Genomic DNA, 71,329 nt, shown 5'->3' with positions numbered 1-71,329 from the left:
TCCCTTTTGCACCCCTTAGTTAGACCACCCTAACATGCACCTGAGGCTGTCTGAAGCTTACAGGGGTGCATTGCCTTCCCAAGAGCCTTGCGCTTTCCCTGCATCTGCTTGTCCTTGCATGAAGTGTCGGAGGCTAACCTGGACCATTTCTGGCCTGGGAATGTCAATGACCATGTGATTTTCTCCAGTTGTGCCTTTGTAGCGCTCCTCTTCCTCTGGGCCATGGGATAACTGTGCGCAGAGAGAATTGCCAAAACAATGGCTTTGTCTTTTGAAGATAGTACTTCTGAGTGCTTTGGGGTTTTTTTGTTTGTTTTTTTTCACCCTTAGTTAGGTAAAGGACCCATAAAACAGGAATACATCTGTTTTTTGCTTCATACGCTACCATTCAAAAAGTAGGAGAGACTTGTACTATCAGCATAGCATAGTAATCACCAACTTAATATTTCATTTTTCATTTCTTTTTCACTGAAAAGTGTGTACTCACTATTATACAGCCTTTACAAATACTTTGCAGGGGAAAAACAAACAAACAAAAAGCTTGTTCTTGTTGACTGTTTCCTTTGTGAATTATATTTGAAAAAAAAAGACACAGTGAATTGATATTTTGCTTCTTTGCAGCTTTTGGAATAGATCTGAAGCACAGAGTCATTGTGCTAGATTAATACAAGCATCATGAAGAATGGAAAGTCATTAAACAAAATATCATTTGTTCAGCACACTTCTAGTCAACTGCAACTTACATTTCATTTCTGACTAAGAACAGAGGAGGCTGTTCAAGGGCTTCTTGTCCAGGGTAGGTCTATTGCAAACAGTGTAAGACTACTGACAGACATGTAAAGCCTAATCCTAACCTTAAACCAAGTGAGCACAGAAAGCAAACAAAACCAGGGGTAATGGGGAAAGGGTAAATTGGAGTGGATGTTTGTATAGCAGTGGACCAAGATGATAGAAAGATGTGGAAGTGAAAAAAGAGGGAAAAATGCAATGAACGGTAAAGCAAAATGAAGATCAGGGCTATCTGGGGCTACCTGCCAAACAGCCCTGACTCTGAACCAGTTTGACCAGAGCAGGACAAGAAACATGCAGCTCATCTGAGCATACTTTTGTCTGACTTACTTCCATGGTCATGGGGATGCTGAAGGAGTTCCTGGCAGAACTCAAACAGAAGAAGGAAGTACACAGAATATGGAAAAGATGGCAGGCTCCTTGGGAAGAACATAGGAATGTTGTCAGGGTATGCAGGAATGCGACGAGGAAGGCTAAGAAGCATTTGGAATTAAATGTGGCAAGGAATGTCAAGGACAACAAGAAGGGCTTCTTCAGATACACCAGTAGCAAAGGGAAGGTTAGGGAAAATGTGAGTCTGCTGCTGAATAGGATGGATGCCCTTGTTATAAAAGACACAGAAAAGGCAGAGTTACTGAATGCCTTCTTTGTTTCAGTTTTTACTGAGGCCAACCTTCTGGAATCTTGGACCCTGGAGACAAGAGAGAAAGTCTAGGGAAATGAAGACTTGCCCTTGGCTGAGGAAGATCAGGTTAAACATCACTTAGGCAAACTTGACTTCCACACATTTATGTGCCCTGGGATGCATCCAAGAGTGCTACAGGAGCTGGCAGATATTATTTCTAAGACACTCTCCATCACCTTTGAAAGGTCATGGAGATCAGGAGGGGTGCCTGAGGACTGGAAGAAAGCCAATACCACACCAGTCTTCAGAAAGGGCAAGAAGGAGAACCAAGGCAACTACAGGCCAAGGGGTCTTAGCTCCATCCCTGGAACAGCTCATCCTGGATGTCATCTCTAAGCATGCAGAGGACAAGAAGCTGGTCATGAGGAGTCACCCTTGATTCACCAGTGGGAAATCATGCTTCACGAGCCTGATATCCTCTATGATGGAATGACTGACTGGGTAGATGAGGGGAGAGCAGTGGATGTTGTCTACCTTGACTTTGACACTGTCTCCCTCATAGGGAAGCTCAGGAAGTATGGGCTTGACAAGTGGACAGTGAGGTGGATTGAGAACTGGCTAAACTGCAGAGCTCAAAGGAATGTGATCAGCAGTGCAGAGTGTAGCTGTAGGTCTGTGGCTAGCAGTGTCCCCCAGGATTCAGTACTGGATCTAATCCTGTTCATCAGTGACCTTGATGAAGGGACAGAGTGCACCCTCAGACAGTTTGTTGGTGATACAAAACTAGGAGGAACAACTGATACATCAGAGGGCTGTGCTGCCATTCACAGGGACCTGCACAGGGGCCTGTAATATGTAGCACAGTCTCCAGCAGGTATCACTTGAACGCTCCCTCTCTCCGTGAGCACTGGATCCTCAAAAGTAATCACTTAATCTAGCCCCCATTCCCTATCAGAGCACTCTGCAAGTGTATCCCCCCTAGCCCATGGAGCACCCAAGCAACAGGACCTGAGTGTTAATCCATGGAGCAATCTGGCCTCCAGTTTGAAAAGAAAAGACCAACCTTCTGGCACCTGTATTAGAAAGATGGTAGTTGGAAGGCTGCTCTGACATAGTGATAGGCACATTTAGAGAAGGCCTCTGGGTCAGGTCAATGGGCTTTGTGCCTCTGGAGAAATGACATGAAACCAAACCTTTCTGTACAAACAAGATTGTCACAGATGGAACAAGAAAAGCACAAGAATGTCCTTAGAAAAACAGGAAAATACTTGTGAGCAGATGTGGGCAGCTTATTGCTGCAGAAATAGTACGGACAGAATCAGTTTCTCCAGTGCATTCTTGAGCTCCTTATTCCTCACACTGTAGATGAAGGGGTTCACCGCTGGAGGCATCACCACATACAGAACAGCCACCACCAGATTCAGGGATGGGGAGGAGATGGAGGGGGGCTTCAAGTAGGCAAAAGTGCCAGTGCTGATGAACAGGGAGACCACAGCCAGGTGAGGGAGGCATGTGGAAAAGGCTTTGTGTCGACCCTGCTCAGAGGGGATCCTCAGCACAGCTCTGAAGATCTGCACATAGGACACCACAATGCAAATGAAACACACCAAGCCCAAGCAGATATTAACCATAATAACCCCAACTTCCCTCAGGTAGGCGAAGTCTGAACAGCAAAGCTTGAGGATCTGGGGGATTTCACAGAAAAACTGCTCCACGACATTGCCCTGGCAGAGTGGTATCGAAAATGTGTTGGCAGTGTGCAGGAGACCACTGAGAAGACCACTGCCCCAGGCAGCTGCTGCCATTTTGGAACAAGCTCTGCTGCTCATTAGGGTCCCATAGTGCAGGGGTCTGCAGATAGCAACAAAACGGTCATAGGTCATGACGGTGAGAAGATAATACTCTGCTGTTATCAGGAAGACAAACATAAAGACCTGGGCAGCACATCCTGAGTAAGAAATGACCCTGGTGTCCCGGAGGAAATTGGCCATGGATTTGGGAACAGTGGTGGAAATGGTGCCAAGGTCCAGGACAGAGAGGTTAAGGAGGAAGAAGTACATTGGGGTGTGGAGGTGGTGGTCGCAGGCTACAGTTGTGATGATGAGGGTGTTGCCCAAGAGGGCAGCCAGGTAGATGGCCAGCAAGAGCAGGAAGTGCAAAAGCTGCAGCTCCCATGTGTCTGAAAATGGCAGGAGAAGGAAGTCATTGAGAGAGCTGCTGTTGGACATTTGCCTCATCTGGACTTGGAAGACTGTTCAAGGAGGAAAAGACATTGACAAGTTAGAACAGGCTTCTCTGAGCCACATCCATTCCATTTCTCACAGAAACACCCACATTCCCTCTGTCCTTTACCTTATTCAGATCCCTTTCTGGAGCTCTGGTTTGCAGTGAGCAAGTGTGCCATGCTTAGCAAGAACCAGTTCTGCTCTGCTCTGGAAGCATAAATGGAAGTGTCAGACAGTCCCAGGTATTCAGAAGCACACCTAGGGGTGGCACTGTGGGCTAAGGGATGGGGACTTGCTCCAATGACCCAGTGGTAGACAAATAAAGCACTCATGCTAGCTGTGCCCTGAAAGAGAAGATCCTTATGAGGGATTCATCTCCCTCAGCATCACCCTGTGGAGTAGAGGTGTCTGCATCTGAATCAGTCTATTCTGAGCAAGACAGAAAAATACGAAGTGAAGACAATAGGTGACTAACCCTTTTCTAGATGTCTTCATTCCAATGAGATAGATCTTTTCCTCACACCAATTTACTATCTGTGCTCTTTCTCCAAGCACTGTAGTGGAAATGGAAGTGGCCTTGGCCAATATCCACCTCTTGTGGAACAGTGATTCAGAATTTTGACACTTACATTCTACAGAAAATGATCTTTGGGGGAAATCTGCTCATGCATTTATTTAATTTTACATGCTTCCGCCCTCCCATGGGAGCATTCTCTTATAGGGTAGAAATATCTGGCATTTCACTTGCTCTCAGCATGAGCATTTGCATATCACTAGAGATGAAAGTCACAGGCTCACTGTGACTTTGCATAGAGTCACAGAACCTGCTCTGTCAATGAGTTTTCCCCTCACTGCTTGGTGCTTGCAGTTCACTAAGCTAAAGGACAGTTACACTCACAAGTTCCTCCTAAGGTAAGCTGAGAGCAGAAGAGTTCAGCTTCACAAGGAAGCTGACCATGACCTGCCCAAATTCATTTGCCCACAATTCGTTTAGCAGTTTCCTCTCATTCCCTGCCCATGTCTGCTGCTTAGAGCTGTCGCAGTAAGATTTGTTTCTCTGTACCCACATCTTTTCACAGTCATTGCTCACAGACCCCTATCCCATCCTGTATGTGATGGTTTCTGCCCTGCAGATGGCAGGACTCCCTCTCCCTGTGATGGTGTGGCAAGGGATTCCTACTCTGAGCGTCTGCCTTTCTTCTGCACTGCAGAAGCTGGGAGAGTCCTCCTTCAAAACCCTGTCACTCATGGGATGGGTTTAGAAGACCCTTCCAGGAATCCCAGTACTATTGCTCTACATCCAGAGACTTACCGTGTCAAGGTCTGGGTAGGTTTCTCGCACACTGAAAATTGTCTCCCACTCCAGACTGCTTTTCACTGCTGTACGTCTTGTCTTATCCTCTTCCAGCAAGAGCAGGCAGTACCTTAAGCCCTTCTGCCCTTTGCAAAGGAGCAGTTATTAGACAAAACAGTCTCTCAGCAATGTCACCAAATTGCCATGAGCTCCCCTGTCGCAGGAGGCTGACCCCACTCAGGAGCTGAGGCCCAGCTGAAGGTGTGGACCATCCCTTGTGATACTTTCTCTTGGGAAATGTTTACTGAAGTAGACTAAAATAATCATCCATAATCCCCCTCTAAATCTCTTCAGAAGGCAGTTATCTAACTGAGGTGGAAATGTCCCACTGTGGAAACCCATAATTCCAGCCCTTAGCTGGACAGAAGAACTAGATGGGCAGAAGAGGAGAGACAGAGGTGGTCCAAGACCAGTGTCTGCTTGCTCTGATGGAGCAATTGTGAGACCTACACCCTTTAGAATATCAGGTGAGGAGGGCAAGGTGGGGAAATTCCTTGGGCATCTGAAATGATGCCTCCTGGATGCTACTATTACTAATTACTACTAGATGCCTACGACCGTTGACTGTGAAGGTGAGACACATGCCAATCTCTACATTGCAAGCTGCTAATGTAATTCTATGTGGACATTTGATTTAATGACATAAAATCATGCTTGCAGGGCCATGTCACATATTTGGGGTGTCCTGCACAGCCAGATGTTTCTAGCAGATGCATCTTGGCACCTGCAGGAAAACCATGCTCTTTGGGAGAGGTTGCTGGACAAAGGCCCCTGGGCATTCAGAGTTTTCTATCTGTGCCCAGTCTGAAGCCCACCTCTGCCTTTGGACAAAGTCTGTAGCATCTACATCCAACCTTGCTGTATGAATGGGAGAGACACATGATACCAAGGTCTTCATTCCACCTGCGCAATTACCTCTCCCTACTCCTAGATCATATGAACAGGGATTGTGGTAATGATGTCAACAGGGTGGCTGAATTGGAGGCTGCCCAGGACCAAGTGACAGTCTCTGTGGCACCTAGTCCTTCCTGGTGATTGTTTCACCTCTATCATAGACCCCAAAGTGCTGCAGAGGCCTCTCCTGCCCTTCCTGCACAGTCCAACTACTTCCCAGGTTCCTTGGTCTTGTGTCCTGCAGGGCAATCTTAGTGGGAACTTTGTTTCATTGCATTGTTACCTGCCATCTGTGCCAGCAGGTCTCTACTCTGTAGTGGGGTCATTGCACAGAAGATGTCATTGGCCCTTGGGAATGGGTCAATAATCATGATGCTTTTTTTGCATCATTTGGAAATTGCAAATAATGAGGAAGAGATCAGGGATGGGATAGTTAGGGTCAGGCTTGCCTATGGTGACCATAAAAAAGTGGATTTCCAGAATGTGGTGGGAATGAGGAAGGACACAGACCCCGGCTCTCAGTAGAACAGACTTCACCTTGATCAGTAGACTGGTGGAGGATGCCATGGGAGTCAGTTCTGAAGGGCGCAGGATCTCAGGAAAGACAGCAGATCTTTCAGGACAGCATCTGACAAGCACAAGGATAGCCCATGCTGATAATCAGAAAAACTAGTAGACATTTCAGAAGATCAGCTTGGCTAAACAGCCTCCAGACTAAACTCCAGTGCAATAAGGCATCATATGAGAAGGTCAAGGATGGAGGGGCTGGAAAGGAGGAATGTAGAAATATTGCCCAGTGAGGAAGGGATAGTATTAGGGAAGCCAAAGCTCCTCTGTGATAGACAATTCCATGTTTCTACACACATGTTCCAGCACATCATGGGAATAATGAAGAGTTGCTACTGCTTCAGTTACCATAAAAATAAGGAATAAGGAAACTGTGATGTCACTGCTGAGTGGGGCTGGGAATCTAGTACTAGCAGGTGCAGGGAGGTGTGAAGAAATAAATGGCTATTTTCTTTAGTCCTCAACAGCCCTCCTGGGCTGCTGTGCCTAAAATCGGGGTGGACAACCAGATGGCTGAAGAGCTGGTTGGAGAATCATGTTCAGAGAGCAGGGGTCAATGGGTAGCACTCTTCCAGGAGGCCAAGGTGAAGTAGAGCACACAGGGTCTCTCCAGGAACCTGTCCTATCTAATATCTTTACTGGCAACATGGAAGTAGATACTCCAGCTGGGATGAACCAACACTCTGTAACAGGCCGGAGGACTGGCAAGTGGCTCTGAGGGAAAAGACCTCAGGGTCCTGGCAGGCGGGAGGCAAAATATGAGCCAGCAGTGTGCCGTGGCTGCAAAGCAGGCCAAAATCAGCCAGGGCTTTATGAACAGGAGTACAGCGAGGAGATCAAGGAAAGTGATTATCCTCCTCTTCTTGGTATTCATTAGACCGTGTTTACATTTCCCGGATGTATGGTGTCAAGATTGTGTTGTGGTGACACATGACCCAAAGGAAGTCTGTGGTGAGCCCATGACTTTGTGTATAAAGGACCTGCAAGAATAGAGAGACACTGGTAAAGGCGGGGAGACGCCAAGGTGAGAGTGAAGTAGGGAAGCAGATTGGGTGTCTACAGGCTATGGGGAAACAGGCCCAGGTGGGGCCTTGCTGCTTCCTCATCTCTAGAGAGACCAGGAGATGCTGTACTGTTGTCCAGCACTCAGGGTTGCATACCTCGACCTCTACGTTGCCCTCAAGGAAGAGCCCTGAACTAAATGTGAGGGAAAGGATCACCCTAACCAGGGCCTGCTTGGCACATCTGCTTGACTAACCCATCAACTTTTCCTTGCCATCAGAGACACCTGCACATTGCCTTTAGCTACCAGCAATCAGTGCCTCCAGCTTCTCACTCTAATCAGTCCCTGGAGAAGCTCTGTTGGTAATGGCCCTCAGTGCGACCCATTAATGCTCCAAGAAACTTTGACATTCGATTCTGATTTTAACTTCTTGAGAAGTTTGTTCAGCCTCGTCTCCGTAGCTGAGGTTCATGGACTCAGCAACAAATACATCAGAGGCATCATTAGAATGACAAAAGCCTTAACAACCCATGTTACTCCCACAATTTTCTTCAGTTCTTCTGTGGCTAATTTGACAAGTCTCCAGAGTGTATTTAAAAGAAAGATTTCATTGAGCATGTAAAAAAAATAGTATTTCTGCTTCTTAAGTTTGATTTATTTTTCAGCTTACAGAAGAAGTTATATCAATATTCTCCAGTTCATATTGTTTTAGAGTGTCTCCAAAGAAATCCTGATGTGCCGGAAAAGCACAATATCAAAGTATTTTTGATATGAGTTATGTATGGACAACCTTGCTCCTCACCTCCCCAACCCCACAATTTCTCTCATCAGCCACTGGGGACTTACTTACATCATTCTTGTTAAAACTTAAACTTTTCTTTCCACTTGAGTCTATAGCTGAATGTTACAGCTCATACGAGCCAACTCCCACCTGCTTTCCTTAAGGAAGTAGCTGCCAATTGATACAGAAGGATTTTGATCAATTCAGGATTTTTGATCAAACCCAAATAAAGCAAGACGGAGTAATTAAAATAAATTACAGTTGTATTATATGTACAGTTATTTTTCACATATTTCCTACTGTCATTCAGAATGGAGAAATTTTCTTCTGAGGAGCTACTATATTTAAATTCAGACATTTCTTCTCTGTTCATGCTCTATATGAATGGAGACCTGTGGACATCATCTCGTCCAACCCCATTCTCAAAGCAGAAGAAGCTGGATGAAACTGCTTGGGGAATCACCCAATTATAAGTTGTCCAGAAACATGTTCAGAGTGTGCTCCATCCTGCCATCCAGGCCAGCAAAACAGTGTTGCCCCACTCTTTAAGAACCATTATCTGGGACCATGAGACTTCCTCCAGCTGCCTAGAGAAGTTTTCAGGTACCGCCTCTTTGGCCTCAGGCAGCCTGTAAAAAATGCACACCACAGCATGATGGTACTGGTATTCCTTCTTACCCTTACTAAAAGCTGTTGACTGGCATGTGACCTGCTCCAAGGCAAAGAACTGTGCACTCCAGCCACATAATTCCACAAAGCCCTCTCTACTTCCTTGCTGTCCTAGCCTGCCTTCCTCAGGAGTCTAGTTCCATCCTGCTGCCTGACTTGACCCTCTCCATTTGTGCAATCCCACTGGTGGAAAAGAGAGAGATGATCTCGAAGGGCAGGGCTCTGGAGCGGACGCTCGTCCCGGAGCTCCTTGTCTAGAGGCGAACAACAGAGTGAGAAGCAGCCCCAGCGCTGACCCCCGTGTGGGCAGTGCTGAGCTCCCAGCCTGAGGCGGCTCTGACTCAGTGGGGGCGGAGCCGGCAGGGCAGGCGGGAATTCAAAAGCTGCCCCCAGGGAGCGCAAGCGACCAGGAGCGCCTGGAGCGCCAGTTAGCGCGGCAGTTTGTGCAGGCAGGGGTCAGGGAGTCTCCCCCCAGGTGTGGATAAGAATCTTTTCCCTGGACTCTTCCAGCAGTGGGAGATTAGATAAAGACATGGTCTCCACTCGGCAGAGAGCTTCCACTAGGAAGGCTGTGGCGACACAGACTGAACCACCACAGAAACATGCCGCGGTCCAGGTTTCTGGCTGTGGGGAATGCCTGAGCCTCTCCATGTTACCGCGGAGTGGCAAAAACACAGCCTGCCTTAGGTGTGAGCAGGTGGACGACCTGCTCAGCCGGGTGGCGGAGCTAAAGGAGGAGGTAGAATGGCTGAGGGCCATCAGGGAATGTGAAAAAAGAAATAGACTTGTGGAGCTGCGTTCTGCAGTCTTCCCAGGAAAGCCATTCAGAGAACCCCCCGATTCAGTCAGAAAATCCAGTACCCTCTTGCCATAGGACAGAGGGGGCAGAATTAGCAGTATCCAGGGACGATCAACAATGGAAACAGGTCCCCACTCGAGCTGGCAGAAGATCCCTTCCACGGCCCACCTCACCTACACCTGTGACCACATCCAACAGGTACGAGGCCCTGGAACTTGGGATCAGATAGAGGAGGCCTTGAACCAAGGCCCATCTAGGGGGTTGTCTACAGAGAGGCAGTCTGGTCCATGCTGCAAGGCTGCTCCCCCTAAGGAGAAAAGGAGCACCCGGAAGAAGCGTCGGGTGATCGTCGTGGATGACTCCACGCTATAGGGCACGGAGGCACCGATATGTAGACCGGACCCCTCATCCAGAGAGGTCTGCTGCTTGCCAGGGGCCCGAATAAAGGATGTCACAGAAAGGCTCCCAAGGCTTGTTCAGGAGTCTGACTATTACCCTCTGGTACTGTTCCATGTGGGCGCTAATGATGCCATGGGGAAAATGAGGGATATCAAGCAAGACTTCAGAGCCCTAGGGATGACCATCAAAGGTACGGGAGCCCAGGTAGTGTTCTCCTCTATCCTGTCAATGAGGGGAATGGATTCAAGGAGGAAAAGGTGGTTATGGCAGATTAACAACTGGCTGCGCCGCTGGACTTGGCAACAGAGTTTTGGCTTCTATGACCATGAGACTCTGTTTTATAACCACCAGCTAGTGGGAAATGATGGGATCCATCTCAGCAAGAGGGGCACATGTCTCTGCCAAAAGGCTGGCCAACCTGGTTAGGAGGGCTTTAAACTAGACAAGAAGGGGGAAGGGGAGTGTCACACAGACACGGTGAACAGTAGCACGCAGCCTAGGTCAGATGGCGTCCAGCGGGACTATGGTAGTGGAAAATTGTGGATAGGAAATAATCACAGAGGATCCTCTTTCACCCCTCCTGGGAAACCTGCGGGCTTGGTTACTTCCCTGAAATGCCTGTACACCAATGTGCGAAGCATGGGGAATAAGCAGGACGAACTGGAGATCTGTGTGCAGTCCCAGCGTCATGATCTCATTGGAATCACAGAGATATGGTGGGATAGCTCACACGACTGGAGCGCTGCCATGGAAGGCTATGTGCTCTTTAGGAAGGACAGGCTGGGAAGGCGAGGTGGTGGAGTTGCTCTTTATGTGAGAGAGCAACTGGAATGCATGGAGCTCAACCTGGGAGTGGAGGATGAGCGAGTTGAGAGCTTGTGGGTAAGAATTAGAGGGCAGGCTAATGTGGGAGACACTGTGGTGGGTGTCTGCTACAGGCCACCTGACCAAGATGAGGAGGTTGATGAGGCCTTCTGTAGTCAGCTGGTTATTGCCTCACAGTCACAGGCCCTAGTTCTCATGGGGAACTTCAGCTACCCCGACATCAACTGGAAGGACAACACAGCCAGGCACAAACAGTCCTGGAGGTTCCTGCAGAGCGTCAACGATAACTTTTTGACGCAGGTTGTGGAGGAGCCAACGAGGAGAGGTAGGCTACTGGACCTCATGCTATCAAATAGGGAGGGACTTGTAGGAGATGTTAAGGTGGGGGGTAGCCTCGGCTGCAGTGACCATGAGTTGGTGGAGTTCAGGATCCAACGAGGAGGTAGCAGGGCTGTAAGTAGACTTTCAACAATGGACTTCAGGAGGGCCAACTTTAGCCTCTTCAGGGACCTCCTCGGAAGAATCCCATGGGCTATAGCTCTAGAAGGTAGGGGGGCCCAAGAGAGCTGGTTAGTTTTCAAGTGGCACTTCCTCCACGCCCAGCAACAGTGCATCCCTGTGTATAAGAAGTCAGGCAGAGGGGGCAGGAGACCTGCATGGATGAGCAAGGAGCTTGTGGCAATGCTCAAGCAGAAGGCGATGATATACAGAATGTGGAAAAAAGGACGGGCCCCCTGGGAGAAGTACAGGAATGTAGTCAGGGAATGCAGAGATGTGACAAAGAAAGCTAAGGCGCGGCTGGAACGCAATCTGGCAAGGGACGTTAAAAATAACAAGAAAAACTTCTTCAAATACATGAACAGCAAAAGGAAGATCAGGGAAAACGTGGGTGCGCTGGCAAATGAGATGGGCACCCTGGTTACAAATAACACAGAAAAAGCAGAGCTGCTGAATGCCTTCTTTGCTTTGGTGTTTACCAAGGGCAGCCCTTTAGAGCCGCAGGCCCTAGGGACAAGAGAAGAAGCCTGGAGAGAGGAAGACTTGCCCTGGGTAGTTGAAGATTGGGTCAGAGAGCACCTAAGGAAACTCAATACCCACAAATCCATGGGCCCTGTTGGGATGCACCCCAGAGTGCTGCGGGAGCTGGTGGATGTCATAGCTAAGCCGCTCTCCATCATCTTTGAAAGATCCTGGAGAACGAGGGACGTGCTGAAAGACTGGAAGAAGGCCAATGTCATGCCAGTCTTCAAAAAAGGCAAGAAGGAGGACCCAGGCAACTACAGGCCAGTCAGCCTCACCTCCGTCCCCGGAAAAGTGATGGAACGGCTCATACTGGCTGTTGTCTCCAGGCACATGGAGGACAAGAAGGTGCTCAAGAGTAGTCAGCATGGATTCACCAAGGGAAAATCTTGCCTGACTAACCTGATAGCCTTCTATGATGAAATGACCGGCTGGATGGACGGGGGGAGAGCGGTGGATGTCGTCTATCTCGACTTCACCAAGGCTTTTGACACCATCCCTCACAACATCCTCCTGGGCAAGCTCCGGAAGTGTGGGATAGATGAGTGGACAGTGAGATGGATTAGGAACTGGCTGGATGGCAGGGCCCAGAGAGTGGTGATCAGTGGTGCAGAGTCTAGTTGGAGGCCTGTGGCTAGTGGGGTCCCCCAGGGGTCAGTCCTTGGTCCAGTCCTGTTCAATTTATTCATCAATGACCTGGATGATGGCACAGAGTGCTCCCTCAGCAAGTTTGCTGATGATACCAAACTGGGAGGAGTAGCCGATACCCCAGAGGGCTGTGCTGCCATCCAGAGGGACCTGGACAGACTGGACAACTGGGCGGTGAAAAACCTCATGCAATTCAACAAGGCCAAGTGCAAGGTTCGGTACCTGGGAAGGAATAACCCCAGACACCAGTACAGGCTGGGGACCGACCTTGTAGAGAGCAGCTCTGCGGAGAAAGACCTGGGTGTCATGGTGGACGACAAGTTGACCATGAGGCAGCAGTGTGCCCTCGTGGCCAAGAAGGCCAATGGGATCCTGGGCTGCATTAAGAAGAGCGTCTCCAGCAGGTCGAGGGAGGTGATCCTGCCCCTCTACTCAGCCCTGGTGAGGCCGCATCTGGAGTACTGTGTCCAGTTCTGGGCTCCACAGTACAAGAGGGATGTGGAGCTGCTGGAGAGAGTCCAGCGCAGGGCTACAAGGATGATCAGGGGCCTGGAACATCTGCCCTATGAGGAGAGGCTGAGGGAGCTGGGCCTGTTCAGCCTGGAGAAGAGAAGGCTGAGAGGGGATCTAATCAGTGTATATAAATACCTCAAGGGAGGGAGTGCAGAGGACGGTGACGGTCTCTTTTCAGTGGTGGCCACTGATAGGACTAGAGGAAATGGCCGGAAACTGAAACATCAAAAATTCCATAGGAACTTAAGGAAAAACTTCTTAACAGTGAGGGTGACAGAGCACTGGAACAGGCTGCCCAGAGAGGTTGTGGAGTCTCCTTCTCTGGAGATCTTCCAAACCCGCTTGGATGCAGTCCTGTGCCACGTGCTTTAGGTGTCCCTGCGTATGCAGGGGGGTTGGACTAGATGATCTCTAGAGGTCCCTTCCAACCCTAAGCATTCTATGATTCTATGATTCTATGATTCTTCTTTCACCAATCGGCCCCAAATCTACCTTTTGCAGGGGGCCTTTGGGTTTCTTCCACCCCAGGTGAAGGACTCTGAAGCCCTTTCCTTGGGTGAATTCCAAAAGGCTCCTGGTTGGCATGAGTAAAACACGTAGTAACCCTGAATAAAATGAATAACAGCAACCCAATCCTTCAACATTTGGGTAACAGAGACCAGAGCTCTTGGATCACTGATTGATGGGCATTGAGTTTATTAAACTTTCTACTGCCTCTCTGCACAGGGACAAGTACTACTGTGCAACCAGTCACAAGGAGATCAAATTATCTGAGGTTTCCTGGAAAAGAGCAAATTCGTTGTGGGATATTGAAGCAGCTATGTGGGACTGTGTAGAATTTCTTGAGGACATTTTATAGGTATTGTGGGACTGAACAAAGCTTATGCTGGGATGTTCCAGTGATGGGTCAAAGGCAGGAAGGAGATCCAAGTGTTCCTGCTCAAAGACAGGGAGAAATTGCTCAAGAGTTTCATCAAGTCCTGTCTATGAAGGATGAAAACCACACAGCCTCTCTGGACTTCCTCTTGAGAGCTTTCTTGTTTCAGTTTATGTCCATTGCCATTCCTCCTCCCACCATACACCACTGTGAAGAGCTTTACTTTGTCTTCTCAAAAATGTCCCTATTGGTATTGAAAGGCTGCTCTGAGATGCACCAGAATCTTCCTTTCTCCACACTGAATGAGTCCCATTTCCTCCACCTCTCTTCCCAGGCTCAAAATTCCTGAACACTTTGGTGAATATTCAATGAACTCCCTCCTGTTAATCCACATCTTCCCTGGACTGAGGGTGCCAAAACTGGAGGTAGAATTGCATATGTAGTCTAATGAGTGCAGACAGAGTGGGGTGATCACTTGGCCATCCTTGTTGCCAGGGCACATGGCACTGTTGCCAGGGCACATGTTCACTTCAGGTCCATCTGGATCTTCCACTGAGCCTTCCCCACAGAGCTGCTCCCAGCCAGGTATCCATAGCCTGGATCACAGCAGGGGGCTGTTCCTTCCAAGGGCAGGAGTTTGCATTTGTCCCTGTTTGAACTCATATGGATTCTGTTGGCCCATTCCTCCAGCCTGTCAAGGTCCCTTTGGATAGCATCTATGCCCTCGAACTTACCTACAATCCCCTCTCCTCCAGGACATTTGCCAACATGATGGCAGCACTCTGTCACCTCTGATATGATAAAATTAAGAGGACCATCCAGACCAAAACTAAGAGAACCATTCAGACCATGACATCCTAACATGAATACAAAATGATTGTTGGACGTCATGTCAAATCCCTTCTTCAAGTAAACAGAAAATGACTTACAGTGCTTGATCTCCTCCACAAATCTAGTCTTTGCATCATGTAAGACATATAGGTCCAGCAGGCAGGGAGGCCAGATGGGTAGGATGTAACCTTGGTCACTCCACGCTGCCTGTTCTTCCTTTATTTGCCCAGAAATATCTTCCAGGAGGACTCCAAGAATTTCCTAAGCACCACATTGAGCTTAATTGAGCTTTAGTTCGCACATCATCCTTATGGTCATTCTTGATGGTGGGTGCAAAGTTTGCTTTCCTCCCATCATCTCAGTTCTCCCCTCACCTCCAAGCATTATAAAGACAATAGACATAGATGAGAGATGCCTTGAAAGGATGTTGGACACGTCTCCTAGCACCTTCTGATGCAGTGTTTTTAGCCTCCTCTTTGCCGCACTAGAAAAGATCTGATGCCCCAATATTGCCTCAATGGAGTTTTGCAGTTGGCACCTTACCATTTCCTGCTGGATTCTCCAAAGTTTCCCTCATGCCTCCTGGTCTGGAGGCCCATAACTGGGATCAGTATTCAAAATGTGGCCTTGCCATCTGTGAGTCTGAGGCAGTAGCAACTCCCCTTGACATGCTGGCCACCATCTTTCTCCAGGCCTCTGTCTGGAATAGGACCCCCTCAGAGGGAGAAGATGAGCACATTGCCAAGTAAGTGTCCCAGGATGCACTCCAGTTGTATTGGCTGTTGTCACATAGGAGAGTTCTGTGAGACCTCCCCAACAAATTCACACTCTCAAATGTCCCTAGAGGCTGTCATACAGCAAGCTCGGACATACAGCCTCAGCCTTAACAGCATCAAGCCAGAGCCTTTTTCCTATTGATGAGGGTAGCACAACAAAGATACATACAAAAAAAAAAATATGTTGTTTGTGTCCAAGAGCACAGGAGGACTGCCCAGGAGACCACCATATGCCATTAAGGATATCTGCTTCTAGTGTTCATCAGAGTGAATGTGAAAAGCATTAACATACGAGTCCTCAGCTAGCTGCATTCTAGCCTCAAATAGATAGACCATATCTTGGAAAAGCCCATGGTGGGATCCTTCCATATTAGCTCCATTAGGTGAGATGATTCTCCTCATTACTATGGTCTCTCTGAAAGACAAGACCCTTGAAGTGATCGTTTTTTCATCAGAAATACTGGACAATGCTGTTGTTCTCTACAAAGAAGAAAAGTTTTCTACTTTTGCAAACTTCAGGTGAGACTTGTCTGCCTGAATCCCCTGAGTCAGAAATTGCCAGCTTTCAAGGTTCAAATGTTTCTAAGGGAGCCAATTATCATCTCTATGTCATTTCTAAGACTGTCTATCAGGTATAATTGGCTCACTCTGAAATGTGCTGTCTTCATTAAAAATAAATAATTAATTAAAAAAGAAAATAAAAACACACGTAAGAAGAAGACTTCCGCCTTCCTCCTGAACTTTATCTTCTGGACAACATGCTTTGGATGGTTTCAAAGTTATAAACTGCTTCAGTTTTCTCAAGATGACTAGGTTCGCTCCCGAAGGATTTAGCAGCTAGAGCTTGCACAAACTACAGAATGTGTGTTTCAGTTCTCATGCTGTGGTGTTCAGATTATCAGAGCCCACATATAACAGCTCTGCTTATACCATCAGCAGGGGTGAAACATGTTTTTTACTCTAATACTCTGAGTCTTGTGGCTTAATATATCATGGGATTGCTCCTTTGTATTTGTCCTTCTCTGGGCCATGCTGTAACTCTGTTAGAAAGTGAGTTCCTCTGCTGTTACAACATCAACTGGGAATGTAGGATGCATCCACTTCTGTTCTGTATCTCTCCACAATTTGCTGGAACAAATTGGCAGCAAACTTTGGCAGCAAAGACCTGCATCCTACATCTATCTCTCTCTCCCTGCCTTGCTTTTTTTTTTTTTTTTTTTTTTTTGAAGGAAAGAATAACAAATATTTGAGGAATGGGGAGGAATGGAGAAATGGAGATATAAGTAGTGAGGAAAGATTTTTTTTTGGATGAATGAATTGAATATTCAAAGAAACTCTGTTGCTCTCTTCCTCTCACCATGACAGAAAGCTCATTTGGATGGGGAATATCACACCCGTGACTGAGTTTGTTCTCGTGGGATTTCCAAACCGCTATGAGGTGAAGATCATCTTCTTTGTGGTGTTCCTGCTCGCTTATTTAGTGACTGTCTTGGGAAATGCTCTTGACATTGTACTGGTCTATACAGACTGCCATCTCCATTCTCCCATGTATTACTTCCTCAGCAATTTGCCCTTCATTGAGATGTCCATGACTTCCTCTGTTGTTCCAAAAATGCTGGCAAACTTCCTGTCAGAGAAGAAGACCATCTCCTTTGCTGGCTGCTTTAGCCAATTCTACTTTTATTTCTCCCTGGCTGCAACAGAGTTCATCCTCTTAGCCATCATGTCCTATGACCACTACGTGGCAATATGCCACCCCCTGAGGTATCCCACCATCATGATGGAAAGGGTGTGTGGCCAGCTTCTCCTGGGTGCGTGGGTGGGTGGCGTGGTCTTGATCTTGCCATTAGCAATCCTGAAAGCCAAGCTGCCATACTGTGGTCCCAACGTCATTGACCACTACTTCTGTGACAGTGCACCTCTCCTACACCTCGCTTGCGTGGACATCTGGGTTGCTGAGCTAAGGGATTTTGTGGTGTCCATTCTCCTGCTCCTCGGCTCCTTGGCACTGACTGTGTTCTCCTACACCTGGATCATTTTGACCATAGTCCGTATCCCATCTGCCCAGGGCAGGCAGAAAACCTTTGCCACTTGTGCTTCTCATTTCACTGTTGTTTCCCTAGGTTTTGGCATCTCCATCTTCATCTATGTCAGGCCTTCCCACGCGAACCCTGGACACCTCAACAAAATCCTCTCTGTTCTCTCCAGCATTGTGACTCCTCTTTTAAATCCCTTCATATTCAGCCTAAGGAATCAGCAAATGAAAGAAGCCTGGAAAAATGCTTGGCATCATTGCCTGGGGATTGGTGAGGAGGCCAGAAAGCCATGAGAATCATCGTGGCTTGTAGGAAGTCAATCCTTGACAAATCTCAACAGGATCTCAGCATTCATGGTGTCTTCCGTCAGAATGTGGTCCGTTACAGCCCATGTTGAGGAATAGCACGTCTCAAAGGTCAGCTTCACGGCAGCATTGTTGTGTCAGGCCCCACCAATATTCTCCTGCACTTTAGGCAGTGATGGAGGTCTGTGTGGTGCTATGTGGTTGTTGGGCACAAAACAGTCTCCCAATCAGAACAAAAGGCTTTAAGACTGAAAGGAACAGAAAGACTACTCAAAATGGAGCGGTAAAGTGAAAAGAAATGGCTGTCAATTTTTTATTACTAGTTTTACTAAATTTTCCTCATATAATCATGTTTTCAAATGAAGTTTTCAAGTTTCAAATAAAGTGTTCTGCTGGAGAGTAACATCATTTAATGCTTCTTCTTTGAAGTACAAGCTATAGCTGATAGGAATAAGATGGGAGGCTCTCAAAAATTAGATGCAGAAAGAGAATAAATGCTGAGGAGTGCCAGAAAGAGAGGGAGAAACTGAACAGTGAGATGGAAGAATTCAAAGTCAGATCTGTGCCTGTAATAGAAAGATTCTCTTTTAAGGAAAGGATGGGAACAATGAGTAAAAATTCCAGTCTTCCTACACATTCATATGCATAGGTAGGTAGATTAAGAATCAGATGCTGACCACTTTCCCCTCCTGAAACCCTATTTTTATTTCGGAGATTTGGCATTGCTAGAACTCCAAAAATACACACACAAAAAAAAAAAAAAAAAAAAGAAAAAAGGAAAAAGAAAAAAAAAAGTAAGTATGCCAGGAAAACAAACAAAGAATTATTAAAACTTTGTGTGTTTGTGAATTAAAGTCTTCTCTTAGGAAAACTACCCTGTGGGTTTCACTTGGATAATGTGCATGCTTTTGTAATTGTATATCATAAGCAGCTGTTCTCGTCCTCGATTCGTCAGTCACTTGGCTAGAAATGATGTTGGATTTTCTGGCAGAAGTTGGCAAGTTCTCCTTCCTTGACTGTGCTGCCCAGACGCATTTTGTGGTTTTACTGAGCAACATCAAAAGCCTTCTCCTGGCTGCCATGTCCTGGGATCGTCCTGTGTGGCCAAAAATGACTCCCTGCATCATTCTCTCTTTATGAGTGGAGGTCTCTGTGTCAGTCTGGTGCTCAAGACATGGGGGAGCGTCCTACCAGAGCAGGCAGGACAGACCTATCAGGTGTTCCCTTTGACTTCCTTGCACCCCATGCCATTCACTCACACGACCCCAGATTGGAACTAGCCTGGGCTGACGCTTCTGGAGCTGAGTGATGTTGTACATCATCATCTTGGTGTTCGGCACCCTTCCCTTTTTCCTAGCAGTTATTCCTTATGCCAAAATCATTCAGACTGGTTCTGAAAAGGCCTTCAGCTGTGGGTAAACATGGAGCCTTTTCCACCTGGTGCTTATACCTTGCAGTGGTGACTCTGGCTCAGGCATGGCTGATACTTACAATGCTGAAAGGGGGCTTTTCAGACGTTGCCGAATACTTTGCCCTGGTTTATACAGTTGGGACCCCCATCCTGTCATCTGTAACCTCAGAAAAAAGGAAGTGAGAATTGTCTTCAGGAGATTCCTATAGAGAAAGTGATACTGCAAGCTATGTAAAATAGTCACAAATAGGACCAAAAGTCCCAAGGAGGCATTTGGTTGCCCGAACATAGGCATCCCATTTTAACCTTAGTAAAATCAGGTGCCCCCTTGGCTTTGATTGCCCTCAAGATTGGCCAGGTAGCTTGAGTCATTCCTGACATGTCTGAGAGGCCCCATAGCACTGCTAGGTGATGGTATATCCCAGGTGCAGGACCCAGAATTTGTTGTTCTTATTGTTATTGTTTTGCATGAGGTTCCTGACAATCCATTCCTCCCACTTGCTGAGGTCCACCTGGAGGGCAGTCCTCACGTATATGACTTTTCCGCCTAATCAAGTAACATTTACAAGTGTGATGACATTTGCATCCTCCAGATCATGAATGAACCAGTTAGACAGGACAGGTGGCAGTACAGAGCCCTGCATACTCTGCTTGCCACCAGCTTTCAGTTCAACACAGCCCATTCACCAAAACCCTCTGAGCTTGATCATCCAACCAGCTTTTTATCCGTCTGGTTCTCTCTCCATCCTATCATAACATCCTTACTTGTCTCCAAGAGTATTGTGGTGGATAGTATCAACCCCTTTGCTAAATTCATGTTAAATAGCATCCATAACTCTCTGCTCCTCCACAAGGTTAGGATTTCTATCACAGAAAACAATCGGTTCAGTGGGGAATGATCTGCCTTCAGTTAATCCATGTTGACTGTTCCCAGACATCTTCTCATTCATGTGGCCAGAAATGTGATCCAAAAACATTGCTCCATGACACACTCCTCACCAAAATGAGACTGAAAAGATCACGGTTCCTCAGGTTGTTTTTTTGGCCCTTTTTGAAGATAGGCAGACCATACTCCTTTTTTTATATATAGTCTTTGAGATCTCCCTTGATCTCCACAACCTTTATCCCAAAGATGAAAGAGAGTGGCCTTGCTATGACAGTGGCCAACTTAGTGTCCACAGATACCATCCAATCATTTCCATAAACGTGTATAGGTTTAGTTCTTGCACATAATCCCTCTCTCAGCATTGCTTTTGCTCATCATTGCACATTGCTTTTCTCATCCGGATTCCCAAATCAAGGCAGAAAACCTGGAGCACCTTATTGGTGAAGACTAAATCTAAGAAGGTCCTCAGACCTAGCTACATCTACTGTTACTCAAGCCCTTGCCCCATTCAGTAGTGAGCCCATGAGTTCCTTGTTATTCTTTCCCTGTTAGAGCAGTAGTAACCGCACTTCCTCATACCCTGGAAATCCCCTGCAAGTGTCAGTCTTAGAATAGCTTTGGCTTCCCTTCCACCAACCCTGCATCATCACACCGTACAGTATTTTTGACTTCTTCCTCTGCAGCCTGCTCCTGCTTTTACCTCTTGTATGAAGACTTCTAATGCACGTCAGTCATGACTTCAGTGTTTAGCCAGGCTAGTGTCCTGAAATATCTACTGGTTTTACTGATTATGGGAATGGAACATTCTTATGTCTGGTGGGTGCTGTCCTTACTTAAAGACCTAATGCCTTTCCTGAGCCCCCTTGCTCTTCAGAACTGTCTCCCTTGGGATTCCACCACCACTCCCCTGAAGAGGCTCAAGTCTGCTCCTCTGAAGGTCCAAGTCTGCAGGATGCTACTGCCCTTCCTCAGTCCATTCAGGATCTGGCACTCCACACTCCACTATTTCATGGTCATTGCAGCCAAAGTTTCCACTGCTAATCACATCCCTGATCAGTTCTTCCTTGCTTGCGAGTGCTAGATGCAATTGAGCACCACCCCTGTTGTCCTGTCTTACAGCTATGCTAATTTGTCCTCAGGCCCTCCACAAACCTTCTCTACTTCATTTCACTGAAAGTTGGAAAAAATAAATTTCCCCCATAAGAATCAAGGCCTGTGATGCAAAGACTTTCTCAGGTTGCTTGAAGATGTTTGCATCAACCTCCTCATCCTGATCCAGTGGTCTGTAAATCTCATCACAAAGCCACCCTGATGCTCACCCACAAGCACTTAGCCCCTTCTATACCCCATGGAATACGGGATATATCTCCTTATGTTCCAACTGCCCCTTCACACAAATGGCATCTCCCCATCAGTAACGTCCTTGTTGGTCTTTTCTGATGAGCTTCTACCCTCCCATTGTAGCCCTGCAGTCATGCGAGTAAGACCATCACTTCTCAGGTATTCCAACAAGGTGGCACAGCTCCTGCATCTCCATCGCCTCCTATCTGTGCCCCAGGCTGCATGCTTTTGTGTGAATTTAGGCTGCAGAGCAGCAGTTGTGGCACAGAGCACAGATTGTTCAAGGTGAAACCTGTTACAAAGAGCCAAGAACATCATGAGTGCAATGGCCCTGCTTCAGAGCAGAGACATGCTGGCATAGAAAGCAAGTGGCAGTAAATGATAAGTGACATTGCCATAGAATTTTGTTAAGCCAGAGTCCATTTCCATAAAACCTATTACTATTTCTTTCACAGGAGTGAAGTGCATTCTGTCACTCACCCCCACCACCACTCGTTCCGTGACAGTCCCTCCCTAGGAATCAGTACTCAGTCTAACTTTTACTCAGCCTCATCAGTGATCAGATGAAGGAACAGAAGGCACTCTCAGCAAGTTTACTGATGATTCAAAACTGAGAGGAGTGGCTGAAACAACAGAGAGCTGTGCTGCCATTGAGGGAGACCTGCATAGGCTGGAGAGATGGGCAGAGAAGAACCTCATGAAGTTCAACAAAGGGAGGGGCAGGGTCCTGCACCTAGGGAGAAATACCCCCATGGGTGCCAACTGTCTGGAAAAGTGCTCTGCATAGAGGGACCTGGGGCTCCTGGCGAACAACAAGCTGGCCATGAGCCAGCAAGGTGCTCTTGTGGCAAAGAAGGTCAATACTTTCTTGGGGTGCATTAGGAAGCATTTTGCCAGCAGGTTGAGGGATCCTCCCCCACTACTCAATCCTAGTGAGGTCACCTCTGGAATACTGTGTCCGTGTCCAGTTCTGGGCTCCCCAGGATGAGGGACATGGGAACTACTGGAGCAGGGCTATGAAGATTATGAAAGGATTGGAGCATCTCTCCTATGGGGAAAGGTTGGGAGAATTGGGCCTGTTCAGCATAGAGAAAAAAAGACTGAGAGGGGATCTTATCAGCATGCACAAATATCTTAAAGGCCACTGTCAAGAAGATGGAGGCAAGCTATTTTCAGTGGTGCCCAGTGATAGGATGAGAAGCAATGGACGCAAAATGAAGCACAGAAAATTCTATCAGAAGTTGAGGAAAAACTTCTTTCCTGTGACAGTAACGAAGCACTGGAACAGGTATGGAGTTGTGGAGTCTCCCTTCCTTGAGGATATTCAAAAGCCACCTGGACTCAACTGTGGGCAACATGTTCTAGGTGACCCTGTTTGAGCATAGTGGTTGGACTAGGTCATCTCCAGAGGTCCCTTTCAATCTCAACCATTCTGTGATTCCTTGTGCTATTCTGCGTTTGCACGTGAGTAACTGACCTTCAATTATAAGGTCAGGGATTATAATAAGAATTTGGACAATATGTGTTATGCACACATTAGTTTTGGCAAGAGGAGAGCCACTTCTTTCAGAGCCACTTCTGAGTTTGCAGAGTGCACAAAAGGGATATAAATCCTGCTCCACCCCAGGGCTTCAAAACCTGGCATGAGATGCCCAGGCTGACTCATCTGAAGGATGGGTAAATGAACTCACTCCTTGCCCCCATCTAAGTTTGCTACATAGGTAAGAGGTGGGCATAGGGCCTCCCAGAGTGGGATAGTTCCATCTTTCCTAGATAACCATCCTCTGATGAGACAATTTCTAATGCTGGCTTCAGTCTGACTTTGTGTTTCAGGAGACCATAGATAATTAGTTGAGTCTGCTTCAATGACCATTTCCCAGGAGAAGGAGGAGGGAGCAAGAGGAGAAATCAAGTCACACCTCCAGCTGTGCCACTCTTCCTAGCATGGCCAGGCTCCTGGGGTGGAGCTCATGCTAACCTGGCAGCAGTGTGTTCAGAAGAAGCTCCTCCGCAAAGAGCAGCAGAGCTGTGGGCATTTCCTACAGGTGCCAACTTGAGACAAGCAAGATGAGTGAGACAAGTGAGACAGAAAGAAGTTAAAGATGTTCAGAGGTGGGAGGATGTCTGAGAGCTCCATGGTGGAGAAATCCTCATAGCCCCTAACACAGTAAGTCTCTCCCTTGCCAGGCAATGACCATGAGGTACCCTGAGGAGTCCTCTAAAGCTACCACATCCCATGGCCGACAGCATCTGCCAGGATGGCTCTCCTCATTTCCCTGGTACAGAGCAGGAGGTGTTTGGAGCAGGGATTCCTTGCCACACTGTCAGAGTGTCCCTGCCACACCAGGGTGCTGTGTGCCTGGGGCAGTGACGGCTGCCTGCAAGGGTCAACGCTCAGCTTGCGTGGGGACTGCAGGGAGAAGCTCTGGGTGAAAGGAGAGACCCCCTGCAGGCCAGGTCCAGTCTCCATTCGAGAAGGATCTCATACTCATGAGATCCTCAGCATCCTCTCCCTCTCCTTCTCCCTTCTGTTTTCAGCAGAAATATCATGGTATTGCTCTGTGTTAACCATTTGTCCATGCTGTTCCTGTTCTTGCCCTGGGACTGTCTGGCCAGTGTGAGCTCCAGATGAAGTTCAGATGCCCACCCTGCAGAACATGAGATCCTCTGAGGAAGGTGGCAGAGTTTGCTGACGTGCACTTTGGTACTAGATTCCTCTGTGCTCAGTGGTGCCATTTTTTTCCTGGGGTAACATGAGTGGAATGGTCCTGAACCTCAGAGGTGCAAGTACAGGGCAGCCATTAACAAGGTGGATGGCCAAGGAGCTGTCCTTGCCCTGCATTAGCACCACAGTGACTCCTTTTGCTCCTAGGAATCACAGTGTTTCACTCAGAGTGCTGGAGCAATCCAGATGATTTCTATGTCCTAACAGCAAACACAGCACAAAATGGGCTCAAGCCATGGAGCTCTGTGGCAGTTTTGCTGAGATGGGGAGAGATAAACAGTTTACTGCAGGGAAGGGAGTTAGGAGAAAGTTCTGCTCATGGCAGTCTTCACTAACGTGTCTACATCTCTACTTGCTTGAACAGCCCCTCTCAGTGCTGCAAGACAGCAGATGTCCAACATCAGCTACTTGAATGAGTTCCTCTTCCTAGCATTCGTGGATACACGGGAGCTGCAGCTCTTGCACTTTGCAGCGTTTCTGTGCATCTACCTGCTTGCCCTCATGGGCAATGGTCTCATCATCACAGCCATAGTCTACGACCACCACCTCCACACCCCCATGTACTTCTTCCTTCTCAACCTCTCTGTCCTGGATATTGGCTCCATCTCTACTACTGTTCCCAAATCCATGGCCAATTCTCTGTGGGACACTAGGGCCATTTCCTACTTGGGCTGTGCTGTCCAGGTCTTTTTCCTCTTTTTCCTGCTTTCAGCAGAATGTTCTCTTCTCACCGTCATGGCCTATGACCGCTTTGCTGCCATCTGCAGACCCCTGCACTATGGGACCCTCATGAGCAGCAGAGTTTGTCTCAAAATGGCAGCAGCTGCCTGGGGCAGTGGTTTTCTCATTGCTCTCCTCCACACTGCCAACACATTTTCACTACCACTCTGCCGAGGCAATGTCATAGAGCAGTTCTTCTGCCAAGTCGCTCAGCTCCTCAAGCTCTCCTGCTCAGACTCTTACCTCAGGGAAGCTGCTATCATGGTATTTACTGTTTGTTTAGTATTTGGATGCTTTGTTTTTGCTGTGCTGTCCTACGTGCAGATCTTCACTGCTGTGCTGAGGATCCCCGCAGAGCAGGGTCGACACAAAGCCTTTTCCATGTGCCTCCCTTATCTGGCCGTAATCTCCCTTTCTCTCAGCACCATCACAATTGCCTACCTCAAGCCCCCCTCCATCTCCTCCCCATCCCTGGATCGGGGGGGTGGCTGTTCTCTACGCGGTGGTGCCTCCAGCAGTCAACCCCCTCATCTACAGCTTGAGGAACAAAGAGCTCAAGGATGCGCTGAGAAAATTGCTTCAGCAGGTACAATGTGAGCACCAGTAAGTGTCCCATGTGCATCTCCTCCTCATTCCCAGGGTAGCTGGCATCAAGGCTGTTGTTCATTTCTTACTGACTTTTCCCTGTTACATTCTTATTAAAGGAAAAATTGTGTTTGTTCATGCCACTTGTCTTCAGGAATCCTTTGAATCTGACCCAGAGACCTTGTTGAAGCAGAAAGACAGACTTCTCCCTTCATCAGCAGAGATGTGGGGACCTCATAGCCTGCTAGTCTCAGCTCACTCAGATGCACTCAGTGCAATGCAGAGGGTTTCCCTTTGCGGTGTCTCTTTCAGCAATGACACCAAGGGCTCTGGCAAGTCAAGATGGGCTGAAAGCACAGGTCCCACGTCCCTTAGGAGAGCACAGCTCTCCTGGCCAGAGTCAGGGTGTGATCTCACGCTCCTTCCTGCAAGGGTGTCAGCCTTGTGTCTCCGTGGGCTGGTCTTTGTCCTCTCCAGTGCTCCAGTGCTCACAGTGGAGTGGGAGTGGAGAGGAGGAGAGCCTGGATGCAACCTGTGGGGACAGACCCTCTGCTCTTCAGGACTAGGCCCTCATTGCTGCAGCAGTAATTTCCTGGCTGCAGTCTTTGCATGGGGGCTGCAATTTTCCTGGAGACACTTCCACTTCCAGTAGCAGGACTTTCTCTTTTCAGGGCTGTTCTCCTCATTCCCACACTCTCCACTTGTGCTCTGGTGTGTGTATACAGCCCAAGAGCAAATCACAACTTGGTGGTGTTATGGTTATCTTTCCGTTGGATTCCTGTGAGTAGTGACAAGGGCAGGACACCTTTAAAACACAAGGGGATCTCCTCAGACACATATCTGACATCTTCTTGAGAAGATGGAGTTGAAAATACACCCAAATCAATAAAAGAGTCTGTAGCTCTGTCTGTGAACTTAGTGGACTCCAGAGGACAAGTTCATAGATCCAGTATGATCTGCTAGTGACCACAGGCTGGATCCAGGCCATGAGCTTGGGGAGGTTGCTCTATCCTTGGTGCAGCAGGAGCTGTTGGACTGACTGCAGTGCCAGGGCTCTCACGCTGTCTTTGAGAGCGTGGTGGGCATGGAGAGACGTGCAGGAGAATGGAGATGGCCATTTGCCACAGCACTGCTGGGGTGAGGAGCCAGTGCTGGGAAGGGCTGATGTGAGGGGCTGCTCTGGGAGGATGGACCTGGCACAGCTTCCCCAGTGTGTCCCTGCAACACAGGAAACAACCTGGGCCCTGCTCTTCTGCACCCTCCATGTCCTGGTTCCTTTTCCAGAACACCTGCATTTTTCTGGTGAGCAGTCTGGTATGTGCTCCCACACTCCTTTTCACACACAGGAGCTCTCATGACTGTGTGCACCTGTGCCAGGTTGAGATATTTGATGTGAACTGCTCAGGGGGAGGTAACAGGTAGAAAAGCCTGACAGAGATGGTGAGGCACCAAAACAGGCAGGTTTTGGTGTGGGGGTATTGGCTGCACCTGATGAACATCTCAGTAAGACCGTGATTTATAAACAGCTTCCAAGATCGTCCACTCCTCCAGCTTAAACACAATGCTGGGTGAGGGGTGAAGCCAATCTCGATTTCTATGTGAGATTTATCTTTCACAAGTCACCGTAATGTTACCGAAGGGAAGAGACTGACCTGAACCACCTCTACTGTCCACCTCCTGGAGGGCTTGTGCCCTGCTGTGTTGCACCTCCTGCAGATATAGAGGGGGGGCCAAGTCCCTGTGAGGACAAGGTCTTGCAAATGTGTGTCTTCTTCATGTTGCCTGAAGAAGGCAGGCCTTTGCAAGAAGACATCACATGTGTGAGGATGACACCCAGCACATATTTCTTTGCTTGTTCATCCTGACCCAGAAGATCTGGCCCTCAGGATGCAAGCCATTCTGTGCAGTTATCAGTGGATGGACAGCCCTGGGGAGGGAGTGTTTGCAGGGACACTGAACTTTGCAGGAGACACACAATAACTTTGTAAAGATGCAGTCTTGATTATAACAGGAATATTTAGAAAATGTCAATAAAAATAGAAAAAGAAAGAAATTGAGAACATGATCTAATTAAACAACATATTTTGATACACTTTTCAGCTTTTACAAAACTTTGCGTTCCTTTCCCACTCTCAGTTTTGTTTTATTTTACTATACTGGCTTTGAGGACGAGAAAACTATTGTGATTTGTATGATCTTTTTTCTTGTTTTGAAAAAGAAAGTTATTATCAGAACTGGTATAAGATGCAGTCACAAGATCATAGATGTCTGGTGTCATTGTAGGGGCCCAGGACTCCTTTGCCCAACCTCCACCTGCACCTCGAGGGCTCTACTCTCCCACATGCCCACTGCAAGACTTGGCAGTCCCGAGTAGGTGCCTTAGATGCAACAGAGGCTCTTCAAGTGTCACAGGATGCTTGTGGTTAGACACTTGAGCTCTGCCTGAAAAGCTGAGGAGTGGTTTTCAACTTTGAAAAAATGTTGAGCGAACACCCTTTTGTCAGCTAAAAGGGTTTAGTAGTCCTAATGTCATTGGTGTCCCATGCTGAAATTGTGGAAGTTTTCAGCTAGCCAATGAATTTCAGGAGAGAAGCATATTGATTCACCCTTCAACTTGTGTTACCACTGCTATATCTTTTAAACTGTGGATGTAATCTCTATAATCACATATTTTCAATGTCCTGAGTACACTGATCATTTCTAAAATTCCCACTGCATCACACTCTCTAAGTATATGCACTTTCCAATGCATTCCCTTTCCCTTCTTTTCTCTTCTTTCATTGAGATTTCTCTCAGCCTTTAGCTGCTGCTCGGATTTTGAAATGTGCTCCAGAGTCTCCTTGCTTCTTTAGTCAACTCCATAGTTGGCTCTCCTTTCCTGTCTCTCACAAATATTTCTAGGAAGGGAATTCCTTGTGGAGGAAGGTTATTCCTCACTGGAGGCAGTCTGGACGTAACATACAGTTGAGGAATGTATTTTATTTCTTTATCAAATGTACAGTTTCTTTTTATATTTGTAGTTAAGAAGCAAACTTCCTGTGTCTGCAACTAGTTGTCTAAGGAAAGCAGGTGGGAATTGGTGTAGAGGAGCTGTAACATTCAGGTACAGACTTGAACAGAAAAAGTTATATTTTAACAGGAGAGATGCAAGCCCCAGTGGCTGATTAGAGAAATGGAATGTTGGGATGTGAGGAGAAAGTTTGTCCACTAATCCTCATACTGAACATACTGCTTTTCCTACATGTCCAGATTTCATTACAAGACCCTGTGGGTCAACATGAATTGGAGATATCCTTTATTCCGTAAGAAAAATAAAGAGAGCTTAAAAAGCAGGTATCCTTCTTTTCAGGTGCTCACTGGTATGTTCCTCTGGTCTATACACTGCTGAAAACTCTCCAAGTAGCCATCAAGAATTGGAGAACTGAAGAAAAATAGGAGAGTCATGGGTCCTTAGAGCTTTGTTGCACTTTAATGAGCCCTTGGGTGTATTTAGTGCTGAGTCCATGAACCTCGCATCCTGAGAGGAGATTGAACAAAGCCCTCAAGAAGCTGAAGTCAGAAGAAAACCCAAAAGCTTCTTGGAGCATTAATGAGTTTAAGGAAGCAGCATCTTCTTTAAGACCTCAGTGACAGAGACAGCAGCCATAGCCAAGAGGACAAAGAAAGTTCTGTTGGGTCCTTGCAGCTTTGGCAGTGCCCATAGCAATCTCCACCACAAGCTGTCCTGTGGTGTCCCATGCCTATGCCTGTTTCCCCGATAACAGCAGACAACCAAACTGCTTTGTCACCTTACTCTCACCCATGGACCTCCCTACATCTACTCATGTCTCTCTGTCCTCACTTGTTTCTCCTTGAAACACAAAGCCAGGGCATCATCACAGAGATCCCTCAGAGAGACCTGGACCACCACAGGCACAACATGGCAAGTGCTGTCTCCTCTGTGTCACTAATACAGATTATAAAAGGGTCAGGTTCCTGAAGTCATCGCTCTTGCTCCATTTCTCTCTGGGCTCCCCAAGAGGGTTATCCGTTCATCACTGCCCTCTGAGCCTTACCATCCAAGCAGCTTTCTATGCATGAGGTTGCATAACCCTCTAGATGGTAAATCCCTAAGTTGCATGCAAAACTATGGTAGGAGACGATGTCAAACCCTTTGCTAAATTATGGATAAAAAATGTTTGCTCCTCTCCATCTACAAATGCAGCTATTTAATCAGAGAAGGCAATAAAGTTGGTGAGGCACAACGTGCCCTGGGAAAACCATGTGGACTCTGCCTCTACATGTGCCCAGAAATGTGATGTGAAAGGATTCACTTCATGGTACATTCCTGTGGAAGAATTGTTCAAAAGCAGGAACTGAAAGGAAAACTAGGGCCTAATCGAAGTTTTGGCATTACAGAGGCCTGCTTGGGGTGATACACAGTTGCCACTTCCAGGATGGCTGGTGCACACGGGCTCTGCTCCTCCACGGTTCCCTAGACAACACGATCTGCCCTCCTCGCCACTGCAAAGGGGAGTAACAGAGGATGGAGCGGAGTGAAGACACCGCGGCCAAACTCTGTTGCACACCCTGTGCTGGGCTGCTGATAAGACACACAGTGGCTGTCTAATGGGAGATATACGATAACATGTCCGGTGCTGAGCCAGCAAAGGTGGCAAATCACTCCTTTCATATGAACTTTGGTCATTCTAATGTGAAAACCACACCTCCATCTCAAAAATTACCCGCCTCCGAGGTACGACCACACCTCACTGATCATGCGCTCTAGATTTTCGGTTGACTGTACCTTTAAATGAAAGCGAGAAACTTTTTCATCAATCAATAACAATATTAAGTATGAGTCTAGTCACTCAAGCTCCACCTGAATGTAAAGAAAAGTATAAAAGGTGAACTAAGTATGAAAAGTCTGGGGGGGAAGAAACCATCCTAACTCCTGGGTCAGTTGACAGGCTGATCCCCCATTCCCTCCCCTCATGCTGGGATGCTGCCTGAGGAGACTAAGAAGTGAGAGGGAAGAATCCATCATAAATTCTGGATCAGTCGATGCGCTGATCCTCCTTTCCTCTCCTTGCGTCAGGACACCGCCTGAGGAGACTCGAGACTGAGAGCCCTCTCCCATCTTCTGGGGTGAGTGATGATTGCACATTCGTACATCAGAGCTAGCTAAAACCCCACGCTCTAGTAGAGAATTTCCTGTACTGACATCCAAAACCTGTTTTGTAAATGTTGCATTTGAATAAATCATACTGTTTGTGAACTCGGCTACTTGTTTAGGGGGAGGCAATCAGACCTACAGTTGGCAGACTGTTCGTGAATCCGATACTGCCAGAGTCGAGCTTATAGGTGATGATGCTATTTGGGAACTCGATTCACTCCTAGGAAGGCGATCGGACCTACGGTCCACAGACTGTTTGTGAATCCGATACTGATTTGATATCTCCTTTTCCCCCCACCACCACCACCACTACGGCTTTCAAACTGCAACGTTTTCACAATCCCCTCTCAGTCTTCTCTTCTCCAGGCTAAAGAGGCGCAGATTACTTAGTCTTTCCTCATATGATAGAGGCCAAAGTCCCTTAATCATGTTCACTGTTCTACGCTGGACCCCCTCTAGAAGCTCCACATTCCTTTTGTACCAGGGTCTCCAGAACTGTACACAGTACTCCAAGTTTGGCCTCGCCAGAGCTGAGAAGAGGGGAAGGATGAGTTCCCTCAACCTGCTGGCAACACTCCTGAATGCAGGCCAGGATCCCATTGGCCTTCTTGGCTAAGAGGCCTCACGGTTACCTTGTTGTCCACCAGGACTCCCAAATCCCTCTCCACAAAACGGTTTTTTAGCAGCTCAACCACTAACGGATATTTCTGGAAAACATGTCTCAGGAAATAGTGGTGTTTATTCCAAGGAGTTTCTCAAAAGGGTGCTTCTCTCTCATTTCTGTCAATTTCCTTCCTTGTCTCTTCAGCAAAAGGCAAAGGAAAGGGAAATTGTCGCAGGGCTTCAGATTGGAGGAAAGGCATGAGTCCCTTTCCCTCTTACTCTGAAGTGATATTGCCAGGCCTGTGGGGACACAGAAAAGAAATAAGAAACATTAGGACTGTCATGGGTTCTTTTTCAGTGCATGAAGATCACTTCTCACCCCCTCTTCTGTCCCTTCACTTGAACCTTCTTCACAACCCTCTAATGCCCCTAAGGTAATCCTAACAGGTCAGCACATGCGCACATTGTCCTTTGGATGTGACTGATGAGCTGAGCTAAAGCAAAACTGTGCATGCCCTATCCCTGAAAGACCTAGCAGGTACCTTCCCACGAGAACCAAAGAGGGCTTTTTCATGTCTTTCCTGGCAATGCAGTAGTAGCATATGTATTGCAATTTGTATAACATATGTATTGCATATAGTATGACCTTCACCCTTTATAGCAAAGCCAGGACAATGTCAGCCAATGGCCAAATGAAACCTCAGGAAGGCATCTTTCACACTCACTGCCCATAGAAGTGAGTTTGCTTTCCCACAAATCCACAGGGCATATGGATTTTCTCAGTCAGTAGCACATACCTCTTCCACCCACTTCTCCACTCGATTGTTAACTGTCTCAACTGGGGGCATGGCTGCAGGACGGCCCTTCCTCCTGTCCTTTCTTGGCTTCTGGGAGGATGTGCCGGGGATGGCTGGAAATATGCTGAAATAGACATTATGGAGAGGTGCTGTGAGCACAGAGGGTCTTGGCTCTCCGTCCTGTCCTCACAGGATTCTGCAGCTGAAGGCAGTTCTCTTGGCTGTTGCCATGAATGATGTGGGCTGTGTTCACATGAACAGACATCACTCCCCACTGAAATCCCCAGAACTGCAAGATGTGCCCACAGGAATGCTCTGTATGCCCAGGTACAGGCTCTCTCTTGATGCAGCAAGGAGAAGAGCAGGTTTCATTACAGATGGAGCCTCTAAGGGATACAGATCCCCCGGCCTGGTAAACATATTGAACACTGTCTGAAAGTCCCAGCTGTTTCATGGGATCCAAAACTCTTAGACCTGCCTGGAACCGGTTGCACCTAGGAAGCATCTTACCCACACAAGCACACGGCTACAGGGTCACCCTCATCCGTTCCTCCAAGTGTCTCACCTGCCATAAGTTCCTTTTCTCTCACATTTCATGCCCTGTTCTCTTGGCATATTCATAAGAGTAATTGTGGGTGGTGGATCACTTGATCTGAAGAGGAGACGATTGGCAGGAACATTTCCTGTAGGCAGAAGACAAGAAAACCCTTCAGGACAGCATTGCAGAGGGCTCTTGAAAAGGAAGGCTATGCAGTTCTTCTCAGCCTGAGGTCAAATTGTGAGGTGTCAGGCTGATTCCTCTGAAGCCTTTATTCCTGGCTGGACTTTGGCCATTCTGGACACTGCCTTCTCTCTGTCTTTTCATTTGTACTTTACAACATCATTTCTTGGGCTAGTGCTTTTCTCACTGTCTGTCCTATTGTGAAAAAGGAGACCTGCTGGGATGTATGGGTGGCCTAACAGAGTCTCTGTGAGGGCGGTCCTTTAAGGCAAGGGAGCAGATCCTTGGATGTGCCTACTGATCTCACATGCCTAGAGTTCCTCTGTTGACACAATCAAAAGAAATGAGCTGTTTTGTGGGTGCTTATGAGGCATGTTTAGGAGAGCAGGACATGGAAATGGAGGAAAGTTGAACTTGGAGATATTAATACAGGTGGGAGTGTTGTGCTGCACTGAGCTCTTGTTCCCTCAGGACTCACTTGAGATTTGCCCTATTGGGGTAGCAGTGTCACATCTAGCGCCTCATGCTGCCTGAGCCATCACAGTGTCACTTGGGTTCCGATGGCCTACCCAGGAGCACAGAAGGAGAAGGCACAAGCCTCCACCAAGAAGCAGCAGCTCCATTACCATTTTGGACAGTGCTGGCCTCTCCTCTCTCCTCCTCCTGCCTGGCCTTTACAGGTGCGCCTGGTGGATTTCGATCTCTACTCTCCAGCTTGTACCTGGAAAGCAGAAAAGGCATCACGCTAAACGCGAGGGGGCACTGCACTTCCTTTGCACCTGGTGTGAATAGTGGGGACACAGGAGCATTTGGGAGGTGCTGGGAAGTCCCTCTTTTTTCAAAGCGCAATAGGCAGAAGAGGCCAGATGCTGGAGGAGTCTCTCAGCAAGGTGAGAGGCATCATGAAGACCTCCAACGCCTGGAGGGGATGACCTTTCTTCTCTGACTCTTCCCTGTGCTTCCTGTGAAACTGCCAAGCCAATTTCAACCCAAATCCCCTGTGTGCTTTTGGGATCATCACCCATCTCCTGTTCCTGCTCCTGTTCAGGCAGAACACTTTAGTCCTCTTTCCTACTCCTTTCCAGCATCCTTTCTAATTGCTGTCTCACCCTCCGGATCACTTGCCAGCCTTCCCAAGCTCATCTCCGTGCATGTGTAAAAAAGAACCTGTATCTCCCAGACACGTAATGGAACAAAACACTTAGCACCACGGAAGCCAGGAGAAAGCTTTTTACTTGACTAGGTACAGGCTTTACTTTGGCCTACATACCTCTTTGCCCCTCCGCCAGAAAAAAAAAAAAAAAGAAAAAAAAAAGAAAAAGAAAAAGGTGACTTAAGTGAATATTTGAAAACACCATCATAAAATATTTCATTCATGCAGATGTCACAGAAGAACAGAAGACATGAAAATGCCCTAAGATAGCAACTGCCAGGAACCTCTACTTTGATGCACATTTTAAAGGGTTGCTCATGAATGGCTTTCTCAGCAGTCTTCACAAGGCTTGCAAACACAAGGTTACAAAACATGCCATGAGCAGCTGCTTGCTTGGCCAGCCAGGGGCTGAGAAGGAAACATACTCACTCGGGAAAGACAATGACATGACCAGAGCAGGTCTGCGAAAGAGCAGTTTCAGAGCCTGAGAGCACCGAATTCCTCATCTGCGGCATCTGCAAACGAGACAAACATCAGGGACATGGTACTAAGAAAATTATCTAAGTGTTCACAGTGGAAACAAACTCTTCTACTGCTTAGAGAAGAAACTGCTTTTGAAACTTTAAATTGTTCTATTCCCATCAGCAGCCCCTCACTTATGCACCATAAGAAGTGGAGAGAAAAAAAGGAGAAGGGCGAGGAACATACTCAGGACTTTGGCAAGGCTCAGCATTCAGAGAGTCAGTTTGCTTAGGTCTTTCCAAATGCAGCAATCAAGGGAGGCAAGCACATGAGAAGGCATTTCACTAAGTGGACCACTGTGTTTTTCCTGCTGTCTAGACCTGATGCCTCCTCAGCTGATGAAGAAGCGGTCAGATGTGGGGTTAACCCCACAGTCTCTCCCAACATCCTCTCCCTCTGGGCCTTACTCGTTCTGTGCCTCTGCTTCCTGCCCAGAGAGTGGGGTAAGCACCCATCACTGATTTAGACACTGAACTAGGAATGCTACAGAGCAAGAGGACCATGAGAATCCAATCTTGTGAGCAACTGCCATTTGGTAGCCACCTGGGAGAGGCACACTCAGGCCCTCCAACTTCAAAGAGAAAGGAATGCAACACAAAGTTGACAGAGAGGTCTGACATCTCCACTGCTCAGGCAAGTGTATCCCATGAGGAGATGAGGCTGAGCTTCCAGGGGGACCCAGAGAAATAATTTTCAACAGCTTAAGGGGAAACAGCTGAGCTTGCTGGCTTACCACACCAGACATGTTCTAGGGAAACCTGGTTTCTGAGGCCATCCTCACAAAAAGGGGCACTAAAGCAAGGCTTTTTGCAAGGAGCAAAGTCTGGTGGGACCAAAAAAAATACAAGGCCTCCTCTTGTTTTGGCCTTTTTCCTGAGAATGTGGAGATTGGCTCCTGGGTTGTATGAATCTTGGGTGGACCCAGGACACTCCTGCACAGGTTCAACTTCATTGCCAAGTCCTCTGAACACCCAAGACAAACTGTCTGGGTAGCTGGCATTCCTCTCAGCCAGGACTGTCCATGTCCTTCAACAGTTTATGGCAAGCCAGTAGACTTGCATTCCCTTGGGAATTCAAAAAGATGACAGGGAGCACTGGAGAACTGGAGAACTTACCGCAAGAAGGGCCGCTAGCATCTGGTCGGTCCCGTTAAGTCTTTCCAGGAACTCTTTGTAAAATCGCATTTTCATATCTGCCCCTTCAATTATAAGCATGCCAATGTTCTTCAACACAAACGCAACATTCTTCCCACTCTTGATGCAGCGGCGGAAGAGGCGCAGGGTCTCCTCTATGCCAGCCTCCACCCTTTCACGGGGAAGAAGGACGTCTGCGGCTATGTGAGCACATTTCAGGGGCTCACAAAGCTTATGACCTAGAAAGCAGACCAAGAGGAACAAAGTCACTAGCAGGGCACACTAAAACACAGCATCAACAGCTTTGTGGTGTTCAAGCAAGCAGCTGCTTGAGAACTTCTTGCACTTTCTGGGAAAAATCATGCGGGAAGATGCTCAAAGCACCCTGCAAGCAGATGTGCCAAGTGGGCAGCAATGCCTTCTTCCCTACAACATTGGAAAGAAATGGCCACAATCATCTCCTACGAATGTGAGGCTCGAATGTGAGGACAAGGAGAGGAGGAAGGGGGCTAGTTGCCTTAATGGGTGCCAGGTCACAGGACTTGGGCCAAGCTCAGTCCTTTCCACATTGAGAACGATTTCATGGGGCTATGTCACATGGATGAAAGAAAGAAGGAAAAAGAAAATACACACTAGTGTCCCCTTCTCTATTTGAGGGCTCTGTAAACCTGACTGTGACCTACTACAAGGTGCAAGGGGAAGGGAAAAAGCAGCATGAATGCTGCTATTTGCCTTTACAGAGTGGCAGCTAAAATGAGGTCAGGGAGAGAGGGAGTAGAATGGTAATCACCATGCTCAGGTCCTGAGAGCTACAAATGGAAGCTGTTTGGAGAACGTGGTGATGGAAGTCTGGAGCTCTAACAGTCACTGCTGAATAGAATTTATGTCCTGCTCAAAGATGTCCCCAAAAAAGGGGAGCCCAAGTTTCAGCATGTCCTCTTACCAGGAGCATAGGCCTTATCATAGGTGAGGCCGTGAACCTCCGCAATACTCTTTGAAAGATGGAACACGGGTCTGTGAACAGTCACAAGGCCGTATTTCCTAACAGCAACTTGCTCAGTCACCACACCAAAGGTGCCAAGCCGAATGACTCTGACTCCCTGCAAAGAGGAAGGAAGAAAAGCATTACTCGAGTGCCAGGTGAAGGGGCTTCTAACTGGTCAGCTGCATGAGGATGGAGCTTGGTGTCCTGCTCAATCCTGCTGTGCAAATGGGATGAACGGAGGACTGGGGAAAGCTTTGGAGAACCCTTGGAGAATGTCTTTAGAAGAGCACTTGAGGTGTTTTCATTCCACCTCTTCTCCATGCTCTCAAAAAATGCACGGAAACATAGAGAACTCATCCCTCAAATACCTCCAGTGCAGAAGAAGGGCTTCTGGGGGAGATGCAGAATGGCAGACCCACCTTGTTCAGCATCAGTTGATCTCGAATGTAGTCGGAGACTCCTTCCCAGATAGCAAGGGTCTCTGGAAAAAGAAGTGGAAGACACATCAGGCCCTGTGCGGCCCCGCTCACAAATGTGCAGCACATGGTTAACCAAGGAGGTGACGCCTGCAGTTGTACTCAATGAGCAAACTGAACCCAACCCTGAGAGGGTCTCAGCAGCTGAGATCGAGATGGCATTAATGGGGAGGCCTGGCAGCTCAGGTAGGCCTTCTCCTTCTCACAGGGACTCCTGAGTAGGGTGTCCCGAGACAGTGGGGATAGCGTCAGGGTTGGGAGCCAGGAGTCCTGGCAGCCACACTGCCAAGTGAGGCAGAGGGGACCATGAGCCTGGGCTCTGGCAGCAGTCCCAGCCCCATTCACGCTCCTCCAGCCCCAGGCTTTCCACAGCCATGTTCACAGTTCATGATCTCTGTGAGACTTCCTGAGATAGAGCTCCCAGAGGCCTTACCCTGTGCTGGCAGCACTGGCAATCGCTGTCCATGAGACCTGCCAAGGCCAGTGTCCCAGAGCTCCATCCTAGTTTCTTTGCTCATTTGCTCTGGATAACGAACAAACAGGAGGTGATGAGGAAACAGCTCCTCTCCTGCTCCTCCTGTACACGTCACCTCAGCCCTGTGCTACTCTGGCCGCCCCTCGCTGGTTCCCGCTCAGGGTCGTGGGCTCCTTGCAGCAGAGCAGAGCCGAGAGCAGTCCCAGCGCGTGGGCTCTCCCAGGCTCGTTGCGACGTGTGAGGAAAGGTCGGAGCGTGCGCTCTGACTGCTGTGCCTGTGACACGGGATGTCCCCTGTGAGCACAGCCCGTGTCACAGAGGGGTCTGACCCTCCTCACCACGGGCCGTGCCAGGGCTGGCCCTGCAGTGGGCAAGGGATGCATGGGGCACTCAGGGGCTGCCCCATGCAGATTGTGCCACAGGTATTAACCCCATTGGGTCTTGTTCTCCCTGGGCACTGCAACTGCGCTCACATGACCACGGCTGCGCACACAAAGCCCGGCTGTCAGGGAGGGCAACGAGCATCACGCCACACTCGCCCCACAGACACATAGTGCAGGTGGCTGCTGCCACCGCGGGAGGGAGCGCTAACTGCTGAGCCCACCAAATCATCCAGCTGCTCCTTGGCAGCCACCACAACGCTCTTCTCGCTGCGGCACCCAGCAGCTCCTTCCCTTGAGAGTTCCTCAGCCACAAAAGCTGCAGGAACCTCTGTTCATCCATGGCCAGCCTGCAGACGCCTTTTGGACCTCATCACTGCAGCATCCTGGTGTCTGGGGTGGATGGGAACTGAGCAGGGCAAGAGAGAGCAGGCAAGAGAGCTCAGCATCTCCTAGCAGGAATGGCTCTGAACATAGAGTGAGCAATTGCTGTTCCAGGGGCTTTGGGCCACTTAACTCTGCACAAGACATACAAGTATATCTGTTTTAATTGTGTGGACCTGAATATGAAAAAATGTCAATCAAAATGAAATAAGAAATAAACTTTGAAGAGGATGTCAAGAAGGAGGTGGTTAGTCAACCCTCTTCACACTTTACCGTTCTTTGCTTTTATAGCCCTCCTTAATTATGTTTATTTCTTTTGTTGGTGGTGGTCTTTGGAGGAGATTTTGTGTGTGGCCTTTTTTAAGGAAAGGGATTTGCAGTGGAATGCAATCACAGGGTTATGGACATCTGGATCCATTGCAGGTGCCCTTGTCCCCCGTGCTGAGCCTCTGTTGGCAGCCCTGTGGGGCTCTGTTCTCCCACAGGTCCTCCCAGGATGGGAAAGACATTGCAATAGCTCTTTCATGACAGAAACCTGCAAGTTCCTCTCATTAATAACCAGGGAGTCCTTCAGCCTCTGCTGCTGCCCTTTTTCCTGTCCAGTCATGGAGGGAGTGCACCTGAGAAGCTCCTATTGCAAATATGGAACTCATTTGCTTGGAAATGAACATCTGTGGGTTTCCCCTATTCCTCACAGTTCCTCACAAACGCTTGGCTTTGCCCCTTATCCCACTGCAGAGCTGCCTTGTGCAGATTCCCCACAACCTGCAGACAAGCTATCTGCACTCTCTGGTTCAACCACTGCCTCTCGGGCTCCCTGGACCCGCTCCTCTCATAGACAGTACTGCATGTTTGCTAAATCACTCGCAGTATCCCTCCTGGACTGCCTCCATTTCCCATAGCTTTCCTCAACTCTTCCCAAAGCTTACACATTATCCTAGGAATGAAGAATGCCACATCTCCCCAAGGAGTAACTTGCCGTCATGTGATGCTAGGAAAAGGCGGGAAGGGAAAAACACAAGACATGCAGGAAGCAGAGCTGGCAGGGAGGGGGCACATGACAGGCACTTTACTCTTCTCCATCAGCACAGCACGGGTCAGAGCCCAGCAGCAGGGAAGCAGCCAGCATGAGGCCCCTGTCAGAGGAGGGTCTGCTCAGGAGGAGATCACACTCAAGTGGGCAGGCTGGAGGCTGTGGCCACAGGGATTTTCAGGAGGCACCTTTGTGCTGGCACCATCCACCCCAGAGCAGCCTTCCCATTCCATGCCCAGAGCCTGCAGGAATATGTGTCACATGACAGGGCTCTTCCCTTTGCCGGGTTTTGTTCACGCTCACACACATGGACACGGGCCATGCATGGGCAAAGAGTGACAAAATGCAGACAGACGCTCCAGGTGTTTGCCAAGCCCAAGACCAGACCTCCACCTCTGGAGCCAAATGTCTGTTCTTGGCAGAGGGAAACAATGTGCCTGCTCTGAAGCTCCCGTCAGAGTTAATGACAGGAGTTGCTGGCTCTATAAGCGGAAGGGGGTGGTTCAAAGAATCCACTTGCTTCACAGATGTTCAGGCACAGAGTGTCATTTTAAAATCTGGACTTTTTTGGGAACTTTTTATTTGGCATCTTTTACTTGGGCAATTGGTTGCTGTCCAGCTGATGATGGCAGTCTCTGTCAAAAGATGTTTCAGTGAACTCTGACAATCCAGCTGCCTGTAGTCCTCTGTAATCCGTTCAGAGCCTGATGCTCTTGATCACCTCACAGTGCTCCCAGATGCTAAGGGCCCATCTGGCTGATGGAAGGAACTCACCTCACAGTCAACATCCCCAACATGTCGCTGTAGCCCACCTCTCCCCTCCCCTTGAGCTCTCCTCTCCATGGGGAAGCTTTTCTGATCCGCTTCATGACCTCACAGTGCCTGCCTGCCTGCTGCCCAATCAGACTGCTGCAATGGAGCTGACCTCAGCAAACATCTCCCAGCCAGGCCACCTTGACCTGCCTCTGCCTCTCCCCTCTCCAGGAGCTCTCCTTTCTACTGGGCCTTTCTGCTGCCCTCAATGACATCACGATGCCCACCCGCCTACCTGCCTGCTGCTGGCCAATCAGGTTGCACCAGTTTGTGTCCAAAGATGCCTCCAAGCACGTCTCAGGGCACCCCAGAAGCCTCTAAGCACATTTTGGGATGCTCCCTTGGCCTCTGTCTTTCTTGTAGTTTGCTTTGTCCAAAGCTAACAGACAGACTAGCTGTCCTCACCCTGCACCAAGGGTCAGGGAATCCTTTCCTCTCAGCAAGTACATTTATATCCACAAGAAAAAAAGATGCATATAAATGTCTTTGTGTGTGTATGTATGAACATATATATACACACACACACATATATATAAATATGTAACTATGTACTCATATATATAAATCCCTAAAGCTGTTACTCTGTTCCTCAAAATCTCATTAAACTGGAGATGAAGATGCTGAAAAGGCCTTCTGAATGAGCAGTTCATTTCACCTGACAGAAATTCTGTATGTGAGAGCTAGTCTATTCCCTCCTTCCCACCACTGTACAGCAGGACTAAGCGCTCTGCAGCCCATGGGTAGAGCCCCTGGCTCCTCAGCGTCCACTCAGCCACTGCAGAGCAGAGCGGAAGCAAGAGAGTTGCTATGAATGGAGGCATCATGGCCTGTTTGGATGGTGTCACTGACCTTCCCCTTCAAATCTATGTGATCAGAGGTAAGTCTGTTAAAAGGGTGTTACAATGGGAGGAAAAATGGGCAGACATGGACAGTGTGGGCCCCTAAGTGGGACTTTAAGAAGACTGTGTGTTCATGTAGACCACAAGCTGCATTTATGATGGTTCCTTGCCTCTTACAGACCACAGAATAACAGAACGGTTGAGGTTGCATGGGACCTCAACAGATCATCTAGTACAACCCCTCTGCTGAACAGTGACACCCAGAACACGGGGCACAGGGTCACATGCAGGCAGGTTTTGTTTCTCTTGTTTTCTCTTACAGTGATCCTCGAGACGGAAACAAAAACGCTGCATCTGAACTGCTGGCTGAAGTCTCTCTAGCATGTGCTTTTGTTATTATTGTGATTGCATTTCTCATAGTAATTTTAATGTGTTGGCTCAAATCGTAGTTCAAAAATAACAGCCTGTTCCAGCATATTATCTCTTCTTATTAACATACTCTGTTTAGTAGCTCTCCATTCTTATCTTCTGTACTGCTTTAACACCACTAGTTTTAAATAAAATATGCCTATTTCCTTACTCCCATCAGAAGAATAGAGGGTAGGATTGTCCCCTTTCAAAATAATCATAGCTTAAATTGCTCTTGGTTTGGGGAATTTCAGGACTTCACAGGTTTTACACCATTTGGACCAGGATTTTCTTTCGGTTCAATATCAAACAAGCCAGTGTTGTGGTATTGCTAAAATGTGATAAATTGCTCTAATTAGGAACAACACAATTGGGTCAGACACTATTGGCCAGTTTACATTTCCCTAAAAATAGGCTGTCTGTGCCATAATCGCAGCATAAAATATAAATCAGTAAGTGAAGGCTGTGTGCCTCGGAATGATTGCCGTATAGCTTCTGGTGATGCTCTGGCTGGTTTGACCTGTGTCTGCAGTGCCGGCAATACGTATACCTCCTCATGGGCTGGATTACCGGAGCACCAGTGTACCTTGGGCCTTCCAACATTGTGCCCCAGGTGGAGGAGGACTCCTCTGACCTCACTGGATGGCTCGAGCAAAACGGGCAAAAATAGAACTGTCAGGACTGAGAAGAAACCAGGGTCTTCCCATCATGACTGGGATCCTGGGAGCTCCAGTTTGCACACAGTAAATAATAAATGAGGGCTAAATATTTAGCACAGGTATGGTTGGTATGTGTTACAGAATGTTGGAGAAGGTATGTGCATGTTAAAAGATGTTTGGGGGAGATGTATTGGGATCAAAGAGAAAAGAACAAGGTTTGAGTTTGAGAGGAAAAAAAAAGGCTCTGTGGAACATAAGAAAGAAGAAACCACAGCTTAGTTTTGAGGCTCTTCCCAGGATCTGTCTTAGATGGAAGGATTTTTTTTTTTTTGGGGGGGGGGGGGATTTGGTCTTGCAAATGCGATTATGGCAAAGTAAGTAAGCTAGCCTATCAAGTGGAAAAAACAGCTAATGCCACCAATACTAGTATACAGTTGCTCAATCATCAATCACAAGCCACATCAAAAATGACTCTTCAGAACCGGATGGCACTGGACTTGATGCTGTTACACCAAAATGGACTTTGTGGCTACCTAAACCTCTCCAATACTGACTGCTGCATTTATATCCCTAATATTACACAGGACCTTAATATCCTAATATTACACAGGACCTTAATATCCAATTAGAGAAGATACGACAGGTGGCGAAAGACACCCATGAACTACAGGAATCAATGAACACTAGCTGGCTGGCGAAGGTGTTGAGTTGGTTTGGATTTGGTGTCACTGGTTGGATCCAAAGTTTAGTAGAATATGTGGTGATGTTCACTGTAATGATAATTATCCTAAGTATAGCAATATCTTGTGTAAAATCTACTATAATGAAAGCTATTAACGTAAAGATGATTCAGTTCACCACTTATACCCCTTTACGGGGGATGACCCAATTGATGTCCCAAGTACTAAGACTCTAATTTGAGACTAAATTTCAACATACAATGGTAACTGGAGTCACGGGGTGGATACAAAGTTTGTTATAATCATTACTTACTATTGTAACTGCAATATATTCTGTATACATATTCTTGTAGAACTAGACTCCCTGCCTTTTCTGTAACTTCCTGTCTAATGTTCCAATGTGCAGTCACTCACTTAACTGCATCATGTTTAGGGCATGTACTATTAACACCTAAACAAGTTTATGTGAAGCTTGAGTGACTATAGTCACGGGGTGGATAATGCGGAAGAATTGTTTGTGGAAGAATTGTTTGAAAGCAGGAACTGAGAGGAAAACTAGGGCCTAACCGAAGTTTTGGCATTACAGAAGTTTGCTTGGGGTGATACACAGTCGTCACTTCCAGGATGGCTGGTGCACACGGACTCTGCTCCTCCATGGTTCCCTAGGCAACACAATCTGCCCTCCTAGCAGCTGCAAAGGGGAGTAACAGAGGATGGAGCAGAGTGAAGACACCACGGCCAAACTCTGTTGCAATCCCTGTACTGGGCTGCTGATAAGCTGCACAGTGGCTGTCTAATGGGAGATATACGATAACATGTCCGGTGCTGAGCCAGCAAGGTGGCAAATCACTCCTTTCAGATGAACTTTGCTTGAACTTTGGTCATTCTAATGTGAAAACCACACCTCCATCCCAAAAGTTACCCGCTGCCGAGGTACGACCACCCCTCACTGAGCATGCATTCTAAATTTTCGGTTGACTGTACCTTTAAATGAAAGCGAGAAACTTTTTCACCAATCGATTAATAATATTAAGTATGACTCTAGTCACTCAAGCTCCACCTGAATGTAAAGAAAAGTATAAAAGGTGAACTAAGGATGAAAGGAGGGGGGGAAGAAACCATCCTAACTCCTGGGTAGGGACGCTGCCTGAGGAGACTAAGGAGTGAGGGGGGGAGAAACCATCGTAACTCCTGGGTCAGTCGACAGGCTGAGCCCCCTTCCCTCCCCTCGCACTGGGATGCTGCCTGAGGAGACTAAGGAGTGAGAGGGAGGAATCCACCATAAATTCTGGATCAGATGATGCGCTGATCCTCCTTTCCTCCCCTTGCGTCCGGACACCGCCTGAGGAGACTCGAGACTGAGAGCCCTCTCCCATCTTCTGGGGTGAGTGATGATTGCACATTTGTACATCAGAGCTAGCTAAAACCCCATGCTCTAGTAGAGAATTTCCTGTACTGACATCCAAAACCTGCTTTGTAAATGTTGCATTTGAATAAATCATACTGTTTGTGAACTCGGCTACTTGTTTGGGGGGAGGCAATCAGACCTACAGTTGGCAGACTGTTCGTGAATCCGATACTGCCAGAGTCGAGCTTATAGGTGATGATGCTATTTGGGAACTCGATTCACTCCTAGGAAGGCGATCGGACCTACGGTCCACAGACTGTTTGTGAATCCGATACTGATTTGATATCTCCTTTCCCCCCCACCACCACTACCACTACGGCTTTCAAACGGCAACATTTTCACAATCCCCTCTCAGTCTTCTCTTCTCCAGGCTAAAGAGGCGCAGATTACTTAGTCTTTCCTCATATGATAGAGGCCAAAGTCCCTTAATCATGTTCACTGTTCTACGCTGGACCCCCTCTAGAAGCTCCACATTCCTTTTGTACCAGGGTCTCCAGAACTGTACACAGTACTCCAAGTTTGGCCTCGCCAGAGCTGAGAAGAGGGGAAGGATGAGTTCCCTCAACCTGCTGGCAACACTCCTGAATGCAGGCCAGGATCCCATTGGCCTTCTTGGCTAAGAGGGCGCATCATTGCTGCCTCACAGTTACCTTGTTGTCCACCAGGACTCCCAAATCCCTCTCCACAAAACGGTTTTTTAGCAGCTCAACCACTAACAGATATTTCTGGAAAACATGTCTCAGGAAATAGTGGTGTTTATTCCAAGGAGTTTCTCAAAAGGGTGCTTCTCTCTCATTTCTGTCAATTTCCTTCCTTGTCTCTTCAGCAAAAGGCAAAGGAAAGGGAAATTGTTGCAGGGCTTCAGATTGGAGGAAAGGCATGTGTCCCTTTCCCTCTTACTCTGAAGTGATATTGCCAGGCCTGTGGGGACACAGAAAAGAAATAAGAAACATTAGGACTGTCATGTGTTCTTTTTCAGTGCATGAAGATCACTTCTCACCCCCTCTTCTGTCCCTTCACTTGAACCTTCTTCACAACCCTCTAATGCCCCTAAGGTAATCCTAACAGGTCAGCACATGCGCACATTGTCCTTTGGATGTGACTGATGAGCTGAGCTAAAGCAAAACTGTGCATGCCCTATCCCTCAAAGACCTAGCAAGTACCTTCCCACGAGAACCAAAGAGGGCTTTTTTATGTCTTTCCTGGCAATGCAGTAGTAACATATGTATTGCAATTTGTATAACATATGTATTGCATATAGTATGACCTTCACCCTTTATAGCAAAGCCAGGACAATGTCAGCCAATGGCCAAATGAAGCCTCAGGAAGGCATCTTTCACACTCACTGCCCATAGAAGTGAGTTTGCTTTCCCACAAATCCACAAGGCATATGGATTTTCTCAGTCAGTAGCACATACCTCTTCCACCCACTTCTCCACTCGATTGTTAACTGTCTCAACTGGGGGCATGGCTGCAGGACGGCCCTTCCTCCTGTCCTTTCTTGGCTTCTGGGAGGATGTGCCGGGGATGGCTGGAAATATGCTGAAATAGACATTATGGAGAGGTGCTGTGAGCACAGAGGGTCTTGGCTCTCCGTCCTGTCCTCACAGGATTCTGCAGCTGAAGGCAGTTCTCTTGGCTGTTGCCATGAATGATGTGGGCTCAACTGACTGTGTTCACATGAACAGACATCACTCCCCACTGAAATCCCCAGAGCTGCAAGATGTGCCCACAGGAATGCTCTGTATGCCCAGGTACAGGCTCTCTCTTGATGCAGCAAGGAGAAGAGCAGGTTTCATTACAGATGGAGCCTCAAAGGGATACAGATCCCCCGGCCTGGTAAACATATTGAACACTGTCTGACAGTCCCAGCTGTTTCATGGGATCCAAAACTCTTAGACCTGCCTGGAACCTGTTGCACCTAGGAAGCATCTTACCCACACAAGCACACGGCTACAGGGTCACCCTCATCCGTTCCTCCAAGTGTCTCACCTGCCATAAGTTCCTTTTCTCTCACATTTCATGCCCTGTTCTCTTGGCATATTCATAAGAGTAATTGTGGGTGGTGGATCACTTGATCTGAAGAGGAGACGATTGGCAGGAACATTTCCTGTAGGCAGAAGACAAGAAAACCCTTCAGGACAGCATTGCAGAGTACTCTTGAAAAGGAAGGCTATGCAGTTCTTCTCAGCCTGAGGTCAAATTGTGAGGTGTCAGGCTGATTCCTCTGAAGCCTTTATTCCTGGCTGGACTTTGGCCATTCTGGACACTGCCTTCTCTCTGTCTTTTCATTTGTACTTTACAACATCATTTCTTGGGCTAGTGCTTTTCTCACTGTCTGTCCTATTGTGAAAAAGGAGACCTGCTGGGATGTATGGGTGGCCTAACAGAGTCTCTGTGAGGGCGGTCCTTTAAGGCAAGGGAGCAGATCCTTGGATGTGCCTACTGATCTCACATGCCTAGAGTTCCTCTGTTGACATAATCAAAACCAATGAGTTGCTTTGGGGGTGCTTATGAGGCATGTTTAGGAGACCAGGACGTGGAAATGGAGGAAAGTTGAACTTGGAGATATTAATACAGGTGGGAGTGTTGTGCTGCACTGAGCTCTTGTTCCCTCAGGACTCACTTGAGATTTGCCCTATTGGGGTAACAGTGTCACATCTAGCGCCTCATGCTGCCTGAGCCATTACAGTGTCACTTGGGTTCCGATGGCCTACGCAGGAGCACAGAAGAAGAAGGCACAAGCCTCCACCAAGAAGCAGCAGCTCCATTACCATTTTGGACAGTGCTGGCCTCTCCTCTCTCCTCCTCCTGCCTGGCCTTTACAGGTGCGCCTGGTGGATTTCGATCTCTACTCTCCAGCTTGTACCTGGAAAGCAGAAAAGGCATCACTCTAAATGCGAGGGGGCATTGCACTTTCTTTGCACCTGGTGTGAATAATGGAGACGCAGGAGCATTTGGGAGGTGCTGGGAAGTCCCTCTTTTTTCAAAGCGCAATAGGCAGAAGAGGCCAGATGCTGGAGGAGTATCTCAGCAAGGTGAGAGGCATCATGAAGACCTCCAACGCCTGGAGGGGCATGACCTTTCTCCTCTGACTCTTCCCTGTGCTTCCTGTGAAAATGCCAAGCCAATTTCAACCCAAATCCCCTGTGTGCTTTTGGGATCATCACCCATCTCCTGTTCCTGCTCCTGTTCAGGCAGAACACTTTAGTCCTCTTTCCTACTCCTTTCCAGCATCCTTTCTAATTGCTGTCTCACCCTCCGGATCACTTGCCAGCCTTCCCAAGCTCATCTCCGTGCATGTGTAAAAAAGAACCTGTATCTCCCAGACACGTAATGGAACAAAACACTTAGCACCACGGAAGCCAGGAGAAAGCTTTTTACTTGACTAGGTACAGGCTTTACTTTGGCCTACATACCTCTTTGCCCCTCCGCCAGAAAAAAAAAAAAAAAAAAGAAAAAAAAAAAGAAAAAGAAAAAGGTGACTTAAGTGAATATTTGAAAACACCATCATAAAATATTTCATTCATGCAGATGTCACAGAAGAACAGAAGACATGAAAATGCCCTAAGATAGCAACTGCCAGGAACCTCTACTTTGATGCACATTTTAAAGGGTTGCTCATGAATGGCTTTCTCAGCAGTCTTCACAAGGCTTGCAAACACAAGGTTACAAAACATGCCATGAGCAGCTGCTTGCTTGGCCAGCCAGGGGCTGAGAAGGAAACATACTCACTCGGGAAAGACAATGACATGACCAGAGCAGGTCTGCGAAAGAGCAGTTTCAGAGCCTGAGAGCACCGAATTCCTCATCTGCGGCATCTGCAAACGAGACAAACATCAGGGACATGGTACTAAGAAAATTATCTAAGTGTTCACAGTGGAAACAAACTCTTCTACTGCTTAGAGAAGAAACTGCTTTTGAAACTTTAAATTGTTCTATTCCCATCAGCAGCCCCTCACTTATGCACCATAAGAAGTGGAGAGAAAAAAAGGAGAAGGGCGAGGAACATACTCAGGACTTTGGCAAGGCTCAGCATTCAGAGAGTCAGTTTGCTTAGGTCTTTCCAAATGCAGCAATCAAGGGAGGCAAGCACATGAGAAGGCATTTCACTAAGTGGACCACTGTGTTTTTCCTGCTGTCTAGACCTGATGCCTCCTCAGCTGATGAAGAAGCGGTCAGATGTGGGGTTAACCCCACAGTCTCTCCCAACATCCTCTCCCTCTGGGCCTTACTCATTCTGTGCCTCTGCTTCCTGCCCAGAGAGTGGGGTAAACACCCATCACTGATTTAGACACTGAACTAGGAATGCTACAGAGCAAGAGGACCATGAGAATCCAATCTTGTGAGCAACTGCCATTTGGTAGCCACCTGGGAGAGGCACACTCAGGCCCTCCAACATCAAAGAGAAAGGAATGCAACACAAAGTTGACAGAGAGGTCTGACATCTCCACTGCTCAGGCAAGTGTATCCCATGAGGAGATGAGGCTGAGCTTCCAGGGGGACCCAGAGAAATAATTTTCAACAGCTTAAGGGGAAACAGCTGAGCTTGCTGGCTTACCACACCAGACATGTTCTAGGGAAACCTGGTTTCTGAGGCCATCCTCACAAAAAGGGGCACTAAAGCAAGGCTTTTTGCAAGGAGCAAAGTCTGGTGGGACCAAAAAAAAATACAAGGCCTCCTCTTGTTTTGGCCTTTTTCCTGAGAATGTGGAGATTGGCTCCTGGGTTGTATGAATCTTGGGTGGACCCAGGACACTCCTGCACAGGTTCAACTTCATTGCCAAGTCCTCTGAACACCCAAGACAAACTGTCCTGGTAGCTGGCATTCCTCTCAGCCAGGACTGTCCATGTCCTTCAACAGTTTATGGCAAGCCAGTAGACTTGCATTCCCTTGGGAATTCAAAAAGATGACAGGGAGCACTGGAGAACTGGAGAACTTACCGCAAGAAGGGCCGCTAGCATCTGGTCGGTCCCGTTAAGTCTTTCCAGGAACTCTTTGTAAAATCGCATTTTCATATCTGCCCCTTCAATTATAAGCATGCCAATGTTCTTGAGTACAAACACAACATTCTTCCCACTCTTGATGCAGCGGCGGAAGAGGCGCAGGGTCTCCTCTATGCCAGCCTCCACCCTTTCACGGGGAAGAAGGACGTCTGCGGCTATGTGAGCAAATTTCAGAGGCTCACAAAGCTTATGACCTAGAAAGCAGACCAAGAGGAACAAAGTCACTAGCAGGGCACACTAAAACACAGCATCAACAGCTTTGTGGTGTTCAAGCAAGCAGCTGCTTGAGAACTTCTTGCACTTTCTGGGAAAAATCATGCGGGAAGATGCTCAAAGCACCCTGCAAGCAGATGTGCCAAGTGGGCAGCAATGCCTTCTTCCCTACAACATTGGAAAGAAATGGCCACAATCATCTCCTACGAATGTGAGGCTCGAATGTGAGGACAAGGAGAGGAGGAAGGGGGCTAGTTGCCTTAATGGGTGCCAGGTCACAGGACTTGGGCCAAGCTCAGTCCTTTCCACATTGAGAACGATTTCACGGGGCTATGTCACATGGATGAAAGAAAGAAGGAAAAAGAAAATACACACTAGTGTCCCCTTCTCTATTTGAGGGCTCTGTAAACCTGACTGTGACCTACTACAAGGTGCAAGGGGAAGGGAAAAAGCAGCATGAATGCTGCTATTTGCCTTTACAGAGTGGCAGCTAAAATGAGGTCAGGGAGAGAGGGAGTAGAATGGTAATCGCCATGCTCAGGTCCTGAGAGCTACAAATGGAAGCTGTTTGGAGAACGTGGTGATGGAAGTCTGGAGCTCTAACAGTCACTGCTGAATAGAATTTATGCCCTGCTCAAAGATGTCCCCAAAAAAGGGAAGCCCAAGTTTCAGCATGTCCTCTTACCAGGAGCATAGGCCTTATCATAGGTGAGGCCGTGAACCTCCGCAATACTCTTTGAAAGATGGAACACGGGTCTGTGAACAGTCACAAAGCCGTATTTCCTAACAGCAACTTGCTCAGTCACCACACCAAAGGTGCCAAGCCGAATAACTCTGACTCCCTGCAAACAGGAAGGAAGAAAAGCATTACTCGAGTGCCAGGTGAAGAGGCTTCTAACTGGTCAGCTGCATGAGGATGGAGCTTGGTGTCCTGCTCAATCCTGCTGTGCAAATGGGATGAACGGAGGACTGGGGAAAGCTTTGGAGAACCCTTGGAGAATGTCTTTAGAAGAGCACTTGAGGTGTTTTCATTCCACCTCTTCTCCATGCTCTCAAAAAATGCACGGAAACATAGAGAACTCATCCCTCAAATACCTCCAGTGCAGAAGAAGGGCTTCTGGGGGAGATGCAGAATGGCAGACCCACCTTGTTCAGCATCAGCTGATCTCGAATGTAGTCGGAGACTCCTTCCCAGATAGCAAGGGTCTCTGGAAAAAGAAGTGGAAGACACATCAGGCCCTGTGTGGCCCAGCTCACAAATGTGCAGCACATGGTTAACCAAGGAGGTGACGCCTGCAGTTGTACTCAATGAGCAAACTGAACCCAACCCTGAGAGGGTCTCAGCAGCTGAGATCGAGATGGCATTAATGGGGAGGCCTGGCAGCTCAGGTAGGCCTTCTCCTTCTCACAGGGACTCCTGAGTAGGGTGTCCCGAGACAGTGGGGATAGCGTCAGGGTTGGGAGCCAGGAGTCCTGGCAGCCACACTGCCAAGTGAGGCAGAGGGGACCATGAGCCTGGGCTCTGGCAGCAGTCCCAGCCCCATTCACGCTCCTCCAGCCCCAGGCTTTCCACAGCCATGTTCACAGTTCATGATCTCTGTGAGACTTCCTGAGATAGAGCTCCCAGAGGCCTTACCCTGTGCTGGCAGCGCTGGCAATCGCTGTCCATGAGACCTGCCAAGGCCAGTGTCCCAGAGCTCCATCCTAGTTTCTTTGCTCATTTGCTCTGGATAACGAGCAAACAGGAGGTGATGAGGAAACAGCTCCTCTCCTGCTCCTCCTGTACACGTCACCTCAGCACTGCGCTACTCTGGCCGCCCCTCGCTGGTTCCCGCTCAGGGTCGTGGGCTCCTCGCAGCAGAGCAGAGCCGAGAGCAGTCCCAGCGCGTGGGCTCTCCCAGGCTCATCGCGACATGTGAGGAAAGGTCGCAGCGTGCGCTCTGACTGCTGTGCCTGTGACACGGGATGTCCCCTGTGAGCACAGCCCGTGTCACAGAGGGGTCTGACCCTCCTCACCACGGGCCGTGCCAGGGCTGGCCCTGCAGTGGGCAAGGGATGCATGGGGCACTCAGGGGCTGCCCCATGCAGATTGTGCCACAGGTATTAACCCCATTGGGTCTTGTTCTCCCTGGGCACTGCAACTGCGCTCACATGACCACGGCTGCGCACACAAAGCCCGGCTGTCAGGGAGGGCAACGAGCATCACGCCACACTCACCCCACAGACACATAGTGCAGGTGGCTGCTGCCACCGCGGGAGGGAGCGCTAACCACTGAGCCCACCAAATCATCCAGCTGCTCCTTGGCAGCCACCACAACGCTCTTCTTGCTGCGGCACCCAGCAGCTCCTTCCCTTGACAGTTCCTCCGCCACAAAACCTGCAGGAACCTCTGTTCATCCATGGCCAGCCTGCAGATGCCTTTTGGACCTCATCACTGCAGCATCCTGGTGTCTTGGGTGGATGGGAACTGAGCAGGGCAAGAGAGAGCAGGCAAGAGAGCTCAGCATCTCCTAGCGGGAATGGCTCTGAACATAGAGTGAGCAATTGCTGTTGCAGGGGCTTTGGGCCACTTAACTCTGCACAAGACATACAAGTATATCTGTTTTAATTGTGTGGACCTGAATATGAAAAAATGTCAATCAAAATGAAATAAGAAATAAACTTTGAAGAGGATGTCAAGAAGGAGGTGGTTAGTCAACCCTCTTCTTACTCTACCGTTCTTTGCTTTTATAGCCCTCCTTAATTATGTTTATTTCTTTTGTTGGTAGTGGTCTTTGGAGGAGATTTTGTGTGTGGTCTTTTTTAAGGAAAGGTATTTGCAGTGGAATGCAATCACAGGGTTATGGACATCTGGATCCATTGCAGGTGCCCTTGTCCCCCGTGCTGAGCCTCTGTTGGCAGCCCTGTGGGGCTCTGTTCTCCCACAGGTCCTCCCAGGATGGGAAAGACATTGCAATAGCTCTTTCATGACAGAAACCTGCAAGTTCCTCTCATTAATAACCAGGGAGTCCTTCAGCCTCTGCTGCTGCCCATTTTCCTGTCCAGTCATGGAGGGAGTGCACCTGAGAAGCTCCTATTGCAAATATGGAACTCATTTGCTTGGAAATGAACATCTGTGGGCTTGCCCATGTTCCTCACAGTTCCTCACAAACGCTTGGCTTTGCCCCTCATCCCACTGCAGAGCTGCCTTGTGCAGATTCCCCACAACCTGCAGACAAGCTATCTGCACTCTCTGGTTCAACCACTGCCTCTCGGGCTCCCTGGACCCGCTCCTCTCATAGACAGTACTGCATGTTTGCTAAATCACTCGCAGTATCCCTCCTGGACTGCCTCCATTTCCCATAGCTTTCCTCAACTCTTCCCAAAGCTTCCACATTATCCTAGGAATGAAGAATGCCACATCTCCCCAAGGAGTAACTTGCCGTCATGTGATGCTAGGAAAAGGCGGGAAGGGAAAAACACAAGACATGCAGGAAGCAGAGCTGGCAGGGAGGGGGCACATGACAGGCACTTTACTCTTCTCCATCAGCACAGCATGAGTCAGAGCCCAGCAGCAGGGAAGCAGCCAGCATGAGCCCCCTGTCAGAGGAGGGTCTGCTCAGGAGGAGATCACACTCAAGTGGGCAGGCTGGAGGCTGTGGCCACAGGGATTTTCAGGAGGCACCTTTGTGCTGGCACCATCCACCCCAGAGCAGCCTTCCCATTCCATGCCCAGAGCCTGCAGGAATATGTGTCACATGACAGGGCTCTTCCCTTTGCCGGGTTTTGTTCACGCTCACACACATGGACACGGGCCATGCATGGGCAAAGAGTGACAAAATGCAGACAGACGCTCCAGGTGTTTGCCAAGCCCAAGACCAGACCTCCACCTCTGGAGCCAAATGTCTGTTCTTGGCAGAGGGAAACAATGTGCCTGCTCTGAAGCTCCCGTCAGAGTTAATGACAGGAGTTGCTGGCTCTATAAGCGGAAGGGGGTGGTTCAAAGAATCCACTTGCTTCACAGATGTTCAGGCACAGAGTGTCATTTTAAAATCTGGACTTTTTTGGGAACTTTTTATTTGGCATCTTTTACTTGGGCAATTGGTTGCTGTCCAGCTGATGATGGCAGTCTCTGTCAAAAGATGTTTCAGTGAACTCTGACAATCCATCTGCCTGTAGTCCTCTGTAATCCATTCAGAGCCTGATGCTCTTGATCACCTCACAATGCTCCCAGATGCTAAGGGCCCATCTGGCTGATGGAAGGAACTCACCTCACAGTCAACATCCCCAACATGTCGCTGTAGCCCACCTCTCCCCTCCCCTTGAGCTCTCCTCTCCATGGGGAAGCTTTTCTGATCCGCTTCATGACCTCACAGTGCCTGCCTGCCTGCTGCCCAATCAGACTGCTGCAATGGAGCTGACCTCAGCAAACATCTCCCAGCCAGGCCACCTTGACCTGCCTCTGCCTCTCCCCTCTCCAGGAGCTCTCCTTTCTACTGGGCCTTTCTGCTGGGTGAGGGGTGAAGCCAATCTCGATTTCTATGTGAGATTTATCTTTCACAAGTCACCGTAATGTTACCGAAGGGAAGAGACTGACCTGAACCACCTCTACTGTCCACCTCCTGGAGGGCTTGTGCCCTGCTGTGTTGCACCTCCTGCAGATATAGAGGGGGGGCCAAGTCCCTGTGAGGACAAGGTCTTGCAAACGTGTGTCTTCTTCATGTTGCCTGAAGAAGGCAGGCCTTTGCAAGAAGACATCACATGTGTGAGGGTGACACCCAGCACATATTTCTTTGCTTGCTCATCCTGACCCAGAAGATCTGGCCCTCAGGATGCAAGCCATTCTGTGCAGTTATCAGTGGATGGACAGCCCTGGGGAGGGAGTGTTTGCAGGGACACTGAACTTTGCAGGAGACACACAATAACTTTGTAAAGATGCAGTCTTGATTATAACAGGAATATTTAGAAAATGTCAATAAAAATAGAAAAAGAAAGAAATTGAGAACATGATCTAATTAAACAACATATTTTGATACACTTTTCAGCTTTTACAAAACTTTGCGTTCCTTTCCCACTCTCAGTTTTGTTTTATTTTACTATACTGGCTTTGAGGACGAGAAAACTATTGTGATTTGTATGATCTTTTTTCTTGTTTTGAAAAAGAAAGTTATTATCAGAACTGGTATAAGATGCAGTCACAAGATCATGGATGTCTGGTGTCATTGTAGGGGCCCAGGACTCCTTTGCCCAACCTCCACCTGCACCTAGAGGGCTCTACTCTCCCACATGCCCTCTGCAAGACTTGGCAGCCCCGAGTAGGTGCCTTAGATGCAACAGAGGCTCTTCAAGTGTCACAGGATGCTTGTGGTTAGACACTTGAGCTCTGCCTGAAAAGCTGAGGAGTGGTTTTCAACGTTGAAAAAATGTTGAGCGAACACCCTTTTGTCAGCTAAAAGGGTTTAGTAGTCCTAATGTCATTGGTGTCCCATGCTGAAATAGTGGAAGTTTTCAGCTAGCCAATGAATTTCAGGAGAGAAGCATATTGATTCACCCTTCAACTTGTGTTACCACTGCTATGTCTTTTAAACTGTGGATGTAATCTCTATAATCACATATTTTCAATGTCCTGAGTACACTGATCGTTTCTAAAATTCCCACTGCATCACACTCTCTAAGTATATGCACTTTCCAATGCATTCCCTTTCCCTTCTTTTCTCTTCTTTCATTGAGATTTCTCTCAGCCTTTAGCTGCTGCTCGGAGCTTCAAGGATTTTGAAATGTGCTCCAGAGTCTCCTTGCTTCTTTAGTCAACTCCATAGTTGGCTCTCCTTTCCTGTTTCTCACAAATATTTCTAGGAAGGGAATTCCTTGTGGAGGAAGGTTATTCCTCACTGGAGGCAGTCTGGACGTAACATACAGTTGAGGAATGTATTTTATTTCTTTATCAAATGTACAGTTTCTTTTTATATTTGTAGTTAAGAAGCAAACTTCCTGTGTCTGCAACTAGTTGTCTAAGGAAAGCAGGTGGGAATTGGTGTAGAGGAGCTGTAACATTCAGGTACAGACTTGAACAGAAAAAGTTATATTTTAACAGGAGAGATGCAAGCCCCAGTGGCTGATTAGAGAAATGGAATGTTGGGATGTGAGGAGAAAGTTTGTCCACTAATCCTCATACTGAACATACTGCTTTTCCTACATGTCCAGATTTCATTACAAGACCCTGTGGGTCAACATGAATTGGAGATATCCTTTATTCCGTAAGAAAAATAAAGAGAGCTTAAAAAGCAGGTATCCTTCTTTTCAGGTGCTCACTGGTATGTTCCTCTGGTCTATACACTGCTGAAAACTCTCCAAGTAGCCATCAAGAATTGGAGAACTGAAGAAAAATAGGAGAGTCATGGGTCCTTAGAGCTTTGTTGCACTTTAATGAGCCCTTGGGTGTATTTAGTGCTGAGTCCATGAACCTCGCATCCTGAGAGGAGATTGAACAAAGCCCTCAAGAAGCTGAAGTCAGAAGAAAACCCAAAAGCTTCTTGGAGCATTAATGAGTTTAAGGAAGCAGCATCTTCTTTAAGACCTCAGTGACAGAGACAGCAGCCATAGCCAAGAGGACAAAGAAAGTTCTGTTGGGTCCTTGCAGCTTTGGCAGTGCCCATAGCAATCTCCACCACAAGCTGTCCTGTGGTGTCCCATGCCTATGCCTGTTTCCCCGATAACAGCAGACAACCAAACTGCTTTGTCACCTTACTCTCACCCATGGACCTCCCTACATCTACTCATGTCTCTCTGTCCTCACTTGTTTCTCCTTGAAACACAAAGCCAGGGCATCATCACAGAGATCCCTCAGAGAGACCTGGACCACCACAGGCACAACATGGCAAGTGCTGTCTCCTCTGTGTCACTAATACAGATTATAAAAGGGTCAGGTTCCTGAAGTCATCGCTCTTGCTCCATTTCTCTCTGGGCTCCCCAAGAGGGTTATCCGTTCATCACTGCCCTCTGAGCCTTACCATCCAAGCAGCTTTCTATGCATGAGGTTGCATAACCCTCTAGATGGTAAATCCCTAAGTTGCATGCAAAACTATGGTAGGAGACGATGTCAAACCCTTTGCTAAATTATGGATAAAAAATGTTTGCTCCTCTCCATCTACAAATGCAGCTATTTAATCAGAGAAGGCAATAAAGTTGGTGAGGCACAACGTGCCCTGGGAAAACCATGTGGACTCTGCCTCTACATGTGCCCAGAAATGTGATGTGAAAGGATTCACTTCATGGTACATTCCTGTGGAAGAATTGTTCAAAAGCAGGAACTGAAAGGAAAACTAGGGCCTAATCGAAGTTTTGGCATTACAGAGGCCTGCTTGGGGTGATACACAGTTGCCACTTCCAGGATGGCTGGTGCACAGGGGCTCTGCTCCTCCACGGTTCCCTAGACAACACGATCTGCCCTCCTCGCCACTGCAAAGGGGAGTAACAGAGGATGGAGCGGAGTGAAGACACCGCGGCCAAACTCTGTTGCACACCCTGTGCTGGGCTGCTGATAAGACACACAGTGGCTGTCTAATGGGAGATATACGATAACATGTCCGGTGCTGAGCCAGCAAAGGTGGCAAATCACTCCTTTCATATGAACTTTGCTGGAACTTTGGTCATTATAATGTGAAAACCACACCTCCATCTCAAAAATTACCCGCCTCCGAGGTACAACCACCCCTCACTGATCATGCGCTCTAGATTTGCGGTTGACTGTACCTTTAAATGAAAGCGAGAAACTTTTTCATCAATCAATAACAATATTAAGTATGAGTCTAGTCACTCAAGCTCCACCTGAATGTAAAGAAAAGTATAAAAGGTGAACTAAGTATGAAAAGTCTGGGGGGGAAGAAACCATCCTAACTCCTGGGTCAGTTGACAGGCTGATCCCCCATTCCCTCCCCTCACGCTGGGATGCTGCCTGAGGAGACTAAGAAGTGAGAGGGAAGAATCCATCATAAATTCTGGATCAGTCGATGCGCTGATCCTCCTTTCCTCCCCTTGCGTCAGGACACCGCCTGAGGAGACTCGAGACTGAGAGCCCTCTCCCATCTTCTGGGGTGAGTGATGATTGCACATTCGTACATCAGAGCTAGCTAAAACCCCACGCTCTAGTAGAGAATTTCCTGTACTGACATCCAAAACCTGTTTTGTAAATGTTGCATTTGAATAAATCATACTGTTTGTGAACTCGGCTACTTGTTTAGGGGGAGGCAATCAGACCTACAGTTGGCAGACTGTTCGTGAATCCGATACTGCCAGAGTCGAGCTTATAGGTGATGATGCTATTTGGGAACTCGATTCACTCCTAGGAAGGCGATCGGACCTACGGTCCACAGACTGTTTGTGAATCCGATACTGATTTGATATCTCCTTTTCCCCCCACCACCACTACCACTACGGCTTTCAAACTGCAACATTTTCACAATCCCCTCTCAGTCTTCTCTTCTCCAGGCTAAAGAGGCGCAGATTACTTAGTCTTTCCTCATATGATAGAGGCCAAAGTCCCTTAATCATGTTCACTGTTCTACGCTGGACCCCCTCTAGAAGCTCCACATTCCTTTTGTACCAGGGTCTCCAGAACTGTACACAGTACTCCAAGTTTGGCCTCGCCAGAGCTGAGAAGAGGGGAAGGATGAGTTCCCTCAACCTGCTGGCAACACTCCTGAATGCAGGCCAGGATCCCATTGGCCTTCTTGGCTAAGAGGGCGCATCATTGCTGCCTCACGGTTACCTTGTTGTCCACCAGGACTCCCAAATCCCTCTCCACAAAACGGTTTTTTAGCAGCTCAACCACTAACGGATATTTCTGGAAAACATGTCTCAGGAAATAGTGGTGTTTATTCCAAGGAGTTTCTCAAAAGGGTGCTTCTCTCTCATTTCTGTCAATTTCCTTCCTTGTCTCTTCAGCAAAAGGCAAAGGAAAGGGAAATTGTCCCAGGGCTTCAGATTGGAGGAAAGGCATGAGTCCCTTTCCCTCTTACTCTGAAGTGATATTGCCAGGCCTGTGGGGACACAGAAAAGAAATAAGAAACCTTAGGACTGTCATGGGTTCTTTTTCAGTGCATGAAGATCACTTCTCACCCCCTCTTCTGTCCCTTCACTTGAACCTTCTTCACAACCCTCTAATGCCCCTAAGGTAATCCTAACAGGTCAGCACATGCGCACATTGTCCTTTGGATGTGACTGATGAGCTGAGCTAAAGCAAAACTGTGCATGCCCTATCCCTCAAAGACCTAGCAGGTACCTTCCCACGAGAACCAAAGAGGGCTTTTTCATGTCTTTCCTGGCAATGCAGTAGTAGCATATGTATTGCAATTTGTATAACATATGTATTGCATATAGTATGACCTTCACCCTTTATAGCAAAGCCAGGACAATGTCAGCCAATGGCCAAATGAAGCCTCAGGAAGGCATCTTTCACACTCACTGCCCATAGAAGTGAGTTTGCTTTCCCACAAATCCACAAGGCATATGGATTTTCTTAGTCAGTAGCACATACCTCTTCCACCCACTTCTCCACTCGATTGTTAACTGTCTCAACTGGGGGCATGGCTGCAGGACGGCCCTTCCTCCTGTCCTTTCTTGGCTTCTGGGAGGATGTGCCGGGGATGGCTGGAAATATGCTGAAATAGACATTATGGAGAGGTGCTGTGAGCACAGAGGGTCTTGGCTCTCCGTCCTGTCCTCACAGGATTCTGCAGCTGAAGGCAGTTCTCTTGGCTGTTGCCATGAATGATGTGGGCTCAACTGACTGTGTTCACATGAACAGACATCACTCCCCACTGAAATCCCCAGAGCTGCAAGATGTGCCCACAGGAATGCTCTGTATGCCCAGGTACAGGCTCTCTCTTGATGCAGCAAGGAGAAGAGCAGGTTTCATTACAGATGGAGCCTCTAAGGGATACAGATCCCCCGGCCTGGTAAACATATTGAACACTGTCTGAAAGTCCCAGCTGTTTCATGGGATCCAAAACTCTTAGACCTGCCTGGAACCTGTTGCACCTAGGAAGCATCTTACCCACACAAGCACACGGCTACAGGGTCACCCTCATCCGTTCCTCCAAGTGTCTCACCTGCCATAAGTTCCTTTTCTCTCACATTTCATGCCCTGTTCTCTTGGCATATTCATAAGAGTAATTGTGGGTGGTGGATCACTTGATCTGAAGAGGAGACGATTGGCAGGAACATTTCCTGTAGGCAGAAGACAAGAAAACCCTTCAGGACAGCATTGCAGAGGGCTCTTGAAAAGGAAGGCTATGCAGTTCTTCTCAGCCTGAGGTCAAATTGTGAGGTGTCAGGCTGATTCCTCTGAAGCCTTTATTCCTGGCTGGACTTTGGCCATTCTGGACACTGCCTTCTCTCTGTCTTTTCATTTGTACTTTACAACATCATTTCTTGGGCTAGTGCTTTTCTCACTGTCTGTCCTATTGTGAAAAAGGAGACCTGCTGGGATGTATGGGTGGCCTAACAGAGTCTCTGTGAGGGCGGTCCTTTAAGGCAAGGGAGCAGATCCTTGGATGTGCCTACTGATCTCACATGCCTAGAGTTCCTCTGTTGACACAATCAAAAGAAATGAGCTGTTTTGTGGGTGCTTATGAGGCATGTTTAGGAGACCAGGATGTGGAAATGGAGGAAAGTTGAACTTGGAGATATTAATACAGGTGGGAGTGTTGTGCTGCACTGAGCTCTTGTTCCCTCAGGACTCACTTGAGATTTGCCCTATTGGGGTAGCAGTGTCACATCTAGCGCCTCATGCTGCCTGAGCCATCACAGTGTCACTTGGGTTCCGATGGCCTACCCAGGAGCACAGAAGGAGAAGGCACAAGCCTCCACCAAGAAGCAGCAGCTCCATTACCATTTTGGACAGTGCTGGCCTCTCCTCTCTCCTCCTCCTGCCTGGCCTTTACAGGTGCGCCTGGTGGATTTCGATCTCTACTCTCCAGCTTGTACCTGGAAAGCAGAAAAGGCATCACTCTAAACGCGAGGGGGCACTGCACTTCCTTTGCACCTGGTGTGAATAGTGGGGACACAGGAGCATTTGGGAGGTGCTGGGAAGTCCCTCTTTTTTCAAAGCGCAATAGGCAGAAGAGGCCAGATGCTGGAGGAGTCTCTCAGCAAGGTGAGAGGCATCATGAAGACCTCCAACGCCTGGAGGGGATGACCTTTCTTCTCTGACTCTTCCCTGTGCTTCCTGTGAAACTGCCAAGCCAATTTCAACCCAAATCCCCTGTGTGCTTTTGGGATCATCACCCATCTCCTGTTCCTGCTCCTGTTCAGGCAGAACACTTTAGTCCTCTTTCCTACTCCTTTCCAGCATCCTTTCTAATTGCTGTCTCACCCTCCAGATCACTTGCAAGCCTTTCCAAGAACATCTCCATGCATGTGTAAAAAAGAACCTGTATCTCCCAGATACGTAATGGAACAAAACACTTAGCACCACGGGAGCCAGGAGAAAGCTTTTTACTTGACTAGGTACAGGCTTTACTTTTGCCTACATAGGTCTCTGCCCCTCCGCCAAAAAAAAAAAAAAAAAAAAAAAAAAAACGAAAAGAAAGAGATGACTCAAGTGAATATTTGAATACACCATTGTGAAGCATTTCATTCATGCAGATGTCACAGAAGAACAGAAGACATGAAAATGTCCCAAGGTAGCAACTGCCAGGAACCTCTACTTTGATGCACATTTGAAAGGGTTGCTCATGAATGGCTTTCTGAGTAGCCTTCACAAGGCTTGGAAACACAAGGTTACAAAACATGCCATGAGCAGCTGCTTGCTTGGCCAGCCAAGGGCTAAGAAGGAAACATACTCACTCGGGAAAGACAATGACATGACCAGAGCGGGTCTGCGAAAGAGCAGTTTCAGAGCCCGACAGCACCGAATTCCTCATCTGCGGCATCTGCAAACGAGACAGACATCTGGGACATGGTACCAAGAAAATTAGCTAAGTGCTCACAGGGGAAACAAACTCTTCTACTGCTTAGAGAAGAAGCTGCTTTTGAAACTTTAAATTGTTCTATTCCCATCAGCAGCCCCTCAGTTATGCACCATAACAAGTGGAGAGAAAAAAAGGAGAAGGGGGAGGAACATGCTCAGGCCTCTTGCAAGACTCAGCATTCAGAGAGTCAGTTAGCTTAGGTCTTTCCAAATGCAGCAATCAAGGGAGGCAAGCACATGAGAAGGCATTTCAGTAAGTGGGCCACTGTGTTTTTCCTGCTGTCTAGACCTGATGCCTCCTCAGCTGATGAAGAAGGGGTCAGATGTGGGGTTAACCCCACAGTCTCTCCCAACATTCTCTCCCTCTGGGCCTTGCTCGTTCTGTGCCTCTGCTTCCTGCCCAGAGAGTGGGGTAAACACCCATCACTGATTTAGACACTGAACTAGGAATGCTACAGAGCAAGAGGACCATGAGAATCCAATATTGTGAGTTTATCCCAGACACACTCAGGCCCTCCAACGTCAAAGAGAGGGGAATGAGGTCAACACAAAGTTGACAGAGAGGTCTGACATCTCCATTTGCCCTGGCAACTTTATCCCATGAGGAGATCAGACTGAGCTTCCAGAGGGGGCCAGAGCAATTGTTTTCAACAGCTTAAGGGGAATCAACTGAGCTTGCTGCCTTACCATACCAGACATGTTCTAGAGAAAAATAGTTTCCGAGGACATCCTCACAAAAAGGGGCATGAAAGCAAGGCTTTTTGCAAGGAGCAAAGTCTGGTGGGACAAAAAAAAACCCACAAAGCCTCCTGTTGTCTTGGCCTTTTTTCCTGAGATTGTTGAAATTGGCTCCTGGGTTGTATGAATCTTGAGTGGACCCAGTACACTTCTGCACAGGTTCAACTTCATTGCCAAGTCCTCTGAATGCCCAAGTCAAACTGTCCGGGTAGCTGGCATTCCTCTCAGCCAGGACTGTCCATGTCCTTCCACAGTTTATGGCAGGCCAGTAGACTTGCATTCCCTTGGGAATGCAAAAAGGTAACGGGGAGCGCTGGAGAAATGCAGAACTTACCGCAAGAAGAGCCGTGAGCACCTGGTCGGTCCCATTAAGTCTTTCCAGGAACTCTTTGTAAAATCGCATTTTCACATCTGCTCCTTCAATTATAAGCATGCCAATGTTCTTGAGTACAAACACAACATTCTTCCCACTCTTGATGCAGCGGCGGAAAAGACGCAGGGTCTCCTTTATGCCAGCCTCCACCGTTTCACGGGGAAGAAGGACGTATGCGGCTATGTGAGCAAATTTCAGGGGCTCACAAAGCTTATGACCTAGGAAGCAGACCAAAAGAAACAAAGTCACTAGCAGAGCACACTGAAACACAGCACCAACAGCTTTGTGGTCTTCAAGCAAGCAGCTGCTCAAGAACTTCTTGCACTTTCTGGGAAAAATCATGCGGGAAGATGCTCAAAGCACTCTGCAAGCAGATGTGCCAAGTGGACAGCAATGCCTTCTCCCCTACTACAGAGTAGGAAAGAAATGGATACAATCATCTCCTACGAATGTGAGGCTCGATGGCAGGACAAGGAGAGGAGGAAGGGAGCAAGTTGCCTTAATGGGTGCCAGGTCACAGGACTTGGGCCAAACTCTGTCCTTTCCACATTGAGAAAGATTTCATGGGCCCATGTCACATGGATGATAGAAAGAAGGAAAAAAAAACACTCACTGGTGTCCCATTCTCTATTTGAGGGCTCTGTAAAGCTGACTTTGGCCTACTACAAGGTGCAAGGGGAAGGGGAAAAGCAGCATGAATGCTGCTATTTGCCTTTACAGAATGTCAGCTAAAATGAGCTCAGGGAGAGAGGTAGTAGAATGGTAATCGCCATTCTGAGGTCCTGAGAGCTACAAATGGAAGCTGTTTGGAGAACGTGGTGATGGAAGTCTGGAGCTCTAACAGTCACTGCTGAATGGAATTTATGCCCTGCTCAAAGATGTCCCCAAAAAAGGGAAGCCCAAGTTTCAGCATGTCCTCTTACCAGGAGCATAGGCCTTATCATAGGTGTGGCTGTGTACCTCCGCAATGCTCTTTGAAAGATGGAACACGGGTCTGTGAACAGTCACGAGGCCGTATTTCCTAACAGGAACTTGCTCAGTCACCACACCAAAGGTGCCAAGCCGAATAACTCTGACTCCCTGCAAAGAGGAAGGAAGAAAAGCATTATTTGAGTGCTAGGTGAAGAGGCTTCTGACTGGTCAGCTGCATGAGGATGGAGCTTAGTGTCCTGCTCAATTCTGCTGTGTAAAGGGGATGAATGGAGGAGTGGGGAAAGCCTTGGAGAACCCTTGGAGAATGTCTTTAGAAGAGCACTTGAGGTGTTTTCATTCCCCTTCTTCTCCATGCTCTCAAAAAATGCTAGGAAACGTAGAGAACTCATCCCTCAAATACCTCCAATGCAGAAGAAGGGCTTCTGGGGAGATGCAGGATAGCAGACCCACCTTGTTCAGCATCAGCTGATCTCGAATGTACTCGGAGACTCCTTCCCAGATAGCAAGGGTCTCTGGAAAAGAATTGGTAGACACATCAGGCTCTGTGTGGCCCCGCTCACAAACGTGCAGCACATGGTTAACCAAGGAGGTGACGCCTGCAGTCGTACTCAATGAGCAAACTGAGTCCAACCCTGAGAGGGTCTCAGCAGCTGAGATCGAGATGGCATTAATGGGGAGGCCTGGCAGCTCAGGTAGACCTTCTCCTTCTCACAGGTAGACCCCTGTGGCAGGGAATCCTGAGTGGGGTGTCCCGGGACAGTGGGGATAGCATGAGGGTTGGGAGCCAGGAGTCCTGGCAGCCACACTGCCAAGTGAGACAGAGGGGACCATGAGCCTGGGCTCTGGCAGCAGTTCCAGCCCCAGCCACGCTCCTCCAGCCCCAGGCTTTCCACAGCCATGTTCACAGTTCATGATCTCTGTGAGACATCCCGAGATAGAGCTCCCAGAGGCCTTACCCTGTGCTGGCAGCACTGGCAATGGCTGCCCACGGGACCTGCCGTGGCCAGGGTCCCAGAGCTCCATCCTACTTTCTTTGCTCTGGATGAAGAGCAAACAGGAGGTGATGAGGAAACAGCTCCTCTCCTGCTCCTCCTGTACACGTCACCTCAGCCCTCTGCTACTCTGGCCACCCCTTGCTGGTTCCCGCTCAGGGTCGTGGGCTCCTCGCAGCAGAGCAGAGCCGAGAGCAGTCCCAGCGTGTGGGATCTCCCAGGCTCGTCGCGACGTGTGAGGAAAGGTCGGAGCGTGCGCTCTGACTGCTGTGCCTGTGACACGGGATGTCCCCTGTGAGCACAGCCCATGTCACAGAGGGGTCTGGCCCTCCTCGCCGCAGTCCAAGCCAGGGCTGGCCCTGCGGTGGAGAGGGACTGCATGGGGTGCTGAGGGGCTGCCCTTGCGCTACACAGACTGTGAAACAAGGATGAATCCTCCTTTCACTGTGGGTCTTGGCTTAGTCGGGCACTGCAACTGCGCGCACATGGCCATGGCTGCGCGCGCAAAACCTGTCTGCCAGGGAGGACAACGAGCATCACGCCACACTCACCCCACAGCTGCATAGTGCAGGTGGCTGCTGCCACCACGGGAGGGAGCGCTAACCACTGAGCCCACCAGCCCACTGAGCTGTTCAGGGTGGTTTGCAGTCAGCCTGACTACAAACTGCTGTCTAAGGAAGTATGAAGGCCAAAGTCACTGTGAGAACGAGAAGGAAAAGGGAAGCGAGATCACCAAATTGAGGGATGAGATCCCCCGCTCTGGAGTTTCCGCAGGCGCAGTCCTAGAAAGATGATATAACACAAAGAGGGAGATTTACCCACCCCTGGGTGGTCTTCTGGCACGTACTGGCCCTACGTGACCGGACGCCCCAGGGGATAAAATACGAAGAGCAGATTTGGGGGATGGAGACTCCCAATATTGAGGCCAATGTTGTCTCCTGCGGGGACGCCCGCTATGATTGAGAGCCTGCCAGCCCCTCCAGACTGCTACCTTGGAGAGATGCATGGTCTCGTAATTCTGCTGGCAAGTATTATTCAGTCAGTAACTTTTTCGTATTCACATGTACTAACCAATTCATATTCGTTTGTACTTGTATCTATGTTGTGTTAATTAAGGGCATCATTGTTATTAAGTCTACTTTTTGTCCTTGGATTGCTGAATCCTGAGCCCATTTGGCACATATGGGATGCAAGGAAGTCAAAGGGAACACCTGATAGGTCTGACTGCCTGCTTTGGTAGGACACTCAGCCATGGCTTGAGCACCAGACTGACACAGAGACCTCTCCTCATGATGAGAAAATGATGCAGGGAGTCATTTTTGGCCACACAGCGAGCCCAGGACATGGCAGCCAGGAGAAGGCTTTTGATGTTGCTCAGTAAAACCACAAAATGCACCTGGGCAGCACAGTCAAGGAAGGAGAACTTGCCAACTTCTGCCAGAAAATCCAACATCATTTCTAGTCGAGTGACTGATATGTAACAGATAGCCTTAAACTCTGATGAATCACAGACCAGAACAGCTGCTTAGGAAATACGCTTACAAAAGCATTCACATTATCCAAGTGAAAACCACAGGATGGTCTTCCTAAGAGAAGACTTGAATTCACAAACACATAAAGTTTTAATAGTTCTTTGTTTGTTTTCCTGGCATACTTCCTTTTTTTTTATCTTTCTTTTTTTTTTCTTTTATGTTTATTTTTGGAGCTCTAGCAATGCCAAATCTCAAAGATAAAAATAGGGTTTTAGGAGGGGAAAGTGGTCAGCATCTGATTCTTTATCTACCCACCTATGCATACGAATGAGTAGGAAGACTGGAATTTTTACTCATTGTTCCCATCCTTTCCTTAAAAGAGAATCTTTCTATTACAGGCACAGATCTGATTTTGAATTCTTCCATCTCACTGTTCAGTTTCCCCCTCTCTTTCTGGCACTCCTCAGCATTTCTTCTCTTTCTGCATCTAATTTTTGAGAGCCTCCCATTTTATTGCTATCAGCTATAGCTTGTACTTCAAAGAAGAAGCATTAACTGATGTTACTCTCCAGCAGAACACTTTATTTGAAACTTGAAAACTTCATCTGAAAACATGATTATATGATGAAAATTTAGTAAAACTAGTAATAAAAAATTGACAGCCATTTCTTTTCACTTTACCACTCCATTTTGAGTAGTCTTTCTGTTCCTTTCAGTCTTAAAGCCTTTTGTTCTGATTAGGAGACTGTTTTGTGCCCAACAACCACATAGCACCACACAGACCTCCATCACTGCCTGAAGTGCAGGAGAATGTTGGTGGGGCCTGACACAACAGTGCTGCTGTGAAGCTGACCTTTGAGACATGCTATTCCTCAACATTGGCTGTAATGGGCCACATTCTGACAGAAGACACCATGAATGCTGAGATCCTGTTGAGATTTGTCAAGGATTGACTTCCTACAAGCCACGATGATTCTCATGGCTTTCTGGCCTCCTCACCAATCCCCAGGCAATGGTGCCAAGCATTTTTCCAGGCTTCTTTCATTTGCTGATTCCTTAGGCTGAATATGAAGGGATTTAAAAGAGGAGTCACAATGCTGGAGAGAACAGAGAGGATTTTGTTGAGGTGTCCAGGGTTCACGTGGGAAGGCCTGACACAGATGAAGATGGAGATGCCAAAACCCAGGGAAACAACAGTGAAATGAGAAGCACAAGTGGCAGAGGTTTTCTGCCTGCCCTGGGCAGATGGGATACAGACTATGGTCAAAATGATCCAGGTGTAGGAGAACACAGTCAGTGCCAAGGAGCCGAGGAGCAGGAGAATGGACACCACAAAACCCCTCAGCTCAGCAACCCAGATGTCCGCGCAAGCGAGGTGCAGGAGAGGTGCACTGTCACAGAAGTAGTGGTCAATGATGTTGGGACCACAGTATGGCAGCTTGGCTTTCAGGACCACTAATGGCAAGATCAAGACCACACCACCCACCCACGCGCCCAGAAGAAGCTGGCCACACATCCTTTCCATCATGATGGTGGGATATCTCAGGGGGTGGCATATTGCCACGTAGCGGTCATAGGACATGATGGCAAAGAGGATGAACTCTGTTGCAGCCAAGGAGAAATAAAAGTAGAATTGGCTAAAGCAGCCAGCAAAGGAGATGGTCTTCTTCTCTGACAGGAAGTTTGCCAGCATTTTTGGAACAACAGAGGAAGTCATGGACATTTCAATCAAGGACAAATTGCTGAGGAAGTAATACATGGGAGAATGGAGATGGCAGTCTGTATAGACCAGTACAATGACAAGAGCATTTCCCAAGACAGTCACTAAATAAGCGAGCACGAACACCACAAAGAAGATGATCTCCACTTCATAGCGGTTTGGAAATCCCACGAGAACAAACTCAGTCACAGGCGTGACATTCCCCATCCAAATGTGCTTTCTGTCATGGTGAGAGGAACAGAGCAATACAGTTTCTTTGAATATTTAATTCATTCATTCAAAAAAATATCTTTCCTCACTACTTACATCTCCATTTCTCCATTCCTCCCCATTCCACAAATATTTTTTATTGTTCTTTCCTTCAAAAAAAAAAGGTGGGGCGGGGGGAGAGATAGATAGATGTAAGATGCAGGTCTTTGCTGCCAAGGTCCTTCCACCTCTGTAACACCCAGTCAAAATTGCCATTAAATCACAATATGCAATGCACTCTTTTCATGCTACATTTCCAACTTCCCTATTTGCAGGTCATGCATGCACAAAGCAGCAAAAACAGCTGCAAGGAATATATTCTCCTCTTATGCTTGTGCTTTTGCACTTACCTTCTGCACAAAGAACACCCCATATATTTACATTTGATAACTTGCTGAAGCTATCTGTGTCCAAGTTCCCAAAGAGCTCTGCAGTTTCAGGAACCTGTGGAGTTGCAGCATTCTTCTGTTCCAGCAAATTGTGGAGAGATACAGAATAGAAGTGGATGCATCCTACATTCCCAGTTTATATCATAACAGCAGAGGAACTCACTTTCTGACAGAGTTACAGCATGGCCCAGAGAAGGACAAATACAAAGGAGCAATCCCATGATATAGTAAGCCACAAGACTCAGAGTATTAGAGTAAAACACATTTTTCAGCCCTGCTGATGGTATAAGCAAAGCTGTTATATGTGGGCTCTGATAATCTGAACACCATAGCATGAGAACTGAAACACACATTCTGTAGATTGTGCAAGCTCTAGCTGCTAAATCCTACGGGAGCGAACCTAGTCATCTTGAGAAAACTGAAGCAGTTTATAACTTTGAAACCACCCAAAGCATGTTGTCCAGAAGATAAAGTTCAGGAGGAAGACGGAAGTCTTCTTCTTACGTGTGTTTTTATTTTCTTTTTTAATTAATTATTTATTTTTAGTGAAGACAGCACATTTCAGAGTGAGCCAATTATACCTGATAGACAGTCTTAGAAATGACATAGAGATGATAATTGGCTCCCTTAGAAACATTTGAACCTTGAAAGCTGGCAATTTCTGACTCAGGGGATTCAGGCAGACAAGTCTCACCAGAAGTTTGCAAAAGTAGAAAACCTTTCTTCTTTGTAGAGAACAACAGCATTGCCCAGTATTTCTAATGAAAAAACAATCGCTTCAAGGGTCTTGTCTTTCAGAGAGACCATAGTAATGAGGAGAATCAGCTCACCTAATGGAGCTAATATGGAAGGATCCCACCATGGGCTTTTCCAAGATATGGTCTATCTATTAGAGGCTAGAATGGGGCTAGCTAAGGACTCGTATGTTGACACTTTTCACATTCACTCTGATGAACACTAGAAGGAGATATCCTTAGTGGCATATGGTGCTCTCCTGGGCAGTCCTCTTGTGCTCTTGGACACAAACAAAATATTTTTTTTGTATGTATCTTTGTTGTGCTACCCTCATCAATAGGAAAAAGGCTCTGGCTTGATGCTGTTAAGGCTGAGGCTGTATGTCCGAGCTTGCTGCATGACAGCCTCTAGGGACATTTGAGAGTGTGAATTTGTTGGGGAGGTCTCACAGAACTCTCCTATGTGACAACAGCCAATACAACTGGAGTGCATCCTGGGACACTTACTTGGCCATGTGCTCATCTTTTCCCTCTGAGGGGTCCTATTCCAGACAGAGGCCTGGAGAAAGACGGTGGGCAGCACGTCAAGGGGAGTTGCTACTGCCTCAGACTCACAGATGGCAAGGCAACATTTTGAATACTGATCCCAGTTATGGGCCTCCAGACCAGGAGGGATGAGGGAAACTTTGGAGAATCCAGCAGGAAATTGTAAGGTGCCGACTGCAAAACTCCATTGAGGCAATATTGGGGCATCAGATCTTTTTTAGTGCGGCAAAGAGGAGGCTAAAAACACTACATCAGAAGGTGCTAGGAGACGTGTCCAACACCCTTTCAAGGCATCTCTCATCTATGTCTATTGTCTTTATAATGCTTGGAGATTAGGGGAGAACTGAGATGATGGGAGGAAAGCAAAATTTGCACCCACCGTCAAAAATGACCATAAGGATGATGTGCAAACTAACGGTCAATTAAGCTCAATGTGGTGCTTAGGAAATTCTTGGAGTTCTCCTGGAAGATATTTCTGGACAAATAAAGGAGGAACAGGCAGCGTTGAGTGACCGAGGTTACATCCTACCCATCTGGCCTTCCTGCCTGCTGGACCTGTGTGTCTTACATGATGCAAAGACTAGATTTGTGGAGGAGATCAAGCACTGTAAGTCATTTTCTCTTTACTTGAAGAAGGGATTTGACATGACGTCCAACAATTGTTTTGTATCAGTGTTAGGATGTCATGGTCTGAATGGTTCTCTTAGTTTTGGTCTGGATGGTCCTCTTAATTTTATCATATCAGAGGTGATAGAGTGCTGCCATCATGTTGGCAAATGTCTTTGAGGAGAGGGGATTGAAGGTAAGTTTGAGGGCATAGATGCTATCCAAAGGGACCTTGACAGGCTGGAGGAATGGGCCAACAGAATCCATATGAGTTCAAACAGGGACAAATGCAAACTCCTGCCCTTGGAAGGAACAGCCCCCTGCTGTGATCCAGGCTATGGATACCTGGCTGGGAGCAGCTCTGTGGGGAAGGCTCAGTGGAAGATCCAGATGGACCGGAAGTGAACATGTGCCCTGGCAACAGTGCCATGTGCCCTGGCACAGGTGTGTCCTGGCAACAAGGAAGGCCAAGTGATCATCCCACTCTGTCTGCACTCATTAGACTACATATGCAATTCTACCTCCAGTTTTGGCACCCTCAGTCCAGGGAAGACGTGGATAAACAGGAGGGAGTTCATTGAATATTCATCAAAGTGTTCAGGAATTTGGAGCCCAGGGAAGAGAGGTGGAGGAAATGGGACTCATTCAGTGTAGAGAAAGGAAGATTCTGGTGCATCTCAGAGCAGCCTTTTAATACCAATAGGGACATTTTTGAGAAGACAAAGTAAAGCTCTTCACAGTGGTGTATGGTGGGAGGAGGAATGGCAATGGACATAAACTGAAACAAGAAAGCTCTCAAGAGGCAGTCCAGAGAGGCTGTGTGGTTTTCATCCTTCATAGACAAGACTTGATGAAACTCTTGAGCAATTTCTCCCTGTCTTTGAGCAGGAACACTTGGATCTCCTTCCTGCCTTTGATCCATCACTGGAACATCCCAGCATAAGCTTTGTTCAGTCCCACAATACCTATAAAATGTCCTCAACAAATTCTACACAGTCCCACATACCTGCTTCAATATCCCACAAGGAATTTGCTCTTTCCCAGGAAACCTCAGATAATTTTATCTCCTTGTGACTGGTTGCACAGTAGTACTTGTCCCTCTGCAGAGAGGCAGTAGGAAGAGTAATAAACTCAATGCCCATCGATCAGTGATCCAAGAGCTCTGGTCTCTGTTATCGA

General features: G+C 47.8%; 2 protein-coding genes and 1 pseudogene across 2 annotated transcripts; 1 reads left to right on the top strand and 2 right to left on the bottom strand.

Annotated features, from left to right (window-relative positions):
• Positions 1–1,766: 1,766 nt before the first annotated feature.
• On the bottom strand, positions 1,767–3,642 carry LOC148592322 (olfactory receptor 14A16-like; annotated as a pseudogene).
• A 13,331-nt stretch (positions 3,643–16,973) lies between these two features.
• On the top strand, positions 16,974–17,924 carry LOC148592321 (olfactory receptor 6M1-like). Its single transcript, XM_088535157.1, has one exon. The coding sequence runs from the start codon at positions 16,974–16,976 to the stop codon at positions 17,922–17,924; it is 951 nt and encodes a 316-aa protein (XP_088391283.1).
• Positions 17,925–19,751: 1,827 nt separating this feature from the next.
• Positions 19,752–67,833, bottom strand: LOC148592320 (olfactory receptor 6M1-like). The gene is made up of 3 exons (XM_088535156.1): positions 66,906–67,833; positions 63,893–63,954; positions 19,752–19,859 (listed from the first exon to the last, which is right to left on the bottom strand). The coding sequence occupies exons 1-3, from the start codon at positions 67,831–67,833 to the stop codon at positions 19,752–19,754; spliced, it is 1,098 nt and encodes a 365-aa protein (XP_088391282.1).
• Positions 67,834–71,329: the final 3,496 nt, after the last annotated feature.

Source organism: Tinamus guttatus, unplaced genomic scaffold, assembly GCF_059628265.1.
Source record: "Tinamus guttatus ecotype Peru unplaced genomic scaffold, ASM5962826v1 Tinamus_guttatus_pri_ptg000618c, whole genome shotgun sequence".
Classification (NCBI taxonomy): Eukaryota; Metazoa; Chordata; class Aves; order Tinamiformes; family Tinamidae; genus Tinamus; species Tinamus guttatus.
The sequence above is the reverse complement of the archived record's forward strand: the minus strand, read 5'-3'. Positions and strand labels throughout refer to the sequence as shown.

Bases quoted from the DNA above. Each gene is read 5' to 3' on its own strand.
- LOC148592320 (XM_088535156.1), bottom strand. From the start codon at position 67,833: ATGGGGAATGTCACGCCTGTGACTGAGTTTGTTCTCGTGGGATTTCCA. The intron at 63,955-66,905 runs GTGAGGAGGCCA...ATTCTTTTCCAG, and splicing joins GCACCATTGCCTGGGGATTG to AGACCCTTGCTATCTGGGAA. The intron at 19,860-63,892 runs GTGGGTCTGCTA...ACTGCCCTCCAG, and splicing joins ATCAGCTGATGCTGAACAAG to GTGGACCTCAGCAAGTGGGA.
- LOC148592321 (XM_088535157.1), top strand. From the start codon at position 16,974: ATGGGGAATATCACACCCGTGACTGAGTTTGTTCTCGTGGGATTTCCA.